We start from the raw sequence: 72089 nt of genomic DNA, 5'->3' as shown, positions 1-72089 counted from the left end.
GTGACAAGGCAGCCAACAATGGCCTGTGATGGGGCAGTGGTCAGTGACAGCGGTCAGCGATAGGGCCAGCGGTCAGCAATGTGGACCGTGGTCAGTGACGAGTGAGCGAACAGTGGTCAGTGACGGCGGAAGTGGTCAGCGGCAGCGGTCAGCAATGTGGACAGCGGTCAGCAATGTGGAGCGTGGTCAGTGACAAGTCAGTGCAGACAGTTATCAGTGCTGAGGAAATGGTCAGTGTTGGGGACAGTGGTCAGTTGTGGGGACGGTGGTCAGTGACAAGGCAGCAGACAGGTCAGTGACAGTGGTCAGTTGTGGGGTCAGTGGTCAGTGACAGCGGTCAGCGATGGGGACAGCGGTCAGCAATGTGGACCGTGGTCAGTGACAAGCGAGCAAACAGTGGTCAGTGACGGCGGAAGTGGTCAGCGGCAGCGGTCAGCGATGGGGACAGCGGTCAGCAATGTGGACCGCGGTCAGTGACGGCGGAAGTGGTCAGCGGTGGGGACAGCGGTCAGCGATGTGGAGCGTGGTCAGGGGCAGCGGTCAGTGAGAGGGGGAGCGGTCAGCGGCGGCGGGTGACGGGACCCGGGTGCCCTTGCTCTGGCAGGTGGCGCGGTCGGTGCCACAGGGTCAGGTTCGTCCTGAAGAAAGGCCGCAACAACGAGGTCTACGTGGGCAGATGTGAGTGCCCGCCCCCCTCGCCTGTCAATCACGCCTTGCCCGGCCAATCAGAACCCGCCTTGCCCCGGGGGGCCCCGCCCTGCCCCGCCTGTCGATCACTACGGCCCCGCCCCGCCTGTCCATCGCGGCACGCCTCACCTGCCAATCAAACCCCGCCCCGCCTGTCGATCGCGGCACGCCTCACCTGTCAATCAAACCCCGCCTCGCCTGTCAATCACGGCACGCCTCACCTGTCAATCAAACCCCGCCCCGCCTGTCAATCATGGCACGCCTCACCTGTCAATCAAACCCCGCCCCGCCTGTCAATCACGGCACGCCTCACCTGCCAATCAAACCCCGCCCCGCCTGTCAATCATGGCAGGACTCACCTGTCAATCAAACCCCGCCTCGCCTGTCAATCATCGCAGGACTCACCTGTCAATCAAACCCCTCCCAGCCTGTCAATCATGGCAGGACTCACCTGTCAATCAAACCCCGCCTCGCCTGTCAATCATGGCACGCCTCACCTGCCAATCAAACCCCGCCCCGCCTGTCAATCAAGGCACGCCTCACCTGCCAATCAAACCCCGCCTCGCCTGTCAATCACGGCAGGACTCACCTGTCAATCAAACCCCGCCCCGCCTGTCAATCATCGCAGGACTCACCTGTCAATCAAACCCCGCCTAGCGAGTCCACCAATAGCCCCGTTTTACATGCACGCATGAATTCATACGTACATGTGAAAACACCTAAAAATATGTATAAAAACACAAATGTGTGTACACGCGCACACCTAGACACACGTGTGTGCACGGATGTACATACATGCATGTGCACAAATGAATATATATATATCTACACACACAAATACATGCCTGTGTGCACGTCAATAAATTACACGTATGCACAAATAAATGCATATATATACATGAACGTATATGTACATGTACACATGAACATATACATGTATGCACATGAATGCGCATGGCTACATGCGTACACAAATATGTACCCGTATGCACAGGAGCAAATGTACGTGTATGCACAAATAAGTGTGTATATGCATATACACATGAATATATATGCACACATGCACATGAATATACATTAAAAAATATATATGTATATAAATATATATGCAAATATATGCATATGAATACACATGACTACATGCGTGTACAAACATGTCCTTGTATGCACATGAGTAAATGTACGTGTGTGCGCAAATAAGTATATAGACATACACACATGAACATATATGTACCCATACACATGAGTATATACATGTGTGCATGAGTATGTACATTGTGTATGCAAATATATGCACATGAATACACATGACTACATGTGTGTACAAACATGTCCTTGTTTGCACATGAGTAAGTGTACGTATATGCACAAATAAGTGTGTATATACACACATACACGTGAATGTATATGTGCACAAATATAACATGAATGCATACATGCATGCACGAATATGTACATATGTATGTGCAAATAGACGCACATGAATATACATGACTACATGCATGTACAAGCATGTACTTGCATGCACATAAGTGTACGTACATATATGCACAAAGTGTATGTATACATACACACACACGAATGTGTATGTATACAAACATAACACATAAGTACATACACGTATGCATGAATACATACCTTATGTATGTGCAGATACATGCACATGAATATACATGACTACATGCTTATACAAACATAAATACATACCTGTATGCGCATGAGTAAATACACGTATATGCACAAATAAGTGTATATATACATATACACACATGAACATATATGTACAAAACATACGCATGAATATATACATGTATGCGCGAATACATTATGTATGTGCAAGTATATGCATATGAATATATGTATACAAACATGTAAATATGTACCTGTATGCACATGAGTAAATGCATGTATATGCACAAATAAGTGTGTATACATATGTACACATGCATACGAATATATACATGTGCACACGGATACATACATTATGTATGTGCAAATGTATGCACGTGAATATACATGAGCACATGTATATGCAGAAAGAAGTGTATATATACATATACACACATAAATATATATATACACAAACATACACATGAATATATACATGCATGTGCAAATGCATTACGTATGTGCAAGTATATGCACATGAATATACATGAGTACATGCATGTACAAACATGTAACTGTGTACCTGTATGCACATGAGTAAATATACGTATATGCACAAATAAGTGCATATATACATATGCACACACGTGAATGTATATGTACACAAACATACACATGAATATACACGTATGTACATGAATACACACATTATGTATGTGCAAATATATGCACGTGAATATACGTGACCACGTGTACATGCAAATATATACACACATATACGTACACATGAATATATATATATATGCACAAAAATATGTACCTGCATGCACATGAGTTAATGAACGTACCTACACAAATAAGTGTATATATACATACACACACATGAATGCATATATGTACACAACATACATGAACATACGCATGTATGCACAAATACATTATGCACATGAATATACGTATATACAAATATATAAATATACACACACATATGCACACGTGGATATATAGATACCAACAAGTATACTTGTATGCACATGAGTATATGTATGTATATGCACAAATAAGTATATATATATATACACACATGAATATATATGTACACAAACATATACATGAATATATACATTATGTAATTCAAATATGTGCACATGTATGTACATGAAAATGTAGATAAAAATATATATACGTGGAAAACGTCTTTATACATACGTGCAAACACGTATATATGTGAATATGTACATGTACACACATATCTATACATTACACATCTGGAAATACATGCACATGTATAGACATAAATACAACTATGTACATATATATATATTTATATTTATATGCATATACATGTATAAGTAAATATATGCACACATCTATGCAAATATACATAAACATGAATATATATACATGGGAAAAATATATATACATTAATATATACATTATGTATGGGCAAATATATGCGCATGTGTATACATAAATACATGTATATACAAACATAAATTAACATATATACATACATGGAAAACGTCTAGATACATACGTGCACTCACACATATATATATATGCACACATCTACACAAATATATACACACATGAATATGTATACGTGGAAATTATGTATATGCATGAACATATATATGTATACACGAATATATATGTATACACGAATATATACATTACATATGTGTGAATACATGTATATACAAATTTATAAATTCATATGCATGCATGGAAAATATGCACATGCACACACATGCATATGTATAAATATATGCACACATCTACACATGAATATATATGTACACAAATATAACACGAATGCATCCATGTATGCACGAATATGTACATTATGTATGTGCAAATGTACGCACATGCATACACATGACTACATGCATGTACAAACATGTACTTGTATATACCCACATGAATATACATATGTGGAAAATGCCTATGTACATACAAGAACATATACACAATGTATACACTATGGGCAAATATATGCACATGTATATACATGAACACATGTATATACGAATGTAGGAATGAACATATATACATACGTGGGAAATGTCTACGTACATACGTGCACACATACATATATATATGAATAGGTACAAATAGACACAAACCTATACATTACACATATGGAAATACATGCGCATGTATAGACATGAATACAAGTGTATGCAAATGCATAAATATACATGTATATGTAAATATGTGCACAAATGTATGCACACGTGAATACGTATACATGGGAAATGTGCATGTATGTACATGAATACATGCATACATGAATACATACGCATGTATGGGCATGAATGCATGTATGTACAAATATATAACTGAATTTATATACATACGTGGAAAATGTCTACATGCATATGTGTACACATACATATATATACGAATACGTACAAATAGACATAAATGTATACATTATATATATGGAAATGTATGGACATGAATACAAGTGTATACACATATATATACATGTATATGTAAATATATACACTTATCTACACAAATATATATACGCATGAATTTGTATATATGGGAGACATGTATATCCATGAATATATACATATATACACGAATATTTACATTATATATGTGCAAATACATGCACATGTACATACAGGGATATATACATGTATTCATGTATATCAACGAATGCATACACATACGTGGAAAACGTACGTATGCACATGCACACACATATATGCGAATATGTAAATATACACAGAAATTTATACGTTATAATTATGGAAATACGTGCACATGAATACAAGTGAGTGCAATTATATACAAATATATAAGTATACATGTATATGTAAATATATGCACACATCGACACAAATATATACACACATGGATACAAATACATGGGAAATGTCTACGTACATACGTGAATATATGCACGAGTATATACGTTATGTGTGCGCAAATGTATGCACATGTATATACGTGACTGCATGTATATACAAATGTATAAATGAACATAAGTACATGCGTGGGAAATGTCTACGTACATACGTGCACACACACATATATATGCGAATATGTACAAATGCACACAACTATACGCATTATACATATGGAAATATATGCACATGTCTAGACATGATTACAAGTGTACACACTTATGTAAATGTACATGTACACATAAATCTATACATTATATATATGGAAATATATGCACATGTATAGACATGAATGCAAGTGTACACACTTATGTAAATGTACATGTAAATGTACATGTATGCACACATCTACACAAATAACATACACACATGAATCTACATTCATGGAAAATGTATATACGTGAATGTATACGTATATACATGAATCTATGCACACACATACACATGACCACATGTATATACAAATGTACAAATGAACATATGTACATACGTGGGAAATGTCTACGTACATACGTGCACACATACATATGTGTACAAATAGACACAAATATACGCATTATACATATGGAAATATATGCACATGTATAGACATGAATACAAGTGTACACACTTATGTAAATGTACATGTACACATAAATCTATACATTACACATATGGAAATATGTGCGCATGTATAGACATGAATGCAAGTGTACACACTTATGTAAATGTACATGTATGCACACATCTACACAAATAACATGCACACGTGAATCTACATTCATGGAAAATGTATATACGTGAATATATATGTATATACATGGATGTATGCACACGAATACACACGACCACATGTATATACAAATGTACAAATAGACACAAATATATACATTATATATATGGAAATACATGCACATGTATAGACATGAGTACAAGTGTACACACTTATGTAAATGTACATGTATATGTACATGTATGCACACATCTACACAAATAACATGCACACATGAATCTACATTCATGGAAAATGTATATACGTGAATGTGTACGTATATACATGAATCTATGCACACGAATACACATGACTACATGTATATACAAATGCATAAATGAACATATGTACATGCGTGTAAAATGTCTACGTACATACGTGCACACATACGTATATATGCGAATATGTACAAATAGACACAAATATATACATTATATATATGGAAATACATGCACATGTATAGACATGAATACAAGTGTACACACTTATGTAAATGTACATGTACACATAAATCTATACATTATATATATGGAAATACATGCACATGTATAGACATGAGCACAAGTGCACACACTTATGTAAATGTACATGTATGCACACATCTACACAAATAACATGCACATGTGAATCTACATTCATGGAAAATGTACATACGTGAGTGTGTACGTATATACACGAATATATGCACATGCATACACATGAGCACATGTATATACAAATGTACAAATGAACACATGTACATACGTGGGAAATGTCTACGTGCATACGTGCACACATACATATATGTACAAATAGACACAAACATATACATTATATATATGGACACATATACACGAATATGTACATGTACACATAAATCTATACATTACACATATGGAAATATATGCCCATGTATAGACATGAATACAAGTGTACACACTTATGTAAATGTACATGTATGCACACATCTACACAAATAATGTGCACACATGAATCTACATGGAAAATGTATATATGTAAATATGTACGTATGTACATGAATATATGCACACACATACACATGACTAAATATATGTACAAACGAACACATGTACATACGTGGGAAATGTCTACGTACATACGTGCACACATACATATGTGTACAAATAGACACAAATATATACATTATATATATGGAAATACATGCACATGCATAGACATGAGTACAAGTGTACACAGTTATGTAAATGTACATGTATGCACACATCTACACAAATAACATGCACACATGAATCTACATTCATGGATAATGTACATACGTGAGTATGTACATATATACATGAATATATGCACACGCATACACATGACCACATGTATGTACAAATGAACACATGTACATACATGGGAAATGTCTACGTGCATACGTGCACACATACATAGATGTACAAAGAGACACAAATATGTACATTATATATGTGGAAACACATGCACATGCATAGACATGAGCACAAGTATATAAACATATGTTAATACATATGAACACTTAATATGTGTTGATATCATATTGCATGTCAACAATACATGTTGATATCCACCATATAATTACATATTAATTTACAATATATATATAATAATAATATGTAACATGTATGCATAATAACATATAATTCAATATTATCCACATATTCAGACACACATGCAGCCCACATAGTCACACACATTGCCGGTAATATCCGTCTCTGTTAACGTGTGTTAATACATATAAAGTCACGTGTTGTTGGTATGTATTAATACATATATAAACTCCCGTGTAATTCGAAGCGGTGATTGGCACGCCGGTGTCGGGACGTCCTTCCTCCCCGTGGCGCGTCCGTGCGTCCGTCCGTCCGCCCGCGCCGGGGAGGAGGCGGCGTGCCGGCGGGTCCGTGTCTCCCTGTTACATGCTAATGCGCATTCGTGTGCATTAGCATGCATTTGCATGTTATTCGAATCAGCAACTTACATGCAAGCGTGGGGCCGTCCTTCCTCCCCGTCTGTCTGTCTGCCTGTCTGTCTGTCTGTCCGGCCGTCCCCACCGGGGGGGGGCGGGCGACGTGCATGTGTGCTCATGTACTAATGTTACATGTTATTAACGTGCGGTAATGCGCGCAGGCATGCATTTACACACACAGACATGGGAATGTGCATAAATTTGCATATGCAAATATGCAAACGCGCATAAATTTGCATGTTGATCGTGTGATCGATTGACATGCAATTTGGAGCCATCGTCCATCCGCCCCCGACTGGTTATGTGTTAATAATATAACCCTACTTATTATAATTATTTATATATACATATATATGTTATATTTTATTACATTTTTTTATTATTTTTTATACATTACATTAATATATATTTTGCATATTATACTTATCATATAATACCTAGTACATATTATCACATCATATTTCATGATTATATTTATCATATATAATATTGATTATTATTATTCACAACATATTACATTAAATATACCGGTATATTACATACCATATATATCTTAATGTGTTTATGTGTTACATTGTATTGCATCACATATAACATTAATTATATATTATTAATTATGACATATAATGTGTAACGTGTAATACATGTCCTATGGAACATGTAACACATGACGTGGCAAAATTACACTTATTATATAAGATATTGTAATTATATTATTACACCTTATCCTTATATAATTGCAATAATCACAATATACTTGTATTATTATGTTTTTTCCATGTGTCTACGTATTACATGACATTGTCATATATATTATAATAAATTATAACATATATGTAACATGTAATACGCACATGATGTGGCACAATTACACTTATTATATAAGATATTGCAATTGTATAATTACACCTTATCCTTATATAATTGCAATAATCACAATATACTTGTATTATTACGTTTTTTTCATGTGTCTACGTATTACGTGACATTGTCATATATATTATAATAAATCATAACATACATGTAACATGTAATACATATATGACGTGGCAAAATTACACTTATTATATAAGATACTGTAATTATATAATTACACCTTATCCTTATATAATTGCAATAATCACAATATACTTGTATTATTACGTTTTTTCCATGTGTCTACGTATTACGTGACATTGTCATATATATTATAATAAATCATAACATACATGTAACATGTAATACACATATGACGTGGCACAATTACACTTATTATATGAGATATAGTAATTATGTAATTACACCTTATCCTTATATAATTGCAATAATCACAATATACTTGTATTATTACGTTTTTTTCATGTGTCTACGTATTACGTGACATTGTCATATATATTATAATAAATCATAACATACATGTAACATGTAATACACATATGACGTGGCACAATTACACTTATTATATAAGATACTGTAATTATATTATTACACCTTATCCTTATATAATTGCAATAATCACAATATACTTGTATTATCACGTTTTTTTATGTGTCTACGTATTACATGACATTGTCATATATATTATAATAAATCATAACATATATGTAACATGTAATACATACATGACGTGGCACAATTACACTTATATAAGATATTGTAATTATATAATTATATAATTATCCTTATATAATTGCAATAATCACAATATACTTGTATTATCACGTTTTTTTCATGTGTCTACGTATTACATGACATTGTCATATATATTATAATAAATCATAACGTATATGTAACATGTAATATACACACATGACGTGGCACAATTACACTTATTATATAAGATACTGTAATTATATAATTACACCTTATCCTTATATAATTGCAATAATCACAATATACTTGTGTTGTTATGTTTTTTCCATGTCTTTCTGTCTTACATGGCATTTTATTATACATAATATCAATAAACTATAAAATATCATATGTAACATGTAATACGTATATGACGTGGCACAATTACATTCACTCTATAAGATATTGTAATTATCTAACTATACATTATCCTTATGTGATTGCAATAATTACAATATGCTTATATTACTATGTTTCCATGTGTTTACGTATTATACGACATTTATTATATATAATATTAATAAATTATAACGTATCATATGTAGCATGTAATACACATGTTACTGGGCACGATTACATTTATCGTATCAGATATAATCGTACATTATCCTTACACGATTGCGATAATTACAATATACTTGTGTTATTAATAATACATATATATAGCGTATAATAATATATATGTATAATACATAATAACATATATATATATTTTTTTTAATTTTTAAAAAAAAATTTTTAACATTACCCATGATTATAAAATACATCCCATGGCAATATATTCATTTTTTTCATATAAATATTGCGCGTCCATGATTGCGATAATTACAACATACTTGCGTTATTAATATGACATATATATAACGTGTAATAATATATATATAATATATAATAACGTATGTATTTTTTTATTTTTTTAAGTTTTTTTTTTAACATTTCCCATGATTATAAAATATCTGCCATGGCAATACGTTGATTTGTTTTTTAATATAAATATTGCACGTTCGTGATTGAGGTAATTACCATATACTTGCATTATTAATAATACATATATATAAAATATATATAATATATAGTAATATGTATTTTTATTTTTTTTAATTTTTAAAAAATTTTTATTACCTTTCCCATGATTATAAAATGCATCCCACGGCAATATATTCATTTTTTTAATATAAATATTGCGCGTTCATGATTGCGATAACTACAACATACTTGCATTATTAACATTACATATATACATAACATATAATATATATATATATAATATATAATAACATATTTATTTTTATTTTTTTAATGTTTTAAAAATTTTTATTCACATTTCCCATGATTATAAAATACATCCCGTGGCAGTATATTTATTTTTTTAATATAAATATTGCACGTTCATGATTGCGACAACTACAACATACTTGCATTATTAACATTACATATTTTCATAACATATAATAATATATATATATATATATATATATATAATATATAATAACATATACATCCCATGGCAATATATTCATTCTTTTAATATAAATATTGCACGTTCATGATTGCGATAATTACGATACACTTGAACTATTAACATTACATATATGTAACACATAATAATATATATGTATAATATATAGTAACATATATATATATATTTTTTTTTAATATTCCCCACGATTATAAAACACACCCCGCGGCAGCATACTCATTCTTTTAATATAAATACTGCGCGTTCATGATTGCAATAGTTACAACATACTTGCATTATTAACATTACATATATGTAATACATCATAATATGTATACAATATATAATAACATATATATTTTTTAATTTTTTTAATTTTTTAAATTTTTTTTAATATTCCCCACGATTATAAAACACACCCCGTGGCAACATACGCATTCTTTTAATATAAATATCGCGCGCTCATGATTGCGATAATTACGATGCACTTGAACTATTAACATTACATATATGTAACACATCATAATATATATGTATAATATATAATAACATATATATATTTTTTTTATTTTTTAAATTTTTTTTAATATTCCCCACGATTATAAAACACACCCCGCGGCAGCATACTCATTCTTTTAATATAAATATTGTGCGTTCATGATTGCGATAATTACGATACACTTGAACTATTAACATTACATATATGTAATACATACTAATATATATACAATATATAATAACATATATATATATATTTTAATTTTTTAAATTTTTTTTAATATTCCCCACGATTATAAAACTCACCCCGCGGCAACATACGCATTCTTTTAATATAAATACCGCGCATTCATGATTGCGATAATTACAACATTCTTGCATTATTAACATTACATATATGTAATACATAGTAATAATATATGTGTATAATATATAATAACATATATATATTTTTTAAATTTTTTTAAATTTTTTTAATATTCCCCACGATTATAAAACACCCCCCACGGCAGCATAGTCATTCTTTTAATATAAATATCACGCGTTCATGATTGCGATAATTACGATACACTTGAACTGTTAACATTACATATATGTAATACATCACAATATATGTATATAATATATAATAACATATATATATATATTTTAATTTTTTAAAATTTTTTTAATATTCCCCACGATTATAAAACTCACCCCGCGGCAACACACTCATTCTTTTAATATAAATATTGCGCGTTCATGATTGCAATAATTACAACATATTATTAACATTACATATATGTAATACATAATGATATATATGTATAATATATAATAACATATATATTTTTTAAATTTTTTTAATATTCCCCACGATTATAACACTCACCCCGTGGCAGCACACTCATTCTTTTAATATAAATACCGCGCCTTCATGATTGCGATAATTACGATGCACTTGAACTATTAACATTACATATATGTAATACATAATAATATATATGTATACTATATAATAACATATATATTTTTTTAAATTTTTTTGATTTTTTTAAACATTCCCCACGATTATAAAACTCACCCCGCGGCAACATACTCATTCTTTTAATATAAATACCGCGCGTTCATGATTGCGATAATTACGATACAGTTGAACTATTAACATTACATATATGTAATACAGCATAATATATGTATATAATATATATTTTTTAATTTTTTTGATTTTTTTAAATATTCCCCACGATTATAACACTCACCCCGTGGCAGCATACTCATTCTTTTAATATAAATATCGCGCCTTCATGATTGCGATAATTACGATGCGCTTCAACTATTAACATTACATATATGTAATACATCATAATAATATATATGTATAACATATAATAACATATATTTTTTTTTTTAATTTTTTAATTTCTTTTAAAAATTCCCCACGATTGTAAAACACCCCCCGCGGCAGCACACTCCTTCCTTTGATATAAGTACCGCGCGTTACGGCACGTTGGTGACCCTCCCTCCCGTCCGTCCGTCCGTCCGTCCGTCCGTCCGCCCTGGGCTGTGGTGCGGCGGGGGGGGGGGAGGGGCGGGTTCCGGAGAGCGACGGGGGGGGGTTTCCCCGCGCTGTGCAGACCAGGGCAACGTGTACCCCATGATCGACTACGTGGACCGAGGCTTCCTGCTCGTGCACTACTACTACCTGGACAGCCGCCGCGCCACCACCCGCGTCGCCATGGTGCTCGGTGAGTCGCCGCGGCGACCGGCCCCACCCCCACCCCACCCACCCCCACCCCCGATCGATCGATCGCTCGGTCGGTGAAAGCGGCGATCATGTCGGCGAGCCGATCAGTCGCCGGCCAGGTTCGAGGGGGTCACGGGCGGGATCGATGTGCGATCGGTAGGCCGATCGATTAAGCTGGTCGGTCGATCGGTCGTCGGTCGGGTTCGAGGGAATCACGCACGGAAGCGGCCCGCCGATCGATAGGTCGATCGATGAAGCTGATCGGTGGCTGATTATGTCGGTGGGTCGATCGATTGTCGCTCGGGTTCGAGGAAATTACGAACGGAATCGGTTCGTCGATCAATAACGTCGGCCAATCAGATGAATTTTGCCGATCAAAGCGATCGATTGATAGGTCGATCGATTAAGCTGATCGGTGGCTGATTACGTCAGTGGGTCGATCGATTGTCGGTCGGGTTCGGGGAAATTATGAACGTAATCGGTTCTTCGATCAATAACGCCGGTGATCGGATACATTTTGCCAATCAAAGCGATCAAACGATAGGTCGATCGATTAAGCTGATCGGTGGCTGATTATGTCGATGGGTCGATCAATTATTGGTCGGGTTCGGGGAAATTACAAATGGAATCGGTTCATCGGTCGAGACGTCGGCGAATCGGATGAATTTTGCCGATCAAAGCGATCGATCGATAGGTCGATTGATTAAACTGATTGATTAGTGATTACATTGGTGAGTCGATCAATTACCGGTCAGGTTCGAGGAAATTACGAACGGAATCGGTTTGTTGATCAATAACGACGAAACAGATGAATTTTGCCAACTAAACAAATCAATCAATAGGTCGATTGATTAACCGATTAGTAATTATGTTGATGAGTCGATCAATTATCGCTCAGGTTCGAGGGGATCACGAATGGAATCGATGTTCGATCGATAGGTCGATCGATTAAACTGATCGGTGGCTGATTATGTCGATGGGTCGATCGATTGTCGGTCGGGTTTGGGGAAATTACGAACGGAATCGGTTCGTCGATCAATAACAACAGTGATCGGATACATTTTGCCAATCAAAGCGATCAAACGATAGGTCGATCGATTAAGCTGATCGGTGGCTGATTATGTCGATGGGTCGATCAATTATTGGTCGGGTTCGGGGAAATTACAAATGGAATCGGTTCATCGGTCGAGATGTCGGCGAATCGGATGAATTTTGCCGATCAAAGTGATCGATCGATAGGTCGATTGATTAAACTGATTTTTTAGTGATTACTTTGGTGCGTCGATCAATTACCGGTCAGGTTCGAAAAAATTACAAATGGAATCAGTTCGTCGATCAATAACGACAAAACAGATGAATTTTGCTGATCAAACAAATCAATCAATACGTCGATTGATTAACCGATTAGTAATTATGTTGATGAGTCGATCAATTATTGCTCAGGTTCGAGGGGATCACGAATGGAATCGATGTTCGATCGATAGGTCGATCAATTAAGCTGATCGGTGGCTGATTATGTCAGTGGGTCGATCGATTATCGGTCGGGTTCGGGGAAATTATGAACGGAATCGGTTCATCAATCAATAACGCCGGTAATCGGATACATTTTGCCAAAGTGATCAAACGATAGGTCGATCGATTAAGCTGATCGGTGGCTGATTATGTCGATGGGTCGATGAATTATCGGTCAGGTTCGGGGAAATTACGAACGAAATCGGTTCGTCGGTCGAGACGTCGGCGAATCGGATGAATTTTGCCAATCAAAGTGATCGATCGATAGGTCGATTGATTAAACTGATTGATTAGTGATTACTTTGGTGGGTCGATCAATTACCGGTCAGGTTCGAGGAAATTACGAACGGAATCGGTTCGTCGATCAATAACGACGAAACAGATGAATTTGGCCAACTAAACAAATCAATCAATACGTCGATTGATTAACCGATTAGTAATTATGTTGATGAGTCGATCAATTATCGCTCAGGTTCGAGGGGATCACGAATGGAATCGATGTTCGATCGGTAGGTCGATCGATTAAGCTGATCGGTGGCTGATTATGTCAGTGGGTCGATCGACTGTCGGTCGGGTTCGAGGAAATTATGAACGTAATCGGTTCTTCGATCAATAACGTCAGCGAATCGGATGCATTTTGCCGACTAAACAGATCAATTGATAGGTCGGTACATTGAGCTGATTGATGACTCGTTATATCGGTGAGTCGATCAATCATTGGTCAGGTTCGAAAAAATTACAAATGGAATCAGTTCGTCGATCAATAACGACGAAACAGATGAATTTTGCCAACTAAACAAATCAATCAACAGGTCGATTGATTAACCGGTTAGTAATTATATCGGTGAGCCAATCAATTATCGGTCAGGTTCGAGGAAATTACGAATGGAATCGGTTCTTCGGTCGAGACGTCGGCGAATCGGATGAATTTTGCCAAAGTGATCGATTGATAGGTCGATTGATTAAACTGATTAGTGATTACTTTGGTGAGTCGATCAATTATTGGTCAGGTTCGAAAAAATTAGAAACGGAATTTTTTCGTCGATCAATAAAGTCGGCGAATCAGATGAATTTTGCCAACTAAACAAATCAATCAACAGGTCGATTGATTAACCGATTAGTAATTATGTTGATGACTCGATCAATTGTCAGTCAGGCGCGAGGAAATCACGCACGGAAGCGGCCCGTCGATCGATAGGTCGATCGATTAATCTGATCGGTGGCTGATTATGTCGATGGGTCGATCGACTGTCGGTCGGGTTCGAGGAAATTACGAACGGAATCGGTTCCTCGATCAATAACGCCGGTGATCGGATGCATTTTGCCGATCAAAGCGATCGATCGATGAGTTGATTGATTAAGCTGATTGACGACTGATTATTATTATTATTATTATGTCGATGGGTCGATCAATTATCGGTCAGGTTCATATATTGTATTTTTATGTATATATTTGTATACGTTACGTATTATATATATTTATATATATGTAAGAAGCACATGTTTATTTATACCTAATGTTATGAACATATGTAATTATAATTAATGTGTAATTAGCATATAATATGATATAAATCATAATTAGTATAAAACGTGCGTTTTCCGGGGGGGGGGGGTCCCAGGGCGGGCGCAGGACAAGCTGCCCAGGACGCTGATGAAGACCTTCGAGGACGTCCTCGACCAGAACGGCATCGAGGACGAGAACATGCGGCCCACCGCGGACACCGGTCGGTGGGGGACGCCCCCGACCCCTCCCCCGCGCGCTCCCCTCCCGCTCCCCTCCCCCGCACTGCACGACGCCCCATGTCCTCCCCTCCCCCGGTGCATCCCCTCCCCCACGAACGCCCCTCCCCCACGTCCTCCCCTCCCCCACTCCGTACGCGGCACCGTGACCTCCCCTCCCCCGGTGCATCCCCTCCCCCACGTCCTCCCCTCCCCCACACCGTCCGCGGCACCGGGACCTCCCCTCCCCCGGTGCATCCCCTCCCCCACGAACAAACCCTCCCCCACGTCCTCCCCTCCCCCACTCCGTACGCGGCACCGCAACCTCCCCTCCCCCGATGCATCCCCTCCCCCACGACCTCCCCTCCCCCACACCGTCCGCGGCACCGGGACCTCCCCTCCCCCGGTGCATCCCCTCCCCCACGAACGACCCTCCCCCACGTCCTCCCCTCCCCCACTCTGTACACGGCACCATGACCTCCCCTCCCCGGTGAATCGCATCCCCCACGGACACCCCTCCCCCACGTCCCTCCCCCGCACCGTGCCCTCCCCTCTTGCAGCACCTTCCCCTCCCCCTCGCTCTCCCCTGAACCCCACATGTCCCGCCTCCCACTAGGCCCTCGACCCGCCGTCTCCCCTCCCCCGCCTTTCGCCGCGCCCTCCCCTCGCACCGGCCCCTCCCCCCACGTGTCCCCCTCCCCCGCGTCTGCACCTCGCCCGGGTCCCACCCCCGCCCGCCCACGCCATCCTCAAGACGCCCCTCCCCCCCAGCGCCCCCTCTGCCTTCCTGCTCCTTCCCCTCCCCCCCACGCCGTCCCCTCCCCCCACGCCCCTCCCCCCTCGTGTGACAATGACACCTCCCTGGCCCCGAGCCCTCCCCCCTCGTCCTCCCCTCCCCCAAAATCACACACAGCTCACCCCAAGTTCGAATCCCAGTGTCTGTTCTCTCCTAAACAAAATTACGTATTATATCTATAATATATTATATATACGTTATATATATATTATATATATGATATTTTATACATTTCATATATATAAAATACGTACTTACGATTATACGTATTATAAACGGATTATAACAAATATACAATGCAAATTCATGCTTACAGGTATAATAAGTAAATTATCAGAAACGTAATAAATAACTAAATTATAAATATAATACATTTTCATACTTACAAATATGTATTGTATACATATATGCTTATGAATATGTATTGTATACATGTAAAGATATAATACAAAAATACACATATTTCACATATATAATTATATATATAATTGTGTGTGAAAAATATATATATAATTATATACTTCTAAATATATATTTATATGTTTATATTTATATATAATTATATATATTATGTTTTATGTACTTTTTTATATAAAATACAATGTATTATAATCATATATAGTATATATAATTACATAAATATATATTTATATGCTTATATATAATTATATATATTACATTTTATATATTTTATGTATTTTTATTTATAAAATACAATGTATTATAATCATATATCGTATATATAATTATATAAATATACATTTATATGTTTATATATAATTATATGTATTATATTTTGTATATTTTATGTATTTTTATATATAAAATACAATGTATTATAATCATATATAGTATATATAATTATATAAATATATATTTATGTTTATAATTATATATACTGTCTTTTATATATTTTATGTATTTTTATATATAAAATACGATGTATTACATTATAATCATATATAGTATATATAATTATATAGACATATAACTTTAAACATATTTATCTCTTTTTTTTTTTTTAAACTTTCCCCCACCCCCCCCCCAACGAAATCAAAAAACACCCAAAAACACCTAAAAAAAAAGGAAAAAGACGGGATGGCGCACACTTCGGTTCCGTGATTGACATTTTTTCGATTTTCCTTCCCTCCCCCGCCCGCAGACACGTGCCCCTCGAGATGAGGACGCCCGCGGATCAGGTGAGCGCGCGCGACTCGCACCCGGGCCCGGGCCTCGGGCGGCGAGGTCACGACCCCCCAGTGCACGTTTCACGTACATGCGTGTGCGGCACACGCGCACACACACACGTATATGTACATGTGTGTAATTTAGGTTATTTTTGCTTTTGACACAGCAAAAGGGTGCGTCGGGGAGCTCGAGATTATATTTTTATGTTTTTATTACGTATTTATATATCAAATTACCTAGTGTCGCTCGATACGTACAAGTATGTGCGGATTTTAAAACATTTTTACACAGAATTACATATTTGGACGTATATTTTTACTTTCGGGTACGTGGCTTATCATACATTTCAACATATATTTACATACATTTACATATATTTATGTGCATTTACATGTTTTTACATGTATTTACATACGTTTGCATATATTTACATACATTTACATATATTTCCGTGCAGTTACATGTTTTTGCATGTATTTGCATATATTTACATGCATTTACATATATTTCCGTGCATTTGCATGTTTTTGCATGTATTTACATGCATTTACATGTATTTGCGTGTGTGATTATGTGAATTTTATTATATACTAGGAAACGTGTGTAATTACACGCTTTAGTATTTATATATAAATATATATGTGCTAACGTATTTGCGCATGTTATATTTTAAATACTTTCCATATAAGCAAATGTCACAAATATTTTTTATGTTCTACACACATGTTTATGGCACATACGTACTTCATGTATGCAGTGATTGCAGATAGCATGTTCATCATACGTTTGTGTGTATATGTATATATATGCGTATATGTATTTATTTATGTTTACACACACACACGTACAGTACACGCCACGCTCACCTGGAAATTCTCTGCGCGGTCCCAGGCCGGCCTTGAACTCGCGTCTGCGACCCTCCCTGTCTCGAACCCGAGCAGCCGCTATTTTCCTTGTATCATCTTTTTTTTTATTTCCTCCTTATTCAATGGTGTTTCATTTACGTTTTTTTCAATTTCAGCGGTTTCTGGCACACACGCCGCTTCCGGAAGATTCGCAAGTAGGAGACGCGTGGATCCACGGGAAAAAGAAGGAAAAAGAAAACACATTAAAGTTTAGAAAGCAGAAGTTGGCGGCGTCGCGTGATTCTTCTGAAACGAAATAAAAATTAAGCAAATCCTGGCGGAATCTAGGCCACTCCCCCCCACCCCGGAAAAAAAAAAACACAGCACTATCAAGAAGCGGAAGCTCAGTGGTTAGAGCCGGCCAAGATGGCGGCAGGTGGCGGGAAGGGGCGGGGCCTCCGAGTCCCCTCACCCCCTCCCCCGCTGACCGGAAGTGGAGGGGGATGGAAGCCATGGCGGAAGTGCTGCCGTGGCGACGGGAAGTGACGTCACCAGGGACCAGAGGTGGAGGGAAGGGCTCTTCCCTTGTGTGTCCTGTGTAGGGCGTCCGTGGAGGGGTGAGGCCGGAAGTGACGTCGCCGGAACCGGAAGTGGCGCAGGAGGCTCCCCAGAGGCGGGGGAACATGGGAGGTGTGACAGGAAGTGACGTCAGCAGCGACAGGAAGTGAAGGGAGGCACCTCGGGTTGTCTGGGAAGCAGGGCCAGGAGGGCGCGGGTGTGACAGGAAATGACGTCACCCGGAACCGGAAGTAAAGATGGGAGACTCCCCTGCTGGGCTTGTGGGGGGAGAACATGGGAGGCGTGACAGGAAGTGACGTCAGCAGTGACAGGAAGTGGAGGGGGGCGCCTCTGGGTGTCTGGGGAGCAGGTCCAGGAGGGTGCGGGTGGGAAAGGAAATGACGTCACCCGGAACCGGAAGTAGTGAGGGGAGACTCCCCTGCGGGGCTTGTCGGGGGGGGGAGAACAGGGGAGGCGTGACAGGAAGTGACGTCAGCAGCGAAAGGAAGTGAAGGGAGGCGCCTCTGGGTGTCTGGGAAGCAGGTCCAGGAGGGCGCAGGTGCGACAGGAAATGACGTCACACGGAACCGGAAGTAAAGATGGGAGACTCCCCTGCTGGGCTTGTGTGGGGAGAACATGGGAGGCGTGACAGGAAGTGACGTCAGCAGCAAAAGGAAGTGAAGGGAGGCGCCTCTGGGTGTCTGAGGAGCGGGTGCGGGCGTGACAGGAAGTGACGTCACGTGGAACAGGAAGTGGAGGGGGAGACTGCACCGGGATTTGTGGAGGGGCTAACGGAAGTGTGGCAGGAAGTGATGCCAGCCCGGACAGGAAGTGGCTGGAAGAGCCTCCCGTGGGACCTGGGGGTAAAGCCCATGACGGGTCAGATGTGACAGGAAGTGAGATCGCCAGGAACCGGAAGTGGAGGGGAGATGCGATGCTTGGTTCCCTTTGGTTCAACATCATGGAGGCGTGACAGGAAGTGACGTCAGCAGGGACAGGAAGTGGTTGGAAGAGCCTTCCTTGCGGCCCGGGGAGGTGGTCCAGGAGTGTGCAGGTGTGCCAGGAAGTCAGTCCATCGGGAACCGGAAGTGGAGGTGGGAGACTACCCTGGTGTCCTGTGGACGGGGGGGAGTCATGGAGGTGTGGCAGGAAGTGACGTCACCAGGGACAGGAAGTGAAGGGAGGCGCCTCTGGGTGTCTGGGAAGCAGGTCCAGATTTGATAGGAAGTGAGATCACCAGGAACCGGAAGTGGGGGGGAGGTACTACCCTGGGTTCCCTTTGGGGCGACATTAGGGATGTGTGACAGGAAGTGACGTTACCAGGGACAGGAAGTGAAGGGAGGCGCCTCTGGGTGTCTGGGAAGCAGGTCCAGATTTGATAGGAAGTGAGATCACCAGGAACCGGAAGTGGGGGGAGGTACTACCCTGGGTTCCCTTTGGGGCGACATTAGGGATGTGTGACAGGAAGTGACGTCACCAGGGACAGGAAGTGAAGGGAGGCGCCTCTGGGTGTCGTGGAAGCAGGTCCAGATTTGATAGGAAGTGAGATCACCAGGAACCGGAAGTGGGGGGAGGTACCAGCCTGGGTTCCCTTCGGGGCGACATCAAGGATGTGTGACAGGAAGTGACGTCACCAGGGACAGGAAGTGAAGGGAGGCGCCTCTGGGTGTCTGGGAAGCAGGTCCAGATTTGATAGGAAGTGAGATCACCAGGAACCGGAAGTGGGGGGGAGATACTACCCTGGGTTCCCTTTGGGGCGACATTAGGGATGTGTGACAGGAAGTGACGTCACCAGGGACAGGAAGTGAAGGGAGGTGCCTCTGGGTGTCTGGGAAGCAGGTCCAGATTTGATAGGAAGTGAGATCACCAGGAACCGGAAGTGGGGGGGAGGTACTACCCTGGGTTCCCTTTGGGGCGACATTAGGGATGTGTGACAGGAAGTGACGTCACCAGGGACAGGAAGTGGGGGGAGATACTACCCTGGGTTCCCTTGGGGCAACATCAAGGATGTGTGACAGGAAGTGACGTCACCAGGGACAGGAAGTGAAGGGAGGCGCCTCTGGGTGTCTGGGAAGCAGGTCCAGATTTGATAGGAAGTGAGATCACCAGGAACCGGAAGTGGGGGGGAGGTACTTCCCTGGGTTCCCTTTGGGGCGACATTAGGGATGTGTGACAGGAAGTGACGTCACCAGGGACAGGAAGTGAAGGGAGGCGCCTCTGGGTGTCTGGGAAGCAGGTCCAGATTTGATAGGAAGTGAGATCACCAGGGACAGGAAGTGGGGGGGAGGTACTACCCTGGGTTCCCTTCGGGGCGACATTAGGGATGTGTGACAGGAAGTGACGTCAACAGGGACAGGAAGTGGAGGGGAAATACTACCTTGGGTTCCCTTTGGGGCAACATCAAGGATGTGTGACAGGAAGTGACGTCACCAGGGACAGGAAGTGAAGGGAGGCGCCTCTGGGTGTCTCGGAAGCAGGTCCAGATTTGATAGGAAGTGAGATCACCAGGAACCGGAAGTGGGGGGTTGATACCACCCTGGGATCCCTTCGGGGTGACATCAAGGATGTGTGGCAGGAAGTGACGTCACCAGGGACAGGAAGTGAAGGGAGGCGCCTCTGGGTGTCTGGGAAGCAGGTCCAGATTTGATAGGAAGTGAGATCACCAGAACCGGAAGTGGGGGGGAGATACTACCCTGGGTTCCCTTCGGGGCAACATTAGGGATGTGTGACAGGAAGTGACGTCACCAGGGACAGGAAGTGAAGGGAGGCGCCTCTGGGTGTATGGGAACCAGGTCCAGATTTGGTAGGAAGTGAGATCACCAGGAACCGGAAGTGGGGGGTTGATACCACCCTGGGATCCCTTCGGGGCGACATCAAGGATGTGTGACAGGAAGTGACGTCACCAGGGACAGGAAGTGAAGGGAGGCGCCTCTGGGTGTCTGGGAAGCAGGTCCAGATTTGGTAGGAAGTGAGATCACCAGGAACCGGAAGTGGGGGGTTGATACCACCCTGGGATCCCTTCGGGGCGACATCAAGGATGTGTGACAGGAAGTGACGTCACCAGGGACAGGAAGTGAAGGGAGGCGCCTCTGGGTGTCTGGGAAGCAGGTCCAGATTTGATAGGAAGTGAGATCACCAGGAACCGGAACTGGGGGGGAGGTACCACCCTGGGTTCCCTTCGGGGCGACATCAAGGATGTGTGACAGGAAGTGACGTCGCCAAGGACAGGAAGTGGTTGGAAGAGCCTCCCGTGGGGCCTGGGGAGAAGGTCCATGATGGTGAAGATGTGTCTGGAAGTGAGAACACCTGGAACCGGAAGTGGAGGGGTGGAGACCCCCCTGGGGTCCTGCGAGGGAACATCATGGAGGTGTGGCAGGAAGTGACGTCACCAGGGACAGGAAGTGAAGGGAGGAACCTCCCCTGGGGTTTCCGGCAGCTCGTCCACAATAGGGCAGACGTCACAGGAAGTGAGAAGGACCTGAACCGGAAGTGGAGAAGGGAGACTCCCCGAGGTTCCTGTGGGGGAACATAACGGAGGTGTGACAGGAAGTGACGTCACCCGGGACAGGAAGTGGTTGGAGGAGCCTCCCGTGGGGCCTGGGAAGGAGGTCCCCGAGGGTGCACACGTGACAGGAAGTGAGATCACCTGCAACCGGAAGTGGAGAGGGAAGTCGGCCCTGTGATCCCTGTAGAGGGAGGTCATTGAGGTGTGACAGGAAGTGACGTCACCAGGGGCCGGAAATGGGAAGAGGAGCCCACCCCGAGGTCCCGTGGAGGGGGATCAGGCGCGTGTGACAGGAAGTGATGTCGGCAGGGACAGGAAGTCAAGTTTGGAGTCCGTGCTGGGGGATGTGTGACAGGAAGTGTCCTCACCAGGAACAGGAAGTCGAGCTAGGAGCCTCCCCTGACGTCTGTGAAGGGAGTCCATGGAACTGGAAGTGTGACCGGAAGTGGCCTCACCCAAAACCGGAAGTGGCGTCCATGGAGGTGGAAGTGTGACAGGAAGTGACATTGGCAGGGACAGGAAGTGGAGTGAGGGGCTTGGAGAGGAAAGGTGGTTGGAAGTGTGACAGGAAGTGACGTCAGTAGGGAAAGGAAGTGGAGGGAGGGGCTTGGGGAGGAAATGTGGGTGGAAGTGTGACAGGAAGTGACGTCAGCAGTGAAAGGAAGTGGAGGGAGGGACCTCGGGAGCACCTGGGGGCGGAAGTGTGACCGGAAGTGGCATTAATGAACAGGAAACGGACATTGGATCGTCTGTGGACAGAGCCCATGAGTGTGGAAGTGTTACAGGAAGTGACGTCAGTAGGGGAAGGAAGTGGAGGTAAGGGCCTGGGGAGCACCTGGAGGCGGAAGTGTGACAGGAAGTGGCAAGAATGGACAGGAAACGGACCTTGGAGCCTCCTCTGGGGCCTGTGGACAGAGGAGTCCAGGAAGGTGGATGTATGACAGGAAGTGACGTCAGCAGGGACAGGAAGTGGGGGGAGGGGCCTCCCGTAGGACCTGTGGAGGGGGATGGGTGGGCCCGGGAACGCATGTCCTCCGTGACCGGAAGTGGGGGGAGGGGCCGCCAGCTCACGTCCCGGATTCCCCAAATCCCTGGAGCCACCTCCGTCCTGACAACCTCAGGCCCAGCCGCCGCCCAAGGTCTATAACTGGGCTCCTGGCCGCAGTCCGAGGTCTACAACTGGGGCCCAGCTGCAGCCTCGGGTCTAAAATCCGGTGCCAGCCGCTGCCTGAGGTCTACACCTGGGATCCAATCACAGCCTGAGGTCCAGAAGTGGGACCCAGCCGCAGCCTGGGGTCTAGAACTGAGGCCCAGCCGCAGCCTGAGGTCTACACGTGCTATCCCACCACAGGCTGGAGTCTGCAACTGGGTCCGAGAAGGCAGCCTGGGGTCTAGACACGTTGCCCACCCGCAGCCTGGGGTCTGGGACTGAGGCCCAGCCGCAGCCTGAGGTCTAAAACTTTGACGTCCCCCCAACCACAGTCTGACGCGTAGAACTCGGAGGTAGCAGCAGCCTGGGGTCTAAAAATTCCTTGCCAGCCGCTGCCTGGGGTCTAGAAATGCGAGCGCTGCAGCCGGAGGTCTAGAACTAGGACGTAGCCGCCGCCTGAGGTCTGAAAATGGAACCCAGCTGCAGCCTGAGGTCTAGAACTGAGGACCAAGGGCTCCCCGGGGTTTAGAACCGAGAGGCACCCGCAGCCTGGGGTCTAGAAGTGGGACGCAGCCATAGCCTGGGGTCTACCATCCGGTGCCAGCTGCAGACTGAGGTCTACAACTGGGAACCAGCCGCAGCCTGAGGTCTAGAACTGGGACCCAGCCGCAGCCTGAGGTCTAGAACTGAAGCTCACCCGCAGCCTGGGGTCTAGAACCAGGCGCCAGCTACAGCCTGAGGTTGGCAGCTGGGACCCCACCGCAGGCTGAGGTCTAGTTGTGGGAACCAGCCGCAGCCTGGGGTCTAGAAATCAGCTCCAGAAGCAGTCTGCGGTCTAGAATGTAGGCCCAGCCGCAGCCCGAGGTCTAAACCTCGGTACCAGCCGCAGCCTGAGGTCTATATCTCAGCGCCAGGTGTGGACTGGGTTCAGGAACTGAGGCTCAGCTGCCGCCTGAGGTCTAGAACTAAGTAAGACCCAACCGCAGCCCGAGGTCTAGAAGTGCGACCCAGCCACAGCCTGGGGTGCAGAACTCAGGCCCAGCCGCAGTCTGAGGTCTAGCACTTCTTGCCACCTACAGCCTGGGGTCTAGAACGAAGACCCAGCCGCAGCCCGAGGTCTAAAGCTCGGTACCAGCCAGAGCCTGGGGTCTAGAACAAAGGCCCAGCCGCAGCCCGAGGTCTAAAGCTCGGTACCAGCCGCAGCCTGGGGTCTAGAACGAAGGCCCAGCCGCAGCCCGAGGTCTAAAGCTCGGTACCAGCCGCAGCCTGGGGTTCCGAACGAAGGCCCAGCCGCAGCCCGAGGTCTAAAGCTCGGTACCAGCCGCAGCCTGTGGTCTAGAACAAAGGCCCAGCCGCAGCCCGAGGTCTAAAATTCATTACCAGCCGCAGCCTGTCGTCTAGAACGAAGGCCCAGCCGCAGCCCGAGGTCTAAAGCTCGGTACCAGCCGCAGCCTGGGGTCTAGAACGAAGGCCCAGCCGCAGCCTGAGGTCTAAAATTCATTACCAGCCGCAGCCTGAGGTCTAAAATTCATTACCAGCCGCAGCCTGGGGTCTAGAACAAAGGTCCAGCCGCAGCCCGAGGTCTAAAGCTCGGTACCAGCCGCAGCCTGGGGTCCAGAACGAAGGCCCAGCCGCAGCCCGAGGTCTAAAATTCATTACCAGCCGCAGCCTGTCGTCTAGAACAAAGGCCCAGCCGCAGCCCGAGGTCTAAAGCTCGGTACCAGCCGCAGCCTGGGGTCTAGAACGAAGGCCCAGCCGCTGCCTGAGGTCTAAAATTCATTACCAACAGCAGCCTGGGGTCTAGAACAAAGGCCCAGCCGCAGCCCGAGGTCTAAAGCTCGGTACCAGCCGCAGCCTAGGGTTCCGAACGAAGGCCCAGCCGCTGCCTGAGGTCTAAAATTCATTACCAGCCGCAGCCTGAGGTCTAAAATTCATTACCAGCCACAGCCTGTCGTCTAGAACAAAGGCCCAGCCGTAGCCCGAGGTCTAAAGCTCGGTACCAGCCGCAGCCTGGGGTCCAGAACGAAGGCCCAGCCGCTGCCTGAGGTCTAAAATTCATTACCAGCCGCAGCCTGAGCTCTGGAAGCGGGACGCCGCACCCCCACTACAGGCCGGGGTTAGAACTGGGACCCGGCCGCAGCCCGAGGTCGAGAAGTCAGCGGAGCAGGAAGAAGCGTCTCGGTTGCCCCCCGCCCGCGGTCGGACGCCATCGGCTCCGCTCGGCTATTTTCGTCGGCGCTCGGGCTTCTCCGCCGAGAGTCCCGGTTTCCTGCTGGCCTGGGTGCGGGTATTTCCGCCATGTGCAGGATCACCATGGAAACGCTCGGCTGTCTCCGCCCAGGCGCTCGGATCCGCTCGGGTGTTTCCGTCGGCACTCGGAGTTCTACTCGGCTGCGCTCGGGTGTTTCCGCCAACGCTCGGGTATTTCCGCCAACGCTCGGGTACTTCCGCCAAGGCTAGGGTGTTTCCGCCAAGGCTCGGGTGTTTCTGCCAAGTCTCGGGTGCTTCCGGCAACGCTCGGGTGTTTCCGCCAAGGCTCGGGTGCTTCCGCCAAGGCTCGGGCGTTTCCGCCAAGGCTCGGGTGCTTCCGCCAACGCTCGGGTGCTTCCGCCAACGCTCGGGTGTTTCCGCCAACGCTCGGGTGTTTCCGCCAACGCTCGGGTGCTTCCGCCAAGGCTCGGGTGTGTCCGCCAAGGCTCGCGTGTTTCCGCCAAGGCTCGCGTGTTTCCGCCATGTGTCGCATCACCTTGGAAACGCTCGGCTGTCTCCGCCCAAGCGCCCGGCTCCATTGGTTATTTCCGGTGACAGTCGGATTTCTCCGAGGAGAGACCCGGCTTGCCCCTTGTCCGCGCTCGGGGGCTCGGATCACCATGGAAACGCTCGGCTGTCTCCGCCCAGGCGCTCGGATCCGCTCGGGTGTTTCCGTCGGCAGTCGGAGTTCTCCTCGGCGGCGCTCGGGTGTTTCCGCCGAGGCTCGGCTCTAGTCGGAAGCGCTCGGGTGTTTCCGTCAGCGCTCGGGCTTCTTCGCCGAGAGTCCCGGTTTCCTACTAAGCTGCGCTCGGGAGTTGCCGCCGACGCTCGGATCACCATGGAAACGCTCGGCTGTCTCCGCCCAGGCGCTCGGATCCGCTCGGGTGTTTCCGTCGGCAGTCGGATATCTCACGGGCCGCGCTCGGGTGCTTCCGCCAAGGCTCGGGTCACCATGGAAACGCTGGGCTGCCTCCGCTCAACCCGCTCGCATCCGTCCGGGTGTTTCCGTCGGATTTCTCCCGGGCTGCGCTCGGGTGTTTCCGCCAAGGCTCGGCTGCACTCGGGAACGTTCGTCCGTCTCCACCGACGCGCCATACACTCGGGAATTTCCATCGGCGATCGGTTCCTCCGCCGAGAGCCCCGGGCTCTATCCTCGGCTGCGCTCGGGTGTTTCCGCCATCGCTCGGGTGTTTCCGCCAACGCTCGGGTGTTTCCGCCAACGCTCGGGTGTTTCCGCCAAGGCTCGGCTGTCTCCGCCCAAGGTCTGGGAACCGCTTCGGGTGCTTCCATCGGTGTTCGGGCTTTTTTCCCGCCCGAGAGTCCCGACTTCCCGCTCGGCCGCGCTCGGCTGTTTCCGCCAAGGCTCGGCTCTCCTCGGATGCGCTCGGGTGTTTCCGTCAGCGCTCGGCTCTTTCCGGCTCCGTTCGGCGGTCTCCGCTCACGCTCCCATCACCACCACCCCTCCATCCATTGTAGCAATCTAAAAACAAAAAAAAAAAAAAAAAAAAAATTCCAGCCGAACATCCGGGCACTCCCAGGGCGGGCCGGTTTCCATGGCAACGCCCGGGCATCGTCCTGTTGTGGCGGGGGGGGGGGGGGTTGGACCCTAACCTAAAGTCGCACCGCAGCTTCCTTCTGCTTCCGGTGTCTTAAGCCCCAGGTTGACATCCGGGCACTGCAGTGGCCTCCCGGCTTCCGTAGCAACGCCCGAGACCGCCCGACTGGGGGTCTGTGTGTGTGTGGGGGGGGGGTGAGGGGGGTCTCCCACGACGCACTTTCATGCCAATGAACTCCCCCATTTGCACAACTCCCTGCTTTTGGGGTCCAGAGTCACCGGTCGACATCCGGGGACTCGAGATGGTCATCCGGGTACTGCAGCCGCGTCCCTGGTTTCCATAGCAACGCCTAGGCTCGCCCACCCCGCACTTACACGCATACGCCTTTGGATGCCAAACGCCCAGGTCGACATCCGGGAACCGCAGGCGCGTCCTGGTTTCCATGGATACGCCTAGGCGCGTCCTCCAACCCGCTTTTATGCAGATGCTTCCTTCCGGTTTACGATTCGGAACGCCCGAGTGGACATCCGGGAACCGAAGACGGACATCCGGGAAATCCATTGCCTTGCCGGTCTCCATAGCAACCACCAGGAGCGTCCTTCCCTTCCCTGCTTTTTCCAGCGCCGCCGTCACTGCTACATCCGGGATCCTAACTCGGACCGGGGCGGGACGAGTTGAGGTGGGTTAAGGTCACGGCGGCGCGGGTCACATCCGGGTCACATCGGAGGGACACCGGAAGTTGAGAGTGAAGCCGGAACGGTGACACATCCGGGGAACTCAGAATGATACCGGAAGTCGGGCGTGAAGCCGAATCGGGAACACATCCAGGGTACTCGGAGCGACACCGGAAGTCGGGCGTGAAGCCGGATCGGAGACACATCCGGGGTACTCGGAGCGACGCCGGAAGTCGGGCGTGAAGCCGGATCGGAGACACATCCGGGGAACTCGGAGCGACACCGGTAGTCGGGCGTGAAGCCGGATCGGAGACACATCCGGGGTACTCGGAGCGACACCGGAAGTCGGGCGTGAAGCCGGATCGGAGACACATCCGGGGAAGTCGGCGGTACACCGGAAGTCGGGCGTGAAGCCTGATCGGAGAAACATCCGGGAAAGTAGGAGCAATACCGGAAGTCGGGCGTGAAGCCCGATCGGAGACACATCCGGGGAACTCGGAGCGACACCGGAAGTCGGGCGTGAAGCCGGATCGGAGACACATCCGGGGAAGTAGGAGCAATACCGGAAGTCGGGCGTGAAGCCGGATCGGAGACACATCCGGGGTACTCGTAGCGACACCGGAAGTCGGGCGTGAAGCCGGATTGGAGAAACATCCGGGGAAGTAGGAGCAATACCGGAAGTCGGGCGTGAAGCCGGATCGGAGACACATCCGGGGTACTCGGAGCGACACCGGAAGTCGGGCGTGAAGCCGGATCGGAGACACATCCGGGGAAGTCGGCGGTACACCGTAAGTCGGGCGTGAAGCCGGATCGGAGACACATCCGGGGAACTCGGAGCGACACCGGAAGTCGGGCGTGAAGCCGGATCGGAGACACATCCGGGGAAGTAAGAGCAATACCGGAAGTCGGGCGTGAAGCCGGATCGAGACACATCCGGGGTACTCGGAGCGACACCGGAAGTCGGGCGTGAAGCCGGATTGGAGAAACATCCGGGGAAGTAGGAGCAATACCGGAAGTCGGGCGTGAAGCCGGATCGGAGACACATCCGGGGAACTCGGAGCGACACCGGAAGTCGGGCGTGAAGCCGGATCGGAGACACATCCGGGGAAGTCGGCGGTACACCGTAAGTCGGGCGTGAAGCCGGATCGGAGACACATCCGGGGAACTCGGAGCGACACCGGAAGTCGGGCGTGAAGCCGGATCGGAGACACATCCGGGGAAGTAAGAGCAATACCGGAAGTCGGGCGTGAAGCCGGATCGAGACACATCCGGGGTACTCGGAGCGACACCGGAAGTCGGGCGTGAAGCCGGATCGGAGACACTGCCCCTCCCCGTCTTTCCCCCATCCCCCCCCAATCAGGGACCTCGGGTGACGCCCAGGCTGCCGTGGCGCCTGCCGTCGCGCCCCCTCTCCGCCGTACCATGGCGACGTCCCTCCCCGCCCAGGACCCTTCGGGGGACCCCGAGGAACCCCGAGACACCCCGGAAGCGAGCCCCGCGCCACCGGAAGCCCGCGCGGACGCCACCGCCGCCAGGCTGCGGGACTTCGAGACTAGGGCCATAGTGGGTGAGTTAGGAGTTCGGTGTCTGTGTGGGGATGGGAAAGGTTTGGAGCGTGGGGGAGGGGCTGGGAGCCACAGGGCACCCCGAGGCATCATGGGTAACCCTCAGGGTCGTCCCCAGCCCATCCCTCAACCGCCCATCCTCCAATTGACGCCCCGTTTTTCCCTCGGCTCCAAATTGGTAGTTTCAAGACGCCCACCCACTTCCGGCCATCCGCGGTGGTTTCAAGGGGCCCGTTCTCTGACCCGTCTCCAGTATCCAGGTCACTATTTCAAAATAGTAGAGGCTCAAAGATCTCCTCTTCGAAATAGTAGTTTCCCTCCTCCAAACACATACCTGTGGGCAGCCCCTCTTTCAAAATAGAAGCGGAGCCCCTTCACAATAGTAGCCCGCGTCCTCAGGGACCCACATCTATTCAGGGTGACAGACACAGGTGCGAACCCCCACCCCCCCCGTGTCACCTTTTCAAAATAGAAGCCATCCAGGTGTTTCAAGGGGTCATTGCTGTCATGAGCCCTCTCCCCCCACCACTCACCACTTCAAAATAGAAGCCTGTGTCCCACGGGGACCAGTGTTTTTTGGGGGAACCTGGGGTTTCCATAGGTTCAAAACTGACCGACATCCTGGCATTTCCCAGGAGCGGTGGTCAGCTGGTTTCCCCACCCCAGAGATGACCCCTGGGTGTGTCCAGCACGGAGGGCCGTGTCCATGACAACCGTGTGTCCCGGGGGAACATGAAGGGCATCCAGATGTTTCGATGGGCCACCCCTTCAGAATAGAAGCCACACCACGTCAAAATGGCCAGTGAGGGTTTACCCGTGTTGGCTCTTCAAAATATAAGCCCTTCTGCTTCCACCTAGAGGCCTGTTTCCATGGAAACTACGTACTTTGTGGAAACATGAAGGTCATACTGGTGTTTCCTTGGGGTCACTCCTTCAAAATAGAAGCCACACCCCTTCAGAATAGCAGCTGGTCTCCATGGCTATCATTGCCCCCGTGGGGATGGCCTAGGAACACATAGGGGGCATTTCCAGGAGTGAAGGACTGCTGAGGATCCCCCCCCTCCCAGGTCACCTGTTCAAAATAGAAGCCCAAACTTTTCAAAATAGAGGCCTCTGTCCACAGTGAGCCTGTCCCTTATTTGTGGTTCAGGTACCAGCCAAACATCACTTGTTCTACGAGGTGCATCCCATAATACCTTACTCTAGAAGATACATCCCATAATACACTGCCCTAGAGATGCACGCTTAATACACGACTCTGGGACAGAGGCATCCCATAGTAACCTGCCCTAGCGATGCATCCCATAATACGCTGTCCTGGGACCGACACATCCCATATTAATTCCTCTGTCCAGGGAAACATACATCCCATAATATGGTCTCCTAGGAAACATCCACTCCCTAAAGCCCTGCTCTAGGAAACATACGTTTCACTATACCACCCAACTAGAGATAACATCCCATAATACTGTCTCCTAGGACACATACATCCCATAATACCCCGCCCTGGAGATGCACCCCATAATACCCTTTCCTAGAGATACATCCCATAATATGCTCCCCTATAATACACCCCGTAATACCCTGTCTTACAGATATATCCCACAGTCCCTTATCCTAGGAAACATACATCCCATAATGCCCTGTCCTAGGACACATACACCCCATAATACCCCGTCCTATAGATACACCCCATAATACCCTGTCTTGGAGATGCACCCCATAATACCCTTTCCTAGAGACACATCCCATAATACTCTCCCCTAGAGATACACCGCGGGATTCCTGGTCCTACAGATACATCCCATAATACTGTCTCCTAGGAAACATACATCCCATGACACCCTGTCCTAGAGATACACCCCATAATACCCTTTCCTAGAGACACATCCCATAATACGCTCCCCTAGAGATACACCGCATGATTCCTGGTCCTACAGATACATCCCATAATACTGTCTGCTAGGAAACATACATCCCATGATATGGTCTCCTAGGAAACATCCACTCCCTAATGCCCTGCTCTAGGAAACATCCGTTTCACTATACCACCCAACTAGAGATAACATCCCATAATACCCCTATCCTAGGACACATGCATCCCATAATACCCCGCCCTGGAGATACACCCCATAATACCCTGTCTTGGAGATGCACCCCATAATACCCTTTCCTAGAGATACACCCCATAATATGCTCCCATAGAGATACACCGCACGATTCCTGGTCCTACAGATACATCCCATAATACCCCATCCTAGGGAACACACATCCCATAATATCCTGTCCTAAGAAACACACATCCCATAATGCCCTGTTCTGGGAATCGTCCATCCCATAATGCCCTGTCGTGAAAAACGTCTATCCCATAATACACTGTCCTGGGATACGTGCATCCCATAATACCCTCTCTAGGAAACCCACATCCCATAATGCTCTGTCCTAGGAAACATCCATACCATCATACCTTGTCCTAGGAAACCCACATCCCATAATACCCCGTCCTGGGAAACGCCCATCCCATAATACCCCCTCCTGGGAAACACACATCCCATAATGCCCTGTCCTAGGAAACACACATCCCATTATACCCTGTCCTGGGAATGGTACATCCCATAATGCCCTGTCCAGAGAAACGTCCATCCCATAATACCCTGTCCTAGGAAATAAACATCCCATAATACCCCATCCTAGGAAACAAACATCCCATAATGCCCTGTCCTAGGAAACACACATCCCATAATGCCCTGCCCTAGGAAACACACATCCCATAATGCCCTGTCCTGGGAAACGTCCATCCAATAATATCCTGACCTAGGAAACACACATCCCATAATACCCTGACCTAGGAAACACACATCCCATAATGCCCTGTCCTGGGATACATCCATCCCATAATGCCCTGTCCTACGAAATGTCCATCCCATAATACCGTGTCCTAGGGAACACACATCCCTTAATGCACTTTCCTGGGATACGTGCATCCCATAATACCCTCTCTAGGAAACCCACATCCCATAATGCTCTGTCCTACGAAACATCCATCCCATAATACCCTGTCCTGGGAAATAAACATCCCATAATGCTCTGTTCTAGGAACGATGCATCCCATAGTCCCGCGTCCTAGGAAACAACTTCCCCATCATATCCAGTCCTGGGAAACGTACATCCCATAATACCCAATCCTAGGAGACCCACATCCCATAATGCTCTGTCCTGGGATACATCCATACCATCATACCTTGTACTAGGAAACCCACATCCCATAATGCTCTGTCCTACGAAACATCCATACCATAATACCCCATCCTAGGAAACCCACATCCCATAATGCCCTGACCTAGGAAACACACATCCCATAATGCCCTGTCCTGGGAAACGTCCATCCAATAATATCCTGACCTAGGAAACACACATCCCATAATACCCTGTCCTGGGACTCGTCCATCCCATAATACCCTATCCTAGGAAACACACATCCCATAATACCCTGACCTAGGAAACACACATCCCATAATACCCCATCCTAGGAAACACACATTCCATAATGCCCTGTCCTAGGAAACACACATCCCATAATACTCTGTACTAGGAAACTCGCATCCCATAATGCCCTGTCCTGGGAATCGTCCATCCCATAATACCCTGTCCTGGGAATCCTCCATCCCATAATACCCTGTCCTAGGGAACACACATCCCATAATGACTTGTCCTAGGAAACCCACATCCCATAATACCCTGTCCTGGGAATCGTCCATCCCATAATACCCTGTCCTGTGAATCCTCTATCCCATAATACCCTGTCCTAGGGAACACACATCCCATAATGACTTCTCCTAGGAAACCCACATCCCATAATGCCCCGCCCTGGGAACCGCGCATCCCACAATGCCCCGCGACCTAGGAAACGGCGCGCCCGTCATACCGGGCCCTGGGAAACCCACCCCGCGCGTTCCAGAAGGTTCCGCCCCTCCCCCCCCCCCCCGCAGGCACGGGCACGTTCGGGCACGTGCGGCTGGTGCAGGCGAAGGCGGGCGTCGTCGGGGGCGACGGCGTCGTCGGGGGCGACGGCGGCGGCGGGGGCTTCTATGCGCTGAAGGTGATGCGCATCCGCGACGTCATCCGCCTGCGCCAGGAGCAGCACGTGCGCAGCGAGAAGGCCGTCCTGCGCGACCTGCGCCACCCCTTCCTCGTCCGGCTGTGAGTGCGAGTCCCACCGCGCGGGCGGTTCGGCGGGTGGCGCTGTCCTCCGTGGCGCCCCGCCCGCCCCCTCCACGTTCCTCGCCAGGCCGCGGGTTCGAGTCCCGGCGCGGGTGCTGGGTGCGTGGCTCAGTGGTTAGCGCCCGCCGCTCTCCCCCCCCTTCCCCCGCACCCAGTCAGGGCCAGCTGAGACCCCAGGTCACTTCCTCCTGTGGCTGATGCCCCGCCCACCATGACGTCACTTCCTCCCACTAGGCCACGCCCACTCTGGGCAGTTAGGTTAATCAAGACCCTAGTGAGTGGCGTGATTTTTAAGCCCCGCCCCGATGACGTCACTTCCTCCCTGTAGGCCACACCCACTCTGGGCAGTTAGGTCAGTCAAGACCCCAGTGACAGGTGTGATTTAAGCCCCGCCCCTGGTGACGTCACTTCCTCCCTCTACGCCACACCCACTCAGGGCAGTTATGTCAATCAAGACCCCAGTAAGGGGCTTGATTTAAGCCCCGCCCCCGGTGACGTCACTTCCACTGTGCCACGCCCACTCTGGGTAGTTAGGTCAATCGAGACCCCAGTAAGGGGCTTGATTTAAGCCCCACACCTGATGACGTCACTTCCTTCCTCTAGGCCACGCCCACTCTGGTCAGTTAGGTCAGTCAAACCCCAGTGACAGGTGTGATTTAAGCCCCGCCCCGGTGACGTCACTTCCTCCCTCTATGCCACGCCCACTCTGGGCAGTTAGGTTAGTCGAGACCCTAGTGAGTGTTGTGATTTTAAGGCCCGCTCCCGGTGACGTCACTTCCTCCCACTAGGCCACGCCCACTCTGGGCAGTGAGGTCAATCAAGGTCCCAGTGACTGGCGTGATTTAAGCCCCGCCCCGGTGACGTCACTTCCTCCCTCTACGCCACGCCCACTCTGGTCAGTTAGGTCAATCGAGACCCCAGTAAGGGGCGTGAATTAAGCCCCGCCCCCGGTGGCGTCACTTCCTCCCGCTAGGCCACGCCCCCTCTGGACAGTTAGGTCAATCAAGACCCCCAGTAAGGGGTGTGATGTAAGCCCCGCCCCTGGTGGCGTCACTTCCTCCCGCTAGGCCACACCCACTGTCGGCAGTTAGGCCAATCAAGACCCTAGTGAGTGGCGTGATTTTAAGCCCCGCCCCTGATGACGTCACTTCCTCCCACTAGGCCACGCCCCCTCTGGGCTGTTAGGTCAATCAAGACCCCCAGTAAGGGGCGTGATGTAAGCCCCGCCCCAGTGACGTCATTTCTTCCCACTAGGCCACGCCCACTCTGGTCAGTTAGGTCAGTCGAGGCCCCAGTGACGGGCGTGATTTTAAGCCCCGCCCCTGTGACGTCACTTCCTCCTGCTAGGCCACGCCCCCTCTGGACAGTTAGGTCAATCAAGACCCCCAGTAAGGGGCGTGATGTAAGCCCCGCCCCCAGTGATGTCAGTTCCTCCCGCTAGGCCACGCCCACTCTGGGCAGTTAGGTCGATCGAGACCCCAGTAAGGGGCGTGATTTAAGCCCCGCCCCCGGTGACGTCACTTCCTCCCGCTAGGCCACGCCCACTGTGGGCAGTTAGGTCAATCAAGACCCTAGTGAGTGGCGTGATTTTAAGCCCCGCCCCCGATGACGTCACTTCCCCCCGCTAAGCCACGCCCACTTGGGGGCAGTTAGGTCAGTCGAGAACACAGTAAGGGGCTTGATTTAAGCCCCGCGCCTGATGACGTCACTTCCTCCCGCTAGGCCACGCCCACTCTGGGCTGTTTGGTCAATCAAGACCCCAGTGACGGGCGTCATTTTAAGCCCCGCCCCCGATGACGTCACTTCCTTCCTCTAAACCACGCCCACTCTGGCAGTTAGGTCAATCAAGACCCCAGTGACGATCGTGATTTAAGCCCCGCCCCCGGTGACGTCACTTCCTCCCGCTAGGCCACGCCTACTCAGGGCAGTTAGGTCAATCAAGACCCCAGTGACGGGTGTGATTTAAGCCCCGCCCGCGGTGACGTCACTTCCTCCCTCTAGGCCACGCCCACTCTGGGCAGTTACGTCAATCGAGACCCCAGTAAGGGGCGTGACTTTAAGCCCCACCCCAGTGATGTCACTTCCTCCCTCTAGGCCACGCCCACTCTGGGCAGACAGGATGAGCCAAGACCCCAGTGACGGGCGGAATTTAAGCCCCGCCCCCGGTGATGTCACTTCCTCCCTGTAGGCCACGCCCACTCTGGGCAGACAGGATGAGCCAAAATCCCAGTGACGGGCGGAATTTAAGCCCCGCCCCCGGTGATGTCACTTCCTCCCTGTAGGCCACGCCCACTCTGGGCAGTTACGTCAATCAAGACCCCAGTAAGGGGCTTGATTTAAGCCCCGCGCCCGATGACGTCACTTCCTTGCTCTAGGCCACGCCCACTCTGGTCAGTTAGGTCAGGTGAGAGCCCGGTGACGGGCATGATTTAAGCCCCGCCCCCGGTGACGTCACTTCCTCCCGCTAGGCCACGCCCACTGTGGGCAGTTAGGTCAATCAAGACCACAGTGACGAGCGTGATTTTAAGCCCCGCCCCCGATGACGTCACTTCCTCCCTCTAGGCCACGCCCTTTTTGTGCAGTTAGGTCAAACCAGACCCCAGTGACGGGAGTATTTAAGCCCCGCCCATGATGACGTCACTTCCTTCCTCTAAACCACGCCCACTCTGGCAGTTAGGTCAATCAAGACCCCAGAAACGGGCTTGTTTTAAGCCCCGCCCACTATGACGTCACTTCCCCTCTATGCCACGCCCAGTCTGGGCAGTTAGGTCAATCAAGACCCTAGTGAGTGGCGTGATTTTAAGCCCCGCCCCCGATGACGTCACTTCGTCCCGCTAGGCCACGCCCACTGTGGGCAGTTAGGTCAATCAAGACCCCAGTGACGGGAGTATTTAAGCCCCGCCCACAATGACGTCACTTCCTCCCTCTAGGCCACGCCCACCCTGGGCAGTTATGTCAATCAAGACCCCAGTAAGGGGCGTGATTTAAGCCCCGCCCCCGGTGACGTCACTCCCTCCCCCGCCCCCCCCCCCCCCCCGCGCGCGGCGCAGGTTCTGGACGGGGCACGACGCGTGGGCGCTGTACATGCTGATGGAGTTCGTGCCGGGCGGCGAGCTGTTCGGGCACCTGCGGGCGCGCGGGCGCTTCCCGCCGGACGCCGCCGCCTTCTACGCGGCCGAGGTGGTCAGCGCGCTGGACTTCCTGCACGCCCGCCGCGTCGCCTACCGAGACCTCAAGCCCGAGAACGTCCTGCTCGACCGCGACGGGCACGTCAAGCTCACCGACTTCGGCTTCGCCAAGAAGCTCGACGGCAGGTGGAGGCGGCGGGCGGGCGGGGACGGCGGGGGAATCCCCGGGGACTTGCCCTACGGGACCTTCCGGAACCTTCCGGAACGTTCCGGAACCTTCCGGAAAAGTCCACGGCCTTGAATGTGTTTTTTTTTTTTTTCCCCCCCGAATAATCGTCGTGCGTCAGCTTGTTGATTGTGCGCGTGCATCTAATTCGTGTGAACTTAACGAATTTCAGGGTTTTTAGACTTTCTTTTCTATTTTATTTTCTGGTGTTTTTTTTTTTTTAATTTATTTCATTTTTATTCAACCGTATGTTTGTTTCCGATATGTGGATTTTTAACCCACGGGTCCATTCCGTTGTCCACAGACGCGCTAACCTCACGGCCATTGTTCTTCGTCGGTTTCTTTTTAAAAATGTTTCTAAATAACTTTTGAATTGCTTTTTTATTTACATCTTTACTAATTTTATTTAATTTTACATTTTTGCTTTGTTTGAGTTTGTGGTATCAGTTTCTTAATGAAAACCCGTCCATCTTATTCAATTTATTTGTATACATATTACACATATAAGCTTTTCTTAATCAAAATTATACCTATATATATAATTATATATATATATATAATTAGCAAATCGTGTTTTTTAATGATTTTCTGAAAATACTGTTCCCGATCATAACGCGACTTTTTTCCAGTTTCACTTTGTTTCGGATAATTTCATTATTCTGTTTATTTCCTTTTAATGCTGATGTCCGGCTTTTAAATGAATGGCTCCATTTAATAGAATTTATTTTATTTCATTTTTATTTCGTTCGAGTGAAGTCACCATGATTATTAATGGTGGTTTTGGCAAATTCCGCTTGAGCGATGACTTGGAGATATTTCTTTAGTTTTTAAGTTCTTTGGTTTTGTTTGCTTTCAATGTTATCATCACGGTTTTTTTTTATTTGTTTTATTTACTTATTTCGGACCAGTTCTGCTTGAATTTTGATCCTGATGGAAATTCCCGTGAGTTCTCACATCCCCCACCCCCACCCCCGGCTCTTCATTATTTTATTTCATTTTAACGAAACCTTTGTTATTTGCAGTGAATTTTTTTTTGTTTTTTGTATATATGTTTTCAGGCAAGTTCAGTTTGAATTGCGAGTTCGATGGAATTCCTTGATATTGAACGCTCGCTTTTCGTTCCCGCCCCTCCCCCACCCCTTCCCGCTGCCCGCTGGTGCACCCCCAACCGCCCTCCCCTCCCCCCACTGTTCTCCCCTCTGCCCACCGTCCTCCCCTCCCCCACTGTCCCCCCTCCACCCACTGTCCTCTCCTCCCCTCACTGTCCCCCCTCCCCCGATGCCCTCCCCTCCCCCCACCATCCTCCCGTACCCCACGGTACTCCCCTCCCCCTCCCCCTGCTGTCCCCCCTCCCCCCACCGCCCTCCCCTTCCCTCACCATCTTACCATCCCCCAACTGTTCTCCCCTCTGCCCACCGTCCTCCCCTCCCCGCAACATCCTCCCGTACCCCCACCGTACTCCCCTCCCCCACTGCCCTCCTCTCCCCCCACTGTCCCCCCTTCCCCAACTGCCCTCCCCTCTCCCCACTGCCCTCCCCTCCCCCACTGTTTTCCCCTCCCACAACGCCCTCCCCTTCCCTCACCATATTACCCTCCCCCCACCGCCCTCCCCTCCCCCCATCCCCGCAGGACGTGGACGCTGTGCGGCACCCCCGAGTACCTGGCGCCCGAGGTCATCCAGAGCAAGGGTCACGGCCGCGCCGTCGACTGGTGGGCGCTGGGCGTCCTCATCTTCGAGATGCTGGTTGGGTGAGCGCACCTGCCAATCAAACGCGGGGAGGGCGGGGCCTGGGCGTCCCACGGTGACGTCACTTCCTCTCAACAAGCCACGCCCACCTCCAGGGCCACGCCCACCGCACCTCCCCACAATGGAGGTGGAGCCGTCTCCCTTCAAAATTGATTGGCAGCAGACACACAGGAAGGGGCGGGGCTTCCGTTTTCCTCTGGTGACGTCACTTCCTCCAGGCCCCGCCCACCACACCTCCCCACAATGGAGGTGGAGCCGTCTCCCCTCAGAATTGATTGACAGCAAACACACAGGAAGGGGCGGGGCTTTTATTTTCCTCCTGTGATGTCACTTCCTCTGCACCCCGCCCCCCCGCACCTCCGCACAATGGACACAGAGCCAGTCCGTCACAATTGATTGACAGCAGACACACAGGAAGGGGCGGGGCTTCAACTCCCCTCCGGTGACGTCACTTCCTCCAGGTTCCACCCACCATACCTCCCCACAATTGAGATAGACCATTCTCCCTTCACAATTGATTGACAGCAGACACACAGGAAGGGGCGGGGCTTCCATTTACCTCCAGTGACGTCACTTCCTCCAGGCCCCGCCCACCACACCTCCCCACAATGGAGGTGGAGCCATCTCCCCTCACAATTGATTGACAGCAGACACACAGGAAGGGGCGGGGCTTCAACTCCCCTCCAGTGACGTCACTTCCTCCAGGCCCCGCCCACCACACCTCCCCACAATGGAGGTAGAGCCGGTCTCCCTTCAAAATTGATTGACAGCAGGCACACAGGAAGGGGCGGGGCTTTTATTTTCCTCCTGTGATGTCACTTCCTCTACAGGCCCCGCCCACCACACCTCCCCACAATTGAGATAGACCATTGTCCCTTCACAATTGATTGACAGTGACACACAGGAAGGGGCGGGGCTTCCGTTTTCCTCTGGTGACGTCACTTCTCTCCAGGCCCCGCCCACCACACCTCCCCACAATGGAGGTGGGGCCGTCTCCCCTCACAATTGATTGACAGCAGGCACACAGGAAGGGGCGGGGCTTTTATTTTCCTCCTGTGATGTCACTTCCTCCACACCCCGCCCACCGCACCTCCGCACAATGGACACAGAGCCAGTCCGTCACAATTGATTGGCAGCAGACACACAGGAAGGGGCGGGGCTGCAGTTTCCCTCCGGTGACGTCACTTCCTCTCTGAAGGCCACGCTCCATAATGGAGGCAGAGCTGGCGCCCATCACGTTTGGTTGACAGCACAGAAAAAGACAGGAAGGGGCGGGGCCTATGCACCCTCCAGTGACGTCACTTCCTCCCTGAATATCCCACCCGCCGCGCCTCACAAAGAGCAACTCTCTTCACAATTGATTGACACCAGAGACACAGGAAGGGGCGGGGCCTATCCACATTCTCCTGTGACGTCACTTCCTCCCTGGATGCCCCGCCCACCACACCTTCCCCATAGGAGGCAGAACCAGCCCCCAGACAATTGATTGACAGCAGATACACCAACAGGAAGGGGCGGGACCTATCCCCTTTCTCCATGACGTCACTTCCTCCTTGACGCTCCCGCCCACCACACCTCACAAAGAGGAACTCTTCACGATTGATTGGCACCAGAGACACAGGAAGGGGCGGGGCCTATCCACTTTCTCCCATGACGTCACTTCCTCCCTCGAGGCCCCGCCCACCACACGTCCCACTTAGGAGGCAGAGTTACTCCCCTGACGACTGATTGACAGCCGACACACCAACCGGAAGGGGCGGGGCCTATCCACTTTCTCCATGACGTCACTTCCTACATGCAGGTCCCGTCCACCACACCACCCCCTTAGGAGGCAGAGGCACACCCCTGACGATTGATTGACAGCTGACACACCGACAGGAAGAGGCGGGGCCTATCCACTTTCTCCATGACGTCACTTCCTCCCTGGAGGCCCCGCCCCCCACACGTCCCCCTTAGGAGGCACAGCCACACCCTTGACGATTGATTGACAGCTGACACACCGACAGGAAGGGGCGGGGCCTATCCACGTTCTCCATGATGTCACTTCCTCCCTGGAAGCCCCGCCCATCACACCTCCCTCTTAGGAGGCAGAGGCACACCCCTGAGGATTGATTGACAGCAGACACACCGACAGGAAGGGGCGGGGCCTATCCACTTCCTCCCATGACGTCACTTCCTTCCTGGAGGCCCCGCCCACCACACCTCCCTCTTAGGAGGCAGAGCCACACCCTTGATGATTGATTGACAGCCGATACACCGACAGGAAGGGGCGGGGCCTATCCACGTTCTCCATGATGTCACTTCCTCCCTGGAAGCCCCGCCCATCACACCTCCCTCTTAGGAGGCAGAGGCACACCCCTGAGGATTGATTGACAGCAGACACACCGACAGGAAGGGGCGGGGCCTATCTACTTTCTCCATGACGTCACTTCCTCCCTGGAGGCCCCGCCCACCACACCTCCCTCTTAGGAGGCAGAGCCACACCCCTGACGATTGATTGACAGCTGACACACCGACAGGAAGGGGCGGGGCCTATCCACTTTCTCCATGACGTCACTTCCTCCCTGGAGGCCCCGCCCACCACACCTTCCTCATAGGAGGCAGAACCAGCCCCCAGACAATTGATTGACAGCAGATACACCAACAGGAAGGGGCGGGACCTATCCCCTTTCTCCATGACGTCACTTCCTCCTTGACGCTCCCGCCCACCACACCTCACAAAGAGAAACTCCACAATTGATTAGCACCAGGGACACAGGACGGTGCGGGGCCTATCCACTTTCTCCCATGACGTCACTTCCTCCCTGGAGGCCCCGCCCACCACACGTCCCCCTTAGGAGGCACAGCCACACCCCTGACGATTGATTGACAGCCGATACACCCACAGGAAGGGGCGGGGCCTATTCACTATATTCATGACGTCACTTCCTCCCTGGAGGCCCCGCCCACCACTCATCCCCCTTAGGGGGTAGAGCCACACCCCTGACAATTGATTGACAGCTGATACACCAACAGGAAGGGGCGGGACCATTCCCTTTCTCCATGACGTCACTTCCTCCTTGACGCTCCCGCCCACCACACCTCAAAAAGAGAAACTCTTCACGATTGATTGGCACAAGGGACACAGGAAGGGGCGGGGCCTATCCACTTTCTCCCATGACGTCACTTCCTGCCTGGGTGTCCCGCCCACCGCATGTCCCCCTTAGGAGGCAAAGCCACAACCCTGACGATTGATTGACAGCTGACACACCGACAGGAAGGGGCGGGGCCTATCCACTTTCTCCATGACGTCACTTCCTGCCTGGAGGCTCCCGCCCACCACACGTGCCCCTCAGGAAGTAGAGCCGCCCCCCCCAGACGATTGAGTGACAGCGGACACGGACAGGAAGGGGCGGGGCCTCTGCGGCCGGTGACGTCATCCCCTCCCGCCGGGCCCCGCCTCTTAAAGGGCCAGCGCTCCCGATTGGCGATCCACCATCCCCCCCCCCCCACGACCCCCCTGTTTTTTTTCAGGTTCCCCCCGTTCGTGGACGACAACCCGCCGGGGATCTACCGGAAGATCCTGGCGGCCAGGATCGACTTCCCCGCGCACGTGGACCTCGCGGCCAGGTGAGCCGGACTCGCGACGGGGAGCTAACCACCCGGCTTCACAGCCAACCCGTTTTTTTTAATTTTTAATTTTTTTTTATTTTATTTTTTTTTTATTTTTTTTGTAAGTGCAGAGACCTCATCAGGAGACTGCTGGTGGTGGACAGGACGCGGCGCCTCGGGAACCTGAAGGTCGGTGGTTCGATTCCGTCGGCGCCCCGACACGTACAGATTTACGTGTCTGTTCACGTGTATGTTCGTTTGCGGAGACTTTCGCATACGCGAGCACGTAATTTAAAATTTCCGTGATATAATCGAAAAATTTAAATTTCAATATATATATACACAGCATATATATTGATAAATTAACATATAATTTATTATATATTATATAATGTGCTATGCATATAATATAATATGCAGTATATGTGGTATGTTAATATATAATTGTATTTTTATTTTTCCGCGCTTATGTTTTTATGCCTATTTCATACATTTATGTGATGTGTACATACTCCGCAGAAGTGAAAGTATATACGAAATATATATAAATATATGTATCATGTACTTATAAGTATCTGTATCATAAATGCATATAAATTATGTAAATTAAAATTTCAATAATATAGTTGTAAAAATTAAATTCTCTATATATATAATATAAATGTTTAAATACTAATATAGAATATACTATATATTAAATAATATGTAATATATAATATATTAACTTATAAAATATGTATTTATATAAATTTATGAGTCATATATTTTTACTTTTTCACAATTATGTTTTTATTCCTATTTCTTACATTTATGTGGTTGTGTACATACTGCATGGAAGTGAAGGTATATACAAAATATATAAATGTATGTATCATATACTTGTATCATAAGTGCATATAAATAACATAATTTAAAATTTCAATAAGATAATGTTAAATTTTAAGTTTCTATATATATACATAGTACGTATACTTATATATATACATATAATATGTTTTATATTGAATAATATATAATATATTAATATATAAAAATATATATCTATATAAATATATAAATCATATATTTTTGTTTTTTCACACTTATGTGTTTATACCTATTTCTTACATTTATAAATTGTGTACATACTACATGGAAGTTAAGGTATATGCATAATGTATAAATACGTGTATCATCGAATTAATTACATAATTTCCAATTTCAATAATATAATTGTAAAAATTAAATTTCAATACATATATATATAGTGTATATATATTTATATATTAATATATCATATATGTTATGTAATGTACAATATATATAATATGTTAATAAATAAAAATACATGATTTATATAAATATATATAAATATATAAATCATGTATTTTTATTATTTCACACTTATGTTTTTAAACCTATTTCTTACATTTATATATCGTGTATATAGTACACGGCAGTGAAAGTATATTCATAATACATAAATATGTGTATCACCAAATAAATTATATAATTACTAATTTCAATAATATAATTGTAAAAATTTAATTTCAATACATATAATATATATATTTATATATTAATATGTCATATGTTATATGTTATGTAATGTACAATATATATAATATGTTAATAAATAAAAATACATGATTTATATAAATATATAAATCATATATTTTTATTATTTCACACTTATGTTTTTAAACCTTTTTCTTACATTTATATATCGTGTATATACTACATGGCAGTGAAAGTATATTCATGACAAATAAATATGTGCGTCATCAAATTAATTATATAATTTCCAATTTCAATAATATAATTGTAAAAATTAAATTTCAATACATATAATATATATATTTATATATTAATATATGTTATTTGTTATGTAATGTACAATATATATAATGTGTTAATATCAATAATATAATTGTAAAAATTAAATTTCAATATATATAATACATATATTTATATACTAACATATAACATATTATGTGTTATAAAATATATATAATATATTAATGGACTATTCATGAGATATTAGTATATTAATTACATAATGCTATATAATCAATCATATATAAATTTATTAATGTATAAAATATATATTGATATGAACATATAAGTGATATATTATTATTTTTCACACTTATGTTTTTATACCTATTTCTTACATTTATGTATTGTGTGCGTACTACGTGGAAGTGAAAGCATATACATAATACATAAATGTATGCATCCCATACTTATGAATATTTGCATCATAAGTGCACATAAATCGCATAATTTAAAATTTCGATTATATATTAAAATTTAAGTTTCGATATATAAATCATATACATATATTTATATATATATATATATATTTTTATATTTATACGTTTATACTTATTTCTGAAACTTGTATATTGTGTATATACTATATGGAAGTGAAAGCATATATAAGGAATATAAATATAAATACACACACGTATATATACATTTAAGTGTATATGTGCATATATATATATATATATAAGTATATGTCATACACAATATAAGTGTACAATATATGTATCTATATATTATCTATATATATTATTATTATAATAATATAATATAATATTATTATATATTATTAATATTAATATTAATAATATAATAATATTAATATTCTATTATTTTATCATGTATTATTAATATTATATTAATATTATATTAATATGTTATATATATTATCTCTATATATTATCAGAATTTACAATCTTCTTGTAATTATCGTTGACATTTACTAATTACCTTAAAATAATCATTTCTGATCGAGACTTATCCCATTAAACTATTAATATATAATATTACCGTTACAATTACGTCATCATGTTTACTCATCACTCAAATTAATAATTACTGGGATTTCTATCACATGAACGTAATTAATATTATTTTCATTGTGAGCCAGCCATTATTTATTGGCGTTTGTTACCATCTTAATGGCATGATTATTACTTCTGTTTACTGATTATCTTAAAATAATCATTTTTGATCATTGCTTATCACATTAGCGTGATTAATATATAACGCCGTCGTCGCATTATGCACCATATGCACATTTATTTAAATTATTAACTTTAATGTTATTGTCAAGTTAATTATATACAAATATTAGTTATTAATTTCCATTAATAAATTAATATTAATATTATTATATATTAAGCTGCATTAACATTTATTGTTCTCATTAATAATTTAATGGCAATAATATTAAGTGTTGAGTTCCTTTAATATTTAATATTGATATGATTATTTTTAATTGTCATTAATAAATTAACACGGAGCATATTAAATATTAAGCTATATTAACATCTATAATTATTAATAAATTAATGACAATAGTATTTAGTGTTAAATTATGTTATTATTTAATATTAACATTAATTATTAATTTTATTTGATAAATTATTGTTAAGATTATTAAATATTAAGTTATATTAACATTTATTGTTATTAATAAATTAATGGTAAAAATATCAAGTATTGAGTAATATTAATATTTATTTTTAATATGATTGTTTATTGATAAATATCATTAATAAAAAACATTAAGAATGTTGAATATTAAGTTATATTAACATTTATTGTTATTATTAAAAACTTAATGGCAATAATATTAAGTATTAAATTACGTTAATGTTTAATATTAATGTGAATAAGTATTAAATCATTAATAAATTAATATTAAAATTAATAAGCTACATTAACATTTATTGTTTTATTAATAAATTAATGGTAATAATATTAAGTATTAAATTATATCAATATATAATATCAATATGATTATTAATTATTAGTTAACAATAATACATTAGTATTAGGAATATTAAATACTACATTATGTTAACAGTTATTATTATGAATAACTTAATGGTAATAATTTAAGTATTAAACTACGTTAATATTTTATATTAATATTTTTATTAATTATCATTAATAAATTAATATTAAGGATATCAAATACAAAGTTGCATTAACATTTATTGTTTTATCAATAAATTAATGGTAATAATGCTAAGTATTAAATTACATCAATATATAATATTAATGTGACTATTAATTATTCATTATCAATAATAAATTAGCATTATGAATATTAAACGTTAAATTACATTAATGTGATTATTAGCTGTTAATTATCTTTAATCAATTAATATTAAGAATATCAAATATTAATATTGTTATTACCAATAAATTAACGGTAATAATAAATTGCATCAAAATTTAACACTGATACGATCATTATCGCTAACGTTCGATATTAATGTGATTATTAATTACGTTCGCGTGATTTTATTCACGCCCGCCACGCGAGCAGAACGGCGCCGACGACGTCCGCCGCCACCGCTGGTTCCGCGCCGTCGACTGGGCCGCCGTGCCCCAGAGGAAGTTGAAGGTATGATTGGCGGGCGGCCGGGTCCCGCCCCTTCCTGTCCGCCCCTCCCCCTCCCCTCCCCCACCCCATGATCGGCTGCTCATCCGCCCGCCCGCCGTGGGGGACCCGGGTTCGAGTCCCGCCCCCGCCCCTCCCCCGCCCGCCGCGGGGGACCCGGGTTCGAGTCCCGACGCCGCCCCCGCCCGCAGCCCCCCATCGTGCCCGAGCTCGCGGGCGACGGCGACGCCTCCTACTACGAGGGGCTCCCCGACTCGGCCGGGCGCGGCGAGGACGAGGGCGCGGCGCCCCTCTCGGAGGAGGACCTCGAGATCTTCAAGGACTTCTGAGGGACACGCTCGGCTCCGCCCCTCCCCGCCTCCCCGCGGAACGTTCCGGAAGCAACCGGAACCTTCCCTGCGTCCGCGGAACGTTCCGGGACCACACGGGCCGTTCCGTGTCTCTGCGGGACGCTCCGGAAACACCCGGCGCCTTCCGTGTATCCGGGGAATGTCCCGGAACCGCTCGGAACCTCCCACGCCTCCGCTGAACCTTCCAGAATCAACCGGAACCTTCCGTGTCTCCGCGGAACGTTCCGGAACCAACCGGTGCCTTCCGTTTCTCCGCGGAACGTTCCGGAACCACCCGGCGCCTTCTGTGTCTCCGCGGAACCTTCCGGAACTACCTGGTGCCTTCCATGTCTCCGCGGAACCTCCCGTGCCTCTACGGAACCTTCCGGAACCACTCGGAGCCTTCCATGTCTCCACTGAACCTTCCAGAATCAACCGGAACCTTACGTGTCTCCGTGGAAGTTTCCGGAACCACCCGGCGCCTTCCGGGTCTCCATGGAACTTTCCGGAACCAACCGGAGCCTTCCGAGTCTCCGTGGAACTTTCTGGAACCAACCGTAACGTTCCGTTTCTCTGCGGAACCTTCTGGAACCACTCGGAGCCTTCCATGTCTCCACTGAACCTTCCAGAATCAACCAGAACCTTCCGTGTCTCCATGGAAGTTTCCGGAACCACCCGGCACCTTCCGGGTCTCCATGGAACTTTCCGGAACCAACCAGAGCCTTCCGAGTCTCTGTGGAACTTTCTGGAACCAACCGTAACGTTCCGTTTCTCTGCGGAACCTTCTGGAACCACTCGGAGCCTTCCATGTCTCCACTGAACCTTCCAGAATCAACCAGAACCTTCCGTGTCTCCGCGGATGTTTCCCGAACCACCCGGCGCCTTCCGGGTCTCCGTGGAACTTTCCGGAACCACCCGGAACCTCCCATGCCTCCGTGGAACCTTCCGGAACCAACCAGAGCCTTCTGTTTCTCAGCGGAACCTTCCGGAAGCACCTGGCGCCTTCCGTGTCTCCGCGGAACGTTCCTGAACCACCCGGCACCTTCCGTGCCTCCGCGGAACTTTCCGGAACCACCTAGAACCTTCCGTTGTCCCCGCGGGACGCTCTGGAGCCGAACAGGTGCTTTCACCGCTCCCCTCTGGATTGTTCTGGAAACGCACGGAACAGCCTCTGCCCCGTGGAACGTTCCGGAACCGCGCGGAATCTCGTCTCTCTCAGCCATGTGCGGAATGTCCTAAGTATCCCGGAACCGCGCAAGAGCCTCCGCCGCTCCCCCCCGCGGAATGTTCCAGAATCTCCTCGCTCTTCCCCGGAAGGTTCCAGAACCACACAGAATCCCCCCTCATTCCAGGACCACCCACAACCTCTGTCTCTCAGCGGAAGCTTCCAGGACAGTGTGCGGAATGTTCCGGAACACCACGTGGGATGTCCTCCCTCTCTCTCTGTGTGGCATGCGGAACGTTCCGGAAGCGCCCGGAATCTCGCCTTTCTGTGGAATGTTCCACAACGGCTCAGAATCTCCCTCCGGTTCTCTCTCTGCCTCCCTGCGGAACGTTCCGGAAGCGCACGGAATCTCGCCTTTTTCTGGAATGTTCCGGAACGGCTCAGAATCTCCCTCCGGTTCTCTCTCTGCCTCCCTGCGGAACGTTCCGGAAGCGCCCGGAATCTCGCCTTTTTCTGGAATGTTCCAGAACAGCTCAGAATCTCCCTCCGGTTCTCTCTCTGCCTCCCTGCGGAACGTTCCGGAAGCGCCCGGAATCTCGCCTTTTCCTGGAATGTTCCAGAACTGCTCAGAATCTGCCTCCGGTTCTCTCTCTGCCTCCCTGCGGAACGTTCCGGAAGCGCCCGGAATCTCGCCTTTTCCTGGAATGTTCCAGAACTGCTCAGAATCTGCCTCCGGTTCTCTCTCTGCCTCCCTGCGGAACGTTCCGGAAGCGCACGGAATCTCGCCTTTTTCTGGAATGTTCCGGAACTGCTCAGAATCTCCCTCTGGTTCTCTCTCTGCCTCCCTGTGGAACGTTCCGGAAGCGCCCGGAATCTCGCCTTTTTCTGGAATGTTCCGGAACTGCTCAGAATCTCCCTCCGGTTCTCTCTCTGCCTCCCTACGGAACGTTCCGGAAGCGCACGGAATCTCGCCTTTTTCTGGAATGTTCCAGAACGGCTCAGAATCTCCCTCCGGTTCTCTCTCTGCCTCCCTGCGGAACGTTCCGGAAGCGCAGGGAATCTCGCCTTTCTCTGGAATGTTCCAGAACGGCTCAGAATCTCCCTCCTGTTCTCTCTCTGCCTCCCTGCGGAACGTTCCGGAAGCGCCCGGAATCTCGTCTTTCTCTGGAATGTTCCAGAACTGCTCTGAATCTCCCTCTGGTTCTCTCTCTGCCTCCCTGCGGAACGTTCCGGAAGCACCCGGAATCTCGCCTTTTTTTGGAATGTTCCAGAACTGCTCAGAATCTCCCTCCGGTTCTCTCTCTCTCATTTTCCCTGCGGAACGTTCCGGAAGCGCACGGAATATCCCCTTTTTCTGGAATGTTCCGGAACTGCTCAGAATCTCCCTCCGGTTCTCTGCCTCCCTGCGGAACGTTCCGGAAGCGCCCGGAATCTCGCCTTTTCCTGGAATGTTCCAGAACTGCTCAGAATCTGCCTCCGGTTCTCTGCCTCCCTGCGGAACGTTCCGGAAGCGCACGGAATCTCGCCTTTTCCTGGAATGTTCCGGAACTGCTCAGAATCTCCCTCCGGTTCTCCCTCAATTTCCCTGCAGAACGTTCCGGAAGCGCACGGAATCTCGTCTTTCTCTGGAATGTTCCAGAACTGCTCTGAATCTCCCTCCGGTTCTCTCTCTGCCTCCCTGCGGAACGTTCCGGAAGCGCAGGGAATCTCGTCTTTCTCTGGAATGTTCCAGAACGGCTCAGAATCTCCCTCCGGTTCTCTCTCTGCCTCCCTGCGGGACGTTCCGGAAGTGCACGGAATCTCGTCTTTCTCTGGAATGTTGCAGAACTGCTCTGAATCTCCCTCTGGTTCTCTCTCTGCCTCCCTGCGGAACGTTCCGGAAGCGCACGGAATCTCGCCTTTTTCTGGAATGTTCCGGAACGGCTCAGAATCTCCCTCCGGTTCTCTCTCTGCCTCCCTACGGAACGTTCCGGAAGCGCACGGAATCTCGCCTTTTTGTGGAATGTTCCGGAACTGCTCAGAATCTCCCTCCGGTTCTCCCTCAATTTCCCTGCGGAACGTTCCGGAAGTGCACGGATACTTGCGCTCCCTCCCTCCCTCTCTCTCTCTGTCTCTCTGTCTCTGTGGAATATTCCAGAACTCTAGTCTCATGCGGAATGTTCCAGAACCACATCGAATCCACCCTCCCTTCCCCCCTTCCCCTCCCCCCCCCGCATTCTCTCCGGAAGGTTCCGGAACCGCACATGGGGGGGACGCGGGAAAACCCCGGCTTCTCCCGGGAAATTCCTTACGGAAAGCTCAGAACACAGCAAAACGGGAAGAAAGAAATAAGCCTTAACTTCCTGAATCTTGAGTTGTTTTTTTTTTTAATATTCCTTTTTGTTGGCCTTTTCTAGCCTCAGGATTTATTTTTTTCTGCTTCGGAATTTTTTAACCAAAAAAAAAAAACGAAAAAAAAACAAAGAAAAACTGCCAAAAACATCAGAAAAACACTCATGATGTTTGAGATCTTTCATTTTTATATTTGAGATCTTAAAAAAAAAAAAAAAAAAATTCAAAAAATATCCGCAGAAAATGACATGAAGCACAAAAAAAGGACAAAACACCGGAAAGTAAAAAATATATATTTATTTATTATTGTTTTTTTTTTTTTTTAATTTTAATTTTACTTTATTGTTTATTATTTCATTTTCCACTCTCGGAAACGCTTCTAAATCTTCAACGTTGGCCTTTTTTTTTCTTTTTTTACCTGTTTCTTATTTATTTTCTGCTTATTTTTTTTTCTTTAACATATTCCGTTTGTTTTCTTTTCTTTTTTTTTTCTCATTGATTTTCTCCTCTCGGAAATGCTCTCGAGCCTGCCGAAAATGCCGGTAAAGGGCAAAAAAAACCGTTAAAAATAATAATAATAATAAAATATTCTGACAGAAATGTGTCCCTGTTATTTATTTACTGACTTAGATTTTTGTCTTTTAGGCACATATTTGTTTTTTCTTTCTTTCTTTCCCTCAGAATGTTCTAGAATCTGGTGGGTTTTAAAAGAAGCAGAAGAAAGTTTGACTTGTTCGCTGCCTTTTCCTGGTTTTCCTTTATTTTTATTTTTATTTTTATTTTCCCCCTTTTCTGTGTCTCTTCCACCGAGTCGCCATCCATTTTCATCACTAGTTAGGGAGGAAGCGGGGATTCGAACCCGCGTCCTTCAGGCCTCTGACCACTGGGCCGCCTCTCGTCCCCTTTTTGTCCCTCTCCGCCACCCGTCCTCCCTTCCTCACCGGAGTCACCGGGAAGCTGAGCAGGGCACCGGGTGTCTTTATCATAAAGTTTTGTTCGTGTTACCCGCGTGGGAACCCGGGGTGTCGATAAAGTTTTGTTGACGGTAACCAAGCCGGGGAGCCCAGCGTGTCGATAAAGTTTTGTTGATGGGAACCAAGCTGGGAACACAGAGTGTCGATAAAGTTTTGTTGATGGGAGCCAAGCGGAGAATCCAGGGTGTCGATAAAGTTTTGTTGATGGAGAGCAGGCGGGGAAGCCAGGGTGTCGATAAAGTTTTGTTGACGGTAACCAAGCCGGGGAACCCAGCGTGTCAATAAAGTTTTGTTGACGGTAACCAAGACGGTGAACACAGGGTGTCAATAAAGTTTTGTTGACGGTAACCAAGACGGTGAACACAGGGTGTCGATAAAGTTTTGTTGATGGGAACCAAGCAGGGAAGCCTGGGTGTCGATAAAGTTTTGTTGATGGGAATCAAGCTGGGAACCCTGGGTGTCGATAAAGTTTTGTTGATGGAGAGCAAGCGGGGAACACAGGGTGTCGATAAAGTTTTGTTGATGGAGAGCAGGCGGGGAACCCAGGGTGTCGATAAAGTTTTGTTGATGGAGAGCAGGCGGGGAAGCCAGGGTGTCGATAAAGTTTTGTTGATGGGAATCAAGCTGGGAACCCTGGGTGTCGATAAAGTTTTGTTGATGGAGAGCAAGCGGGGAACACAGGGTGTCGATAAAGTTTTGTTGATGGGAGTCAAGCGGGAAACCAGGATGTCGATAAAGTTTTGTTGATGGAGAGCAAGCGGGGAAGCCAGGGTGTCGATAAAGTTTTGTTGATGGAGAGCAAGCAGGAAAACCCAGGGTGTCGATAAAGTTTTATTGACGGGAGCCAAGCCAGACATCTGGGCTGTCGATAATGTTCTGTTGATGGGAACCAAGAGGGGAGCCAAGGGTGTCGATAAAGTTTTGTTGATTGTGACCAAGAGGAACACTTGGGGTGTCAATAAAGTTTTGTGGGTGGCCCTGAAGCGGGGCATCCAGGGTGTTGATAAAGTTTTGTTGATGACACCCGAGCATCGCATCCTGGGTGTCGATAAAGTTTTGTTGATGGCACCCACGAGGGGCATCCTGGGTATCGATAAAGTCTTGTTGATTGAACCCAACAGGGTCCTTTGGGGTGTCGATAGAGTTTTGTTGATGGCTCCCACGAGGGGCATCCTGGGTGTCGATAAAGTCTTGTTGATGGCTCCCACGAGGGGCATTCTGGGTGTCGATAAAGTTTTGTTGATATCACCCACGAGGGGCTTCCTGGGTGCCGATAAAGTTTTGTTGATATCACCCACGAGGGGCATTCTGGGTATCAATAAAGTTTTGTTGATGGAACCCAAGAGGGTCCTTTGGGGTATCGATAAAGTTTTGTTGATGGCACCCACAGGGGCATCCTGGGTGTCGATAAAGTTTTGTTGATGGCTCCCACGAGGGGCATCCTGGGTATCGATAGTTTAATTGATGGGCCCGAGCGTGTCATCCTGGGTATCGATAAAGTTTGGGTGATTGAACCCAAGAGGGTCATCCTGGGTGTCGATAAAGTTTTGTTCGTGGCCCTCAAGCAGGGCATCCAGGGTGTTGATAAAGTCTTGTTGATGGCTCCCACGAGGGGCATCCTGGGTGTCGATAAAGTCTTGTTGATGGCTCCCACGAGGGGCATCCTGGGTGTCGATAAAGTCTTGTTGATGGCTCCCACGAGGGGCATCCTGGGTGTCGATAAAGTCTTGTTGATGGCTCCCACGAGGGGCATCCTGGGTGTCAATAAAGTCTTGTTGATGGCTCCCACGAGGGGCATCCTGGATGTCGATAAAGTTTTGTTGATGGCTCCCACGAGGGGCATCCTGGGTGTCGATAAAGTTTTGTTGATGGCTCCCACGAGGGGCATCCTGGGTGTCGATAAAGTCTTGTTGATGGCTCCCACGAGGGGCATTGGAGGTGTCGATAAAGTTTTGTTGATGGCTCCCACGAGGGGCTTCCTGGGTGTCAATAAAGTTTTGTTGATGGCTCCCACGAGGGGCAACCTGGGTGCCGATAAAGTTTTGTTGATATCACCCACGAGGGGAATTCTGGGTGTCGATAAAGTTTTGTTGATGGCTCCCACGAGGGGCTTCCTGGGTGTCGATAAAGTCTTGTTCATGGGAACGGGTGTCACTTACCCAGCATGCCTTGCACCTGAGGCGCGCTCAGGCCCTGGAACTCGGCGCCTCCCACAATGCACTGGGGCCGCGCGCCTCCCACAATGGAGCTCCGGGGCCCCTGTGCCGCGGGGCATTGCGGGTAGCGGGGAGGAGCCTGGGCCCAGCGGCATTGTGGGAAAGTCTGACGCGAGGCATCCTGGGTAATGGTGCCCATCAGCCCCAGGGCGTTGTGGGAAACAGTCGGCCCCAGGGCGTTGTGGGAAGGAGACTCCGACAGTCAACCCCAGGCCCGTTAATCGAACCCAGACCTGGCAGTTGATCGATCCCAGGCCTGTCAATCAACCCCAGGCCTACTAATCGATCCAAGTCCAGGCCTACGAGTCAATCCCAGGCCTGTCAATCAAATCCAATGGTCAATTCCGGGGCTGTCAATAAAACTCAGGCCTGTCAATCGACCACCAGTCAATCGATCAAATCCAGGCCAATTAATCGAACCCAGAACTGACCCTATTTTTCCATCCCTGACCTGCCAATCAACCTCACACCTGTCAATCAACACCAGGCCAATGAATCAATCACAGGCCTGTCAATCAACTTCAGACCTGTCAATCAACACCAGGCCTATGAATCAATCCCAGGCCTGTCAATCAAATCCAATTGTCAATTCCGGGGCTGTCAATAAAACTCAGGCCTGTCAATCGACCACCAGCCTATCGATCAAATCCAGGCCAATTAATCGAACCCAGAACTGACAAATCTGCACCTGGCCTTTTATTCAACCCCAGGACTCATAATCAATCCCAGGCCTATTAATCAATCCCAGTCCTGTCAATCAAACCAGGACTATTAATCAAGCCCAGGCCTACTTTTCCATCCCTGACCTGTCAATCAACCTCACACCTGTCAATCAACCGCAGGCCTACGAATCAATCCCAGGCCTGTCAATCAAATCCAATCGCCCCTGGACATGTCCATAAAACTCAGGCCTGTCAATCGACCACCAGCCTATCGATCAAACCCAGGCCAATTAATCGAACCCAGAACTGACCCTGGCCTGTTATTCAACCCCGGGACTCACAAACAATCCCAGCCCTATTAATCAATCCCAGCCCTGTCAATCAACTTCAGACCTGTCAATCAACACCAGGCCAATGAATCAATCACAGGCCTGTCAATCAACCTCACACCTGTCAATCAACACCAGGCCAATGAATCAATCACAGGCCTGTCAATCAACTTCAGACCTGTCAATCAACACCAGGCCAATGAATCAATCACAGGCCTGTCAATCAACCTCACACCTGTCAATCAACACCAGGCCAATGAATCAATCACAGGCCTGTCAATCAACCTCAGATCTGTCAATCAACACCAGGCCAATGAATCAATCACAGGCCTGTCAATCAACTTCAGACCTGTCAATCAACACCAGGCCTATGAATCAATCCCAGGCCTGTCAATCAAATCCAATTGCCCCCGGACATGTCAGTTCCGGGGCTGCCAATAAAACTCAGGCCTGCCGATCAACCGCCTGTCAATCAATACCAGGACTGTCGATCCACCCCAGGCCGATGAATCAATCCCAGGGCTGTTAATCAATCCCAGGCCTGACCATCAATCCCAGCTCCATCAATCAATCCCAGTCCCGTCAATGAGCTGCAGGCCTGTTAATCAATCCCGGCACCGTCGATCAACCCCAGGCCTGTCAATCAAATCCAGGCCTATGAATCAACCCCAGGGCTGTTAATCAATCCCAGGTCTCTTAATCAATCCCAGTCTGGTCAATCAAACCCAGGCCTATTCCTCAAGCCCAGGCCTGTCAGTCAACGGCAGGCCTGTTAATCAATCCCAGCTCTCCTAATCAATCCCAGGCCTATGAGTCAAACCCAGGCCTATCAATCGACACCAGGCCTGTCGATCAACTGCAGAATTGTTAATCAATCTCAGCACTGCCGATCAACCCCACGCCTGTCAATCAAGTGCAGGCCTGTGAATCAATCCCAGCACTGCCGATCAACCCCAGGCCTGTCAATCAAGTGCAGGCCTGTTAATCAATCTCAGCACTGTCGATCAAACGCAGGCCCATGAATCGATCCCTGGCCCGTCTATCAACTCGAGGCCTGTCAATCAACAGCAGGCCTGCTAATCAATCCCAGAACCGTCGATCAAAGCCAGGCCTATGAATCAGTCCCAGGCCTAAGAATCAAACCCAGGGCTGTCAATCAATCCCAGGTCTCTTAATCAACCCCAATCTGGTCAATCAAACCCAGGCCTATTCCTCAAGCCCAGGCCTGTCAATCAACGGCAGGCCTGTTAATCAATCCCAGCTCTCTTAATCAATCCCAGGCCTATGAGTCAAACCCAGGCCTATCAATCAACACCAGGCATGTCGATCAACTGCAGACTTGTTAATCAATCTCACCACTGCCGATCAACCCCAGGCCTGTCAATCAAATCCAGGCCCATGAATCGATCCCTGGCCCGTCTACCAACCCGAGGCCCGTCAATCAACAGCAGGCCTGCTAATCAATCCCAGCACTGTCGATCAAACGCAGGCCCATGAATCGATCCCAGGCGTGTCAATCAATCAACCCAAGGCCTGTCAATCAACCGCAGGCCTGCCAATCAACCCCAGCGCTGTCGATCAAACCCAGGCCTATGAATCAATCCCAGCGCTGTCCATCAAAACTGCAGGCCTGTTAATCAATCCAACGACTGTCAATCAAAGCCAGGCCTATGAATCAACCCCAGGACTGTCAATCAACCCCAGGGCTATTAATCAATCCCAGGTCTCTTAATCAATCCCAGTCTGGTCAATCAAACCCAGGCCTATTCCTGAAACCGAGGCCTGTCAATCAACTGCAGGCCTCTTAATCAATCCCAGCACTGTCAATCAAACCCAGGCCTATGAATCGATCCCAGCACCGTCAACCAAAGCCAGGCCTATGAATCGATCCCAGGCCTGAGAGTCAACCCCAGGGCTATTAATCAATCCCTGTCAATCAATCCCAGGTCCATTAATCAACCCCAGCCCTATTGATCAACCCCAGGCCTGTCAATCAACTGCAGGCCAGCTAATCAACCCCAGCACTGTCGATCAAACCCAGGCCTACAAATCGATCCCAGCACCGTCGACCAGCCCCACGCCTGTCAATCAAACTGGGCCGGGGCTTCCCGGAGGAGGTGGGCGGGGCCGGGGGTGGGGAGGGCTTGCAGAACACTCCCCCCCGCCACCTCCCCTCCGATCCCCAGGCTGGATTCGAACTCAGGCCCCCACCGCCCCCTCCCCCACCCCCACAACCACACACACGCCACCCCGCTGCCGGAAGGTTCCGGAACGTTCCGGGAGCTTCCGGAAGGCGCGGCTGCTGCTCAAGCTGCCAAGGAAACATGAATGACATCATAGTTGCAAGAAAATACGACAGAAAAAAAATAAAAGGAATTTTTTTCATTTCTTTCCAGGTTTTTTTTTCTTTTTTTTTTTTTTGGCCTCCGAACTGCAGTTGGGGGAGGGGCGAGGAGAAGGACCAGGGTGGCCCGCGTTGGGCCGCGGGTTCGAATCCAGCCCGCTATGATCCCAGACTGCTGGGGGGGGCGGGGAACAAATAAAAAGAGAAAAAAATAAGACAAAATCGAATTTTTATGCGACATATATTTAATACATGTTATATTCAATACATAGGTATATATGAATATATATCTAGTATATCCTATATTCAATATAAATTTACATGTATATATTTAATGTATCGTATATTGAAGACAATTATAAATATAAATATATGTATTTAATATATCTTATGTTCAATACATATTTATATATTAATGCACATAGAATATATATATATTTTCTATTTATTTTTTTATTTTTCTTTTTCACTTTTTTTTTACATAGAATATATATGATGTTCAATACATATTCATATATAAAATATATATTTAGTATATCTTGTGTTAAATACATATATATATAAATACATATATATAATGTATAATATATCTTATGTTCAATACATATTTATATATTAATGCACATAGAATATATATTATGTTCAGTACATATTCATATATAAAATATATATTTAGTATATCTTTTATTAAATACATATATATATAAATACATATATATATCTTATGTTCAATACATATTTATATATTAACGCACATAGAATATATATATATATTTTTTTTCTTTTTACATAGAATATATATTATGTTCAATACATATTCATATATAAAATATATATTTACTATATCTAATGTTAAATACATATATATATAAATACATATATATAATATATATTATGTTCGATACACATTAATACATATATAATACTTATTATATGCAATACATATTTATATATACATATACTTTTAATATATACTTTATTGAATACAAATTTATATGTAAATATATATATTGAATATATATTGTATATCAATACATATTTACCTATAAATATATATATTTAATAGATATTATATTCAATACATAGGTATATATGAATATATGTCTAGTATATCTTATATTCAATATAAATTTACATGTATATATTTAACGTATCGTTTATTGAAGACAATTATAAATATAAATATATATATTTAATATATCTTATGTTCGATCCATATTTATATTAAAAAATATATATTTAGTATATCTTATGTTCAATACATATTTATATATTAATGCATATAGAATATATAATATGTTCAATACATATTCATATATAAAATATATATTTAGTATGTCTTATGTTAAATACATATATATATAAATGCATATATATAATATATGTTACGTTCAATGCATATTTATATATTAATGCACATAGAATATATATATATTTTTTTTCTTTTTCACTTTTTTTTACATAGAATATATATTATGTTCAATACATATTTATATATTAATGCATATAGAATATATAATATGTTCAATACATATTCACATATAAAATATATATTTAGTATGTCTTATGTTAAATACATATATATATAAATGCATATATATAATATATGTTACGTTCAATGCATATTTATATATTAATACATATATAATATATATTATATTCAATACATATTTATATATACATATACTTTTAATATATACTTTATTGGATACACATTTATAAGTAAATATATATATTGAGTATATATTGCATATCAATACATATTTACCTATAAACATATATATTTAATAGATATCATATTCAATACATGTATATATATAAATGTATATATTTAATATACGTCGTGTCCAAGGCATATTTATATATAAACATATATTCATATAAATATATAAATAAATGTATTTATACGAATATAGGCATCTGTAGCTATATTTAATAATTTACGTATATATTTACACATTAATAGATATATAACATGTACATTTAAATTTACGTACATAAACGTTTGAAAGTATGCTTGTACATCACGGTAAAATATCTTCACATTATATTATAACATATATATTATTACAATGTATTCACACGTTATGGATCTATATTTACTTATTAATTTATTATTTTTACTTTTTCCGTGTCGCTTGTCAGCGGCTCGGCGCGCTCCGCCCGTACGTTAGGACGCGCTCGGGGACGCTCGGCCGTTTCCGTGAGCGCTCGGCCTTTTCCGTAAACGCTCGGCCGTTTCCGTGAGCGCTCGGCCGTTTCCGAAGCCCGCTCGGCCATTTCCGAAGCCCGCTCGGCCATTTCCGTAACCGCTCGGCCATTTCCGTGGACGTTCGGCCGTTTCCGTGAGCACTCGGCAATTTCCGTCGGCGCTCGGCCGTTTCCGAAGTCCTCTCGGCTGTTTCCGCTTCCGCTCGGCCGTTTCCGCGCACGCTCGGCCATTTCCGCCGGCTCTCGGCCGTCACCGAAGTCCGCTCGGCCTTTTCCGTGACCGCTCGGCCGTTTCCGTGGGCGTTCGGCCGTTTCCGCTTCCGCTCGGCCGTTTCCGCCTGCGCCGCCCCGCCCCAACCCCCACCACCACCACCCCTCCCCCTCCCCCCGCTCTGCCCACAGCGCAGCCCCCCCCCCCCCGTTCTCACATTATAATTATGAACTTAATAATAGAAACCAGATTTAATTATTTTCGTTTTATTATGTAATTCAAAAAAAAAAACAAAAAAAAGACAGACTTTTTATATTTTTATTTTTTTGGGGGGTGGGGTGGGGGGTTTTCCGCCAGGAACGCCCCTCACTCCGTGTGCGGCGCTAACCACTGAGCTACCCTTTCGTTAAATTAAAAATGATAAATTAATATATTAAATAGATAATTAAATAATAATGAAATAAGCCATTCGATACTTTTAAACCGAAAATTTCGCTTTCTTCGCGTTGTTTTTTTTTTTTTATTTCCATTACGAAAAGCAGACACTTCCGGTCTGCTCCCAGTTTAATTAAAAAAATATATATATATTTTTTAAATTCAATGTTTAATTAAAACCATTAAAAACCGACGGACGTTTTTTCCGCTCGCTTTTTGAATGTTTTTTGAGCGCCCGGGCCCACGCGGCCGTCCGTCTGTCCGTCCGTCCGTCCGTGAGGCGGTGTGGGGGGGGGAGGGGAAGAAAAAAATAAAGAAAATAAACGATAAATTTAAACAAAAAGTGTTTTTCTTCTTTTTCTTTCTTTCTTTTTTTTTCACAGAAGCCGTTGGCTCCGCCCTTTTTCCAAACCCAAAAATAATGACGCTTCCTCCTCCTGCTCTTCCTCCTCCTCTTCCTCCTCCTCCTCCTCCTCTCTTATCATTTTTTTTTAATATAAAATGTCCTAATTTCCTCATTTCTGTGATAATTGGGATGATCCCGGCGGAGGCGTGGTGGGGGAGGGGCGGGTGGTCTCGGGCCGTGAGTTCGAATCCAGTCAACGTGGGTAGGGGGGGGCCGCCGGTTCGAATCCCGCCGGCGTTGGGCGGGGCCTCGCGGGAGGAAGTGACGTCATCGAGCCGAAAGTGGGGCCCCATTTCCTCCAGGAGGGTCCGAGGTCTGTGACTGGGGAAGGGAAGGGGATGGGGGGATAGAGCTGGGGGGAGGGGGGGAAGAGGAGAGGAAGGGAGGAGGAAGTGGAGGGGGAGGGGAGGAGGAAACGGGGAGGAAGAGGAAAGGGAGAGGAAGATGGGGGGAGGGGTAGAGGAAAGCGGGAGGAAGAGGAAAGGAGGAGGAAAAGTAGGGGAAGGGGAAGAGGAAACGGGGAGGAAGAGGAGGGGGAGGGGAAGAGGAAACGTGGGAGGAAGATTAAAAGGGGAGGAAGAGGAGGGGGAGGGGAAGAGGAAACGGGGAGGAAGAGGAGGGGAAGAGGAAATGTGGGAGGAAGAGGAAAGGGGGAGGAAGAGGAAAGGAGGAGGAAGTGGAGGGGGAGAGGAAGAGGAAACGGGGAGGAAGAGGAGGGGAAGAGGAAACGTGGGAGGTAGAGGAAATGGGGAGGAAGAGGATTGGGAGGGGAAGAGGAAACGGGGACGAAGAGGAAAGGGGGAGGAAGAGGGTGGGGAGGGGAAGAGGAAATGGGGAGGAAGAGGAAATGGGGAGGAAGGGGACGGGAAGGGGAAGAGGAAACGGGGAGGAAGGGGAAAGAGGAAGGAAGAGGATGGAGAAGGGGAAGAGGAAACGGGGAGGAATAGGAGGGGGAGGGGTAAGTGGGGAGAGAGGAAGAGGACCAGGAGAGGAAGAAGATGGGGGACAGCAAGAGGAAATGGGGAGGAAGGGGAGGGAAGGGAAAGAGGAAACGGGTAGGAAGTAGATGGGAAGGGAAGACGTAACAGGGCGGAAGAGGAAACGGAGGGGAAGAGGAAAGAGACGAAGAGTAAATGGGAAGGAAGAGGAAACGGATAGGAAGAGGAGAGGGAGGGTAGAGGAAATTGGGAGGAAGAGGCGCAAGGGAGGAAGAGGAGGGGGAGGGGACAGATAAGGGAAAAGGAAGGGGAAGAGGAAACAAGGAGGAAGAGTAGGGAGAGAGGAAGAGGAAATGGAGGGGAACAGAAAGTGGATGGGAACAGGAAGTGGAGGGGGGACAGGAAGAGGAAATGGAGGGGAAGAAGAACTGGAGAGGAAGAGGAAGTGGAGGGGAGAGGAAGAGGAAATGGAGGGGAAGAGGAAGTGGAGGGGGCAGAGGAAGAGGAAATGGAGGGGAAGAGGAACTGGAGGGGGTAGAGTAAGAGGAAATGGAGGGGAAGAGGAAGTGGAGGGGAGAGGAAGAGGAAATGGAGGGGAAGAGGAAGTGGAGGGGGCAGAGGAAGAGGAAATGGAGGGGAAGAGGAACTGGAGGGGGTAGAGGAAGAGGAAATGGAGGGGAAGAGGAAGTGGAGGGGGCAGAGGAAGAGGAAATGGATGGGAAGAGGAACTGGAGGGGGTAGAGGAAGAGGAAATGGAGGGGAAGGGGAAGTGGAGGGGAGAGGCAGAGGAAATGGAGGGGAAGAGGAAGTGGAGGGGGCAGAGGAAGAGGAAATGGAGGGGAAGAGGAAGTGGAGGGGAGAGGAAGAGGAAATGGAGGGGAAGAGGAACTGGAGGGGGTAGAGGAAGAGGAAATGGAGGGGAAGAGGAACTGGAGGGGTAGAGGAAGAGGAAATGGATGGGAAGAGGAACTGGAGGGGGTAGAGGAAGAGGAAACGGAGGGGAAGAGGAACTGGAGGGGGTAGAGGAAGAGGAAATGGAGGGGAAGAGGAACTGGAGGGGGTAGAGGAAGAGGAAATGGATGGTAAGAGGAACTGGAGGGGGTAGAGGAAGAGGAAATGGAGGGGAAGAGGAACTGGAGGGGGTAGAGGAAGAGGAAATGGAGGGGAAGAGGAACTGGAGGGGGTAGAGGAAGAGGAAATGGAGGGGAAGAGGAACTGGAGGGGTAGAGGAAGAGGAAATGGAGGGGAAGTGGAAGTGGAGGGGAGAGGAAGAGGAAATGGAGGGGAAGAGGAACTGGAGGGGGTAGAGGAAGAGGAAATGGAGGGGAAGAAGAACTGGAGGGGTAGAGGAAGAGGAAATGGAGGGGAAGTGGAAGTGGAGGGGAGAGGAAGAGGAAATGGAGGGGAAGAGGAACTGGAGGGGGTAGAGGAAGAGGAAATGGAGGGGAAGAAGAACTGGAGGGGGTAGAGGAAGAGGAAATGGAGGGGAAGTGGAAGTGGAGGGGAGAGGAAGACGAAGGCAGAGGGAAGAGGAGAGGTGGAGGAAGGGGATGGGGACGGGAGGGGAGAGGTAGAAGAAACGGGGAGGAAGAGGAAGTGAAGAGGAAGGGGAAGAGGAAACGGGGAGGGGGGAGAGGAAGGGGAGAGGAAGGAAGGTACTGGGATGAAAATAAAATAAAAATTAAGAAAATAAAAATAAAAAGAAACCAGAGAAAGTTCCGGAACGGGACGGCTCAGCGGTCAGCGTCGCCGGCTCCCTCGAACGGACACCCCGAGGACCCGGGTTCGAATCCCCGGAGTCTCCCACGTCAGCGTCCGGTCCCGAGCGACGAATCGCGCAGAAATATTTGTCAAAATAGGGTATTTTCGTGTCTTCAATTTTAATTTTACTTTTTTCACCTAAGAAACGGGGAAAACGGTGAAATGAAGGAAATCATCACACTGCGGAACCCGGATGTGCGAGGAGGGAGGGAGGAAACAGGGTGGGGCTGACAACATCCATCCGGGCTTTTATTCTTTTTTAAAAAAAATAAATTTTAATTATTTTTTTTTAATTTGTTTTTTTTTAACAGGATGAAAGGAAAAACCGCCAACATGTTGCGCGCAGATTTCGTCTTATTTCCTTTTTTTTTTCCCTGCAAAAACAATTTTTTTTTTTTTCTCCTCCTTTCTGCAAAACTATTTTTATCTGCAAAACTATTTGAGTTTTGGGCCAATTTTTTTTTTTTTCTTTCTGTTTTTGGCAAAACCTTTTTGGCTATTTTGCAAAAATTTATATATATACATATGCATATATATATATATATTTTGGAAAAATTATGTTTCTTTTGGGGATTATTTTTCAGAAGTGTTTTTTTTTTTTCCCTGAAAACTTCTTTTTTAATTTATTTTTTTTTAGACTTTTTTTTTTTTTTTAATCTGTGAAAAAGTTATTTTTGCAAAGTTTTTTTTTTTTTTTTTTTTCTTGCAAAGATGGTTTGCAAAACTAGTTTTATTTCTGCAAACGTTTGGGGATTTTTGGCCAAGTTTTTTTTTTTTTTTTTTTTTTTTCCAGCAAACTGTTTTCATTCTGAAAAATATTTCCCTACAAAGCAATTTTTTTTTCCTTTTTTCTTTCTTTCCTTATTATTTATTTATTTTTTTTTTTCCAGACCGTTTTGCTGCAAGACTATACTTCTCGCAAACCTTTTTATTTTGGCTCAAACTACTTATTCTTATTTTTATTTTTATTTTTGCAAAAGTATTTCTCTTTGCAAACCCACCTCTGGATCTTTTTTTTTTTTTTTTTGGCAAGTTTTACATATTTCACATTGTTTTGTCCAAATCTTTTTTTTTTTTTTGGCAACATTCCCCCCGCCTTTTTTTTTTAATTAAAAAAATTACAATTATTTGTTTTAATAATGCCTTTCTTTGCAAAATTTCATTTTTTTTTATTTTTTATATTTTTTCCACGCAGGGTCTGGCTGTAGCCCAGGCTGACCCGGAAGTGACCTTGGACTCCAGTCGTCTCAGGCTGGACTCGAACTCATGGCCCCGCCCACCCGCGGGAGTACCCGGATGAAAGGCGTGAGCGCAACCACGCCTTTCCTTTTTTTCTTTTTTTTTTCTTTTTTTCACTTTTTTTTTTTCAACAAAACCTTTCTTTTTTTGACTCTCCGTGGCCAAACGTTACTTTGTGCACGAAAAATAAAACATGAAAAAAAACTACTTTGCTGCCAAAAGAAAAAAAAAACACTTTTTTCCCCCCCCTTTGCAAATCTGTCTGATGATTATTATTTTTTCCTATTATTATTATTATTATTATTATTAAATTTTGCAAAACGTATTTTGGCCAAATTTAGGTTTTATTGTCTGCAACCTTTTTTTTTTTTCTTTTTATAAATTGGCCAAAAGTCATTTTTCTTCGCTTCCTTCCGCATACGGCTTAATTAATTGATTAATTAATTTTTTTTTTTATAATTTTTGGGTGGGAAAGGCTTTCGTTTGCATGCTTTTTTTTTTTTCTTTCTTTTTTTTTGTGCTAAAGCCTTTCATTCATTTGCGAACTTCACTTTCTTTCTCTTTTTCTTTTTTGGCAAAACTCTTTTTTTTTCTTTTTTTGGCACAGAACTCTCTCTGCACAAAAGAAAAAAGAAAACCACTTTGCTGCCAAAAATACATAAAATAAAATAATCTGACTTTGGTCCTTTGCAAACTTCCCCCACTTTTTTAACGTTTTTTTGTGTTTTTTTTTTTTACAATTTTTTTTTTTTCCTCTTGCAAAAGCCTTTCATTTGCAAAGTTGTTTTTTTTCTTTTTCTTTGCAAAACCCCTCTTTTCGGTGCAAACTATTAATTATTTCTTTTTTCCGCCCAGCCTTGCAGCCTCTTTTTTTCTTTCTTTTGCAAACTTTATATATATTTTTTTCTTTGCAAAACCCCCTCTTTTCGGTGCAAACTATTAATTAGTTTTTTTTTCCGCCCAGCCTTGCAAACCTCTTTTTTTTTCTTTTTTCTATTGCAAACTTTATATATATATTTTTTTTCTTTGCAAAACCCCCTCTTTTCGGTGCAGACTATTAATTATTTCTTTTTGCCGCCCAGCCTTGCAAACCTCTTTTTCCTTTTTTCTATTGCAAACTTTATATATATTTTTTTTCATTGCAAAACCCCCTCTTTTCGGTGCAAACTATTAATTATTTCTTTTCGCCGCCCAGCCTTGCAAACCTCTGGCTTTTCTTTTTTTTTTTTTTGATTTTTCTTTTTGTTCTTTCTTTCTTTTTTAAATACGATGTACAGTGTGCAGGCGCTGAGGGGCGAGGCCCCATCCGGGTCTTTTTTCTCCCCCTCCCCCCCCCTCCCCAGGCCGAGGGAGGAGCCGAGTTCGAGACTCGCCCCCGCCCTCGCCCTCGCCGCCCCTTTTTTTTTTTTTTTTTTTAATTTTCCCCTAAATCCCGGTTTTTTTTTTTTTTTTTTTTTTTTTTGGAAGGATAAAAACCAGCCGCCGCCCGCGCCGCGTCGGCTTCCCGACGGACGGAACGACGGACGGACGGACGGAAGTAGCGGGACGGAGTCTCGTTTCGCGGTTTTTTTTTTTTTTTTTTCCTTATCGCTTTTTGTCCCTTCCCGCTTCCCGTCCTCTTCGCCCCCCTCCCCCTCCCCCACCCGCTCCGGCGGCGGCGGCGGCGGCGGCGGCGGCTCGTCGGAGGAAGCAGGTCGGTGGGCGCGAGGTGGGGGAGCGGCGGCCGGAAGTGGGATTTGGGGGGCGTCGAGTGGGGGGGGTCGAGGGGGGGGAGTTGGTTGGGTGGGGCATGCCTCAGTTTCCCCTCTGCGCCTCGCTTCCCCGACGGGCGGGGTCTCCGTGCTCCCTCTCCCTCCTCCTCCTCCCCCTCTGCCTCAGTTTCCCCTCTGTGCTTCGCCCCTCGACGGCGGGGTCTCCGTGCTCCCTCCTCCCCCTCTGCCTCAGTTTCCCCTCTGCGCCTCGCTCCCCGACGGGCGGGGTCTCCGTGCTCCCTCCTCCTCCTCCTCTGCCTCAGTTTCCCCTCTGTGCCTCGCTTCCCTGACGGGCGGGGTCTCCGTGCTCCCTCCTCCTCCCCCTCTGCCTCAGTTTCCCCTCTGCGCCTCGCTCCCCGACGGGCGGGGTCTCCGTGCTCCCTCCTCCTCCTCCTACTCTGCCTCAGTTTCCCCTCTGCGCCTCGCTTTCCTGACGGGCGGGGTCTCCGTGCTCCCTATACCTCCTCCCTCCTCGCCCCTCTGCCTCAGTTTCCCCTCTGCGCCTCGCTCCCCGACGGGCGGGGTCTCCGTGCTCCCTCCTCCCTCCTCCCCCTCTGCCTCAGTTTCCCCTCTGAGGTTCGCTCCCCGACGGGCGGGGTCTCCGTGCTCCCTCCTCCTCCTCCTCCTCTGCCTCAGTTTCCCCTCTGTGCTTCGCCCCTCGACGGGCGGGGTCTCCGTGCTCCCTCCTCCCCCTCTGCCTCAGTTTCCCCTCTGTGCCTCGCTCCCCGACGGACGGGGTCTCCGTGCTCCCTCCTCCCTCCTCCTCGGCCCTCTGCCTCAGTTTCCCCTCTGTGCCTCGCTCCCCGACGGGCGGGGTCACCGTGCTCCCTCCTTCTCCTCCTCCTACTCTGCCTCAGTTTCCCCTCTGTGCCCCGCCCCTCGACGGGCGGGGTCTCTGTGCTCCCTCCTCCTCCTCCTCCTCCTCTGCCTCAGTTTCCCCTCTGCGCCTCGCTTCCCCGACGGGCGGGGTCTCCGTGCTCCCTCCTCCTCCCCCTCTGCCTCAGTTTCCCCTCTGTGCCTCGCTCCCCGGCGGGCGGGGTCTCCGTGCTCCCTCTCCCTCCTCCTCCTCCTACTCTGCCTCAGTTTCCCTCTGTGTCTCGCTCCCCGACGGGCGGGGTCTCCGTGCTCCCTCTCCCTCCTCCTCCTCCTCCTCTGCCTCAGTTTCCCCTCTGTGCTTCGCCCTCGACGGGCGGGGTCTCCGTGCTCCCTCCTCCTCCTCTGCCTCAGTTTCCCCTCTGTCCCTTGTTTCCCTGATGGGCGGGGTCTCCGTGCTCCCTCCTCCCTCCTCCTCCTCTGCCTCAGTTTCCCCTCTGTGCTTCGCCCTCGACGGGCGGGGTCTCCGTGCTCCCTCCTCCTCCTCTGCCTCAGTTTCCCCTCTGTCCCTTGTTTCCCTGATGGGCGGGGTCTCCGTGCTCCCTCCTCCCTCCTCCTCCTCTGCCTCAGTTTCCCCTCTGTGTCTCGCTCCCCGACGGGCGGGGTCTCCGTGCTCCCTCCTCCTCCTCCTCCTCTGCCTCAGTTTCCCCTCTGTGCTTCGCCCCTCGACGGGCGGGGTCTCCGTGCTCCCTCCTCCTCCTCCTACTCTGCCTCAGTTTCCCCTCTGTGCCTCGCCCCCCGACGGGCCGGGTCTCCGTGCTCCCTCTCCCTCCTCCTCCTCCCCCTCTGCCTCAGTTTCCCCTCTGCGCCTCGCTTCCCTGACGGGCGGGGTCTCCGTGCTCCCTCCTCCTCCTCCTCTGCCTCAGTTTCCCCTCTGCGCTTCGCCCCCTGTCAGGCGGGGTCTCCGTGCTCCCTCCTCCTCCTCCTCCTCTGCCTCAGTTTCCCCTCTGCGCCTCGCTCCCCGACGGGAGGGGTCTCCGTGCTCCCTCCTCCTCCCCCTCTGCCTCAGTTTCCCCTCTGCGCCTCGCCCCTCGACGGGCGGGGTCTCCGTGCTCCCTCCTCCTCCTCCTCCTCTGCCTCAGTTTCCCCTCTGTCCCTTGTTTCCCTGACGGGCGGGGTCTCCGTGCTCCCTCCTCCTCCTCCCCCTCTGCCTCAGTTTCCCCTCTGAGGTTCGCTCCCCGACGGGCGGGGTCTCCGTGCTCCCTCCTCCTACTCCTCCTCTGCCTCAGTTTCCCCTCTGCGCCTCGCTTCCCCAACGGGCGGGGTCTCCGTGCTCCCTCCTCCTCCTACTCTGCCTCAGTTTCCCCTCTGCGCCTCGCTTCCCCGACGGGCGGGGTCTCCGTGCTCCCTCCTCCTCCTCCTACTCTGCCTCAGTTTCCCCTCTGTGCCTCGCTCCCCCGACGGGCGGGGTCTCCGTGCTCCCTCCTCCCTCCTCCTCCTCTGCCTCAGTTTCCCCTCTGTGCTTCGCCCCTCGACGGGCGGGGCCTCCGTGCTCCCTCCTCCCTCCTCCCCCTCTGCCTCAGTTTCCCCTCTGTGCCTCGCCCCTCCACGGGCGGGGTCTCCGTGCTCCCTCCTCCTCCTCCTACTCTGCCTCAGTTTCCCCTCTGTGCCTTGCTTCCCTGACGGGCGGGGTCTCCGTGCTCCCTATACCTCCTCCCTCCTCCCCCTCTGCCTCAGTTTCCCCTCTGTGCCTTGCCCCTCGACGGGCGGGGTTTCCGTGCTCCCTCCTCCCTCCTCCTCCTCTGCCTCAGTTTCCCCTCTGCGCCTCGCTTCCCTGACGGGCGGGGTCTCCGTGCTCCCTCCTCCCTCCTCCCCCTCTGCCTCAGTTTCCCCTCTGTGCCTCGCTTCCCCGACGGGCGGGGTCTCTGTGCTCCCTCCTCCCTCCTCCTCCTCTGCCTCAGTTTCCCCTCTGTGCCTCGCCCCTCGACGGGCGGGGTCTCCGTGCTCCCTCCTCCTCCTCCTCCTCTGCCTCAGTTTCCCCTCTGCGCCTCGCCCCCCGACGGGCGGGGTCTCCGTGCTCCCTCCTCCCTCCTCCACCTCTGCCTCAGTTTCCCCTCTGCGCCTCGCTTCCCGACGGGCGGGGTCTCCGTGCTCCCTCTCCCTCCTCCTCCTCCTCTGCCTCAGTTTCCCCTCTGCGCCTCGCTTCCCCGACGGGAGGGGTCTCCGTGCTCCCTCCTCCTCCTCCTCCTCCTCCTCTGCCTCAGTTTCCCCTCTGCGCCTCGCTTCCCCGACGGGAGGGGTCTCCGTGCTCCCTCCTCCTCCTCCTCCTCCTACTCTGCCTCAGTTTCCCCTCTGCGCCTCGCTTCCCCGACGGGCGGGGTCTCCGTGCTCCCTCTCCCTCCTCCTCCTCCTCTGCCTCAGTTTCCCCTCTGTCCCTTGTTTCCCTGACGGGCGGGGTCTCCGTGCTCCCTCCTCCTCCTCCTCCTCTGCCTCAGTTTCCCCTCTGTGCTTCGCCCCTCGACGGGCGGGGTCTCCGTGCTCCCTCCTCCTCCTCCTACTCTGCCTCAGTTTCCCCTCTGTGCCTCGCCCCTCGACGGGCGGGGTCTCCGTGCTCCCTCCTCCTCCTCCTACTCTGCCTCAGTTTCCCCTCTGTCCCTTGTTTCCCTGACGGGCGGGGTCTCCGTGCTCCCTCTCCCTCCTCCTCCTCTGCCTCAGTTTCCCCTCTGTGCTTCACCCCTCGACGGGCGGGGTCTCCGTGCTCCCTCCTCCTCCCACTCTGCCTCAGTTTCCCCCTTATCCCTCCCTCCGTGAGGGCGCAATCTCCGCCCTCCCTCCCCTTCCTCCCTCTGCCTCGGTTTCCCCTGGGGACCACGACTGACATCCTCCCTCCGTGATCCTGTAACGTCCGTCCTCCCTCTCCCTCCTCCTCCTCCACCTGCGCTTCTGCCTCAGTTTCCCCTCCGTCCCACCATGATGGCCGAATCTACATCCTCCCTCCTCCCTCCTCCCCCTCGTCCCCTGCCTCAGTTTCCCCTCCCTCCTTCCCTCCGCGACGGCGGAATCACCGTCCTCCCTCTCCCTCCTCCCCCCCTCGTCCTCTGCCTCAGTTTCCCCTTTTGAGGGCGATTGACAGTCTCCCTCCCCCCCTCGCCTGCTCCTGCCTCAGTTTCCCCTCCCTCCGTGATGGCGGAATCTCCGTCCTCTCCCTCTTCCGTCCCCTCCTCTCCCTCCCTCTGCCTCAGTTTCCCCTATTGACCACGATGATTGACAGTCTCCCAGGGGTGACTCTCAACTGTCAATCCTCAGCCAAGGGGTGGGACTTCCCCTCCTGACTGTCAATCAACTGTCCCCAGGGAGGGGTGGGACTTCCCCTCCTGACTGTCAATCAAGTGTCCCCAGGGACGGGCGGGACTTCCCCTCCTGACTGTCAATCAAGTGTCCCCAGGGATGGGCGGGACTTCCTCTCCTGACTGTCAATCAACTGTCCCCAGGGAGGGGCAGACTTCACCTACTGACTGTCAATCAACTATGCCCTGCATGGAGGCGGGACTTCCCCTGTAGACTGTCAGTCATGCATCCCTAATTAGGGGGCGGAGCTTCCCCTGGAGACTGTCAATCATCCATGCACTGCAAGGGGGCGGGACTTCCTGTGTTGACTCTCAGTCCCCTGATCCACACTAAGGTAGGGTCCTCGAGAGCTCCTCTAGTGACTGTCAATCATCCATCCCCATCGAGGGGCGGGACTTCCTCTGTACACTATCATGCATCCCTAATGAGGGGGCGGAGCTTCCCCTGGAGACTGTCAATCATCCATGCACTGCAAGGGGGCGGGACTTCCTGTGTTGACTCTCAGTACCCTGATCCACACTAAGGTAGGGTCCTCAAGAGCTCCTCTAGTGACTGTCAATCATCCATCCCCATGAGGGGCGGGACTTCCCCTAGTAGACTGTCAATCATGCATCACCAATGAGGGGGCGGGGCTTCCCCTGGAGAATGTCAATCATCCACAGGTTGGGGCGGGACTTCCTATAGAGTCTGTCAATCATCCACAGCAATGGGAGGGACTTCCACTGCTGACCACCTAATCATCTGTCCTCAGGGAGGGGTGGGGCTCGTCCTCCTCTCTGTC

General features: G+C 47.7%; 1 protein-coding gene across 1 annotated transcript; it reads left to right on the top strand.

Annotated features, from left to right (window-relative positions):
• The first annotated feature begins 30360 nt into the window (after positions 1–30360).
• Prkx (protein kinase X-linked) lies at positions 30361–48320 on the top strand. Its single transcript, XM_045141461.1, has 8 exons — positions 30361–30532; positions 34520–34730; positions 37802–38065; positions 39735–39854; positions 43366–43461; positions 43575–43632; positions 47771–47848; positions 48037–48320. The coding sequence occupies exons 1-8, from the start codon at positions 30388–30390 to the stop codon at positions 48172–48174; spliced, it is 1110 nt and encodes a 369-aa protein (XP_044997396.1). The 5' UTR covers positions 30361–30387; the 3' UTR covers positions 48175–48320.
• Positions 48321–72089: the final 23769 nt, after the last annotated feature.

This window comes from Jaculus jaculus, unplaced genomic scaffold, assembly GCF_020740685.1.
Source record: "Jaculus jaculus isolate mJacJac1 unplaced genomic scaffold, mJacJac1.mat.Y.cur uX1, whole genome shotgun sequence".
NCBI classification, from domain to species: domain Eukaryota; kingdom Metazoa; phylum Chordata; class Mammalia; order Rodentia; family Dipodidae; genus Jaculus; species Jaculus jaculus.
The sequence above is the reverse complement of the archived record's forward strand: the minus strand, read 5'-3'. Positions and strand labels throughout refer to the sequence as shown.

Bases quoted from the DNA above. Each gene is read 5' to 3' on its own strand.
- Prkx (XM_045141461.1), top strand. From the start codon at position 30,388: ATGGCGACGTCCCTCCCCGCCCAGGACCCTTCGGGGGACCCCGAGGAA. The intron at 34,731-37,801 runs GTGAGTGCGAGT...CGCGCGGCGCAG, and splicing joins CACCCCTTCCTCGTCCGGCT to GTTCTGGACGGGGCACGACG. The intron at 39,855-43,365 runs GTGAGCGCACCT...GTTTTTTTTCAG, and splicing joins ATCTTCGAGATGCTGGTTGG to GTTCCCCCCGTTCGTGGACG.